This window comes from Oncorhynchus keta, chromosome 30 (assembly GCF_023373465.1).
Source record: "Oncorhynchus keta strain PuntledgeMale-10-30-2019 chromosome 30, Oket_V2, whole genome shotgun sequence".
NCBI lineage: Eukaryota > Metazoa > Chordata > Actinopteri > Salmoniformes > Salmonidae > Oncorhynchus > Oncorhynchus keta.
Window position 1 is genome coordinate 35,186,586 of NC_068450.1, and position 69,864 is coordinate 35,256,449.

The following is a 69,864-nucleotide window of genomic DNA, read 5'->3' on the forward strand; positions in this document are numbered from 1 at the left end:
AAAACCTTTTCAGTAGCACACTTTGAACTACTTATTTTCAACAACAAAAAATGTGGAATACTACAATCTATGAAAAATATGATGTAACCTACATGAGAACATGTTGCACAAGTTTATATAGTAAAATTATATTTTGATATACAAAACATACGCAATTATATGATGTAAAACAGAATATCAGAACGGTTATTTTACCATAATAAACACAAATAAAATGTTAAAAAGTAGATAGCTACTATGATGAATTATGGTGTGTGTGTGTGTTTTTGCGCATGCTTTCCCTGCAGAGATTTATCTGAATAAATCCCACCAAATCCCTCTCCTCGCCCCTCCCATCCTCCTGTTGCTGTATCTGTCTGTGCCCTTCAAAATTACAAAAGAGAAAAAGTACACAGTCAACTGTCTTTTTGTTTTACACCTCACTGCAAACCAACCAACCAACCAACCCTCTCCCAGTTCCAGCCCTTCTGTTAGCTAACCTCACCCTGATTCCATCCCCTGCTTCCCCCAGTCCCTGTATAACACCCTATATTGCTATGGCCTCACTGAAACAATAGAGCTGGAAAGAAGGGCGGAAGGATGTGGCCAAATACCTCATGCTTCAACCTTTTGTCACACTTTCCATCTGTGTATTTGAAATTGTGTAGACTACACTGTAACTCTGATTCACTTATTGTTCTGTGTCAAAGTGTGACTCTGATGTGTGTGTGTGTGTGTGTGTGTGTGTGTGTGTGTGTGTGTGTGTGTGTGTGTGTGCGTTTGTGGGCCTACGGTTGGAGGGGGTGGAGAGTGGGGTCCCGTGGGGAGGTATTTAACAAATATATATGGAATACAAATATACAATGGTATGTGATATGATTGCTATATATTCCGAATAAATTATTGTAGTAGATTTGAACACAAATGTGATACAGCCTAAACAAAATTAATAGTATTAACACATGCATTCAAATTTTGTGTGATGTAATTTATTTCGACGGGATACAATACGTAGTATAAGCTATTCCATCGAAAGAAATGACATCACACAAAATAAAATGAAATAAAAGTAGTGTAAGCTATTATTTTACCGTAAAGGAAGACCAAACGGAAAGAGAGAGGGGAGGGATTCAGAAGAGGGGCATTCCTACGGCCGCCTCCTTCACAACCACCATCCGACAACCATACTTGAATGCTCAAGAATGTAATCGCTTTTTTAATCATTTTGTAGGATAATATCAAGAAACTGTGTTTTTAAAACATCAGTGAATATTTTGACCTTCACTGTTAAACCGAGCATCTCTTTTACAAACGTGGTCTGTATCGATTTCGTCCTACATTTGTATTGTGTTTGTTCATTTCGTTTTTAAAAGACTACATGGATGATTACTACTAATTTCTATAGCTTTTTATGTGAAGGGAGAGGATAGAAGAACATCCCATTCTTTTTAAATGGGCGTCATTTTCTGAAATTCACTGAGTGGAGAGAAAAACCGAGTCTGAGAGGAGACATCCGCTTTATAATGACAGTGGAAGAAGGCCGACATTGTAATCCTCCACACACCAATGCAATAGGATGAGCAGGAATCTGGATGTATTTCTCTTTTTTGAAACTTCAAAGCCTTGTTTGTTTTCATCGGTGAATTTCAAATGACTGCCTCTTTCGGGGTTATAATCAAAAGGAATGTTATGCCATGAACAAATTATCCAAACAGAGGGAATACAACATTTACTCGGACAGAACGAAAGCATATGCTCTTCAGCAAGTCACTTCTGATATGAAGATCTGAGTAAAATAACGTTATCGTACTTTATCCAAGGGTTTACGATATTGGATGACGAGTCAACTGCACAATAAAAACGAAATAACGGATTGCAAAATCACGAAAACCCCTCACCCTGCTGAAGGTAACCAAGGAAAAGCAAAGGGAAAACTGGACATTAATGCAAACTATTTTTTACAAAGCCTATAATCGTAGATTATCATCTGAGATATGAGAGTGATGGATTGACATTTTATATTGAAAATATATAAATTCTTTGCTTTGTTTTATTATATCAAGAGCGAATTTGTTCAGGGAATTTTATAGCTCATAGAAAAACGTTGATGTGAAGCATGCACTGTTCCCCATTATCCATAGGTAAAACCAATCATTACTGTTGGCCTATATTTTGCTTCCATGGTTGGATAGAGTCAGTTGATAGTCATACAATTCAGTGCTGCCTGTAAAAAGCTTACTGTAGCCTCCATGCACATTGCAGAGCATCCCAGGAATTGTAGACTAAAGTTAATTTGCCTCTACTGCCTGTAATTGGGAAAGGCTATTTCTCAGGTTATTGAATTACAGATCAGTCCAAAAATATGGGGAGTGACAGTGAGCTCTACAACAGAGACTTGTCAAAGATGTCTGACGAGGATTTACTCTCCTGCTCTAAAGAAGAGCTGGTGAGTCGACTGCGTAAAGAGGAGTCAGAGAAGATCTCTGCTCTTATCCAGCGTGGACGGCTGATAAAAGAAGTTAACAAACAATTACAGGGCCACCTGCTTGAGATCAGGGAGCTGAAAACCGTCAATCAGCGTCTCCAGGAAGAAAACACAGAATTGCGTGACTTGTGCTGTTTCCTTGATGATGACCGACTAAAGGTGAAGAAGCTGGCCCGGGAATGGCAGCTGTTCGGTCACCACGCAGCCAAAGTGATGCGTGAGGATCTGGGCGGCTACTTGAAAAAACTGGCCGACCTAGAGTGCATGCAGGATGGATTGGTAAAGGAGAATCTGGACCTCAAAGAACTCTGTCTGGTCCTGGAGGAGGAATGTGTCAGCAGGAATGACTCCAGTCCCGGTGGTTCCACTGAGCTCAACCTGCCGTGTATGGTGTCCCGAGACCTGGGAGATGGAAGTTCAAGCACTGGGAGTGTCGGTAGTCCGGACCAGCTCCACCTGGTGTGCTCACCTGATGACTGATGATGGGACAGAGCCGGATACTTTCACTGACTAGTGAAAGAGCACGATAAAGAGAAATATGGGTTGAGGAAATATGTTTAGTTGTTTACAGCATTCATTGGTAGAACACAAACTTGATTGGGATACTTTTTAGAAGATGGCCTATAACACACAGTAACACAGCATCATCTCCAGAATAGCAGTCAATTCTGTTCCTTCTGCACATGCTGCTGTCCTAAAGAAGAGTTGAAAAAGGATCCTCAAGAGAAAAGAAAAAGGCTTTTTCCTGGAAAGTGGGATGACAGGCCCACATAAACATTTGAGACTAAAGGTCAAGCTTTATCGAATGATAATTTCACAATTTTATGCTTTTTTAAAACAATATTTTGGGAGGTTTTCCTCTGTTCTGTGATTGAGACTATATATGGTTAACAGTAGCAGGTGTTGGAAGGAGGTTAGGTTAGGATGTTATCTCATGCACTGGACTGTACTGATAGTGGACTACTTCGTACTGCATTGCACTGGACAAAGCTATTATATGAGTCCTTGTAGACACATATCTCGATCCAGATTTGAGCCATACTAGTCTACTGTACATGACATCCAAAAGCACTGAAATATTTGAAAGATGAGTGATGATTTTTGTGAGACCTTTAAATAACATTTAAATAATGTAGATTATGCATTCAGTCCCTCAGGTCAGGATTGGAGTGCTGTGTGAATGAAATCACAAACTAACAATGAAATAGTATATTATGAACACTGTCTTGGCTGCCCATGGGTTTTACACTGAAAGACATAGCTAGTGTGCCACAGTAATTTAGGCTGTACAATGCACTAAAACTTGTGATGGCACCACTGGTTTGTGTCTTGCACCTGCACCTATATGATGGTGTACTTAGACCTTCTTCAGAACTGGACGGCCCAGGCTGTTCTCAACCAGCCACTTTTGTGTCAAACTGGAAGCTCGAAACTGGATTTGACATGATGCTGGGAACTAGACAAGACACTTTTACTTTGTTCTTTACTGCATTATTATTGTTATGATTATTATCATTATTACTACTGCTTCATATTTTCTGTCTAAATTGCCAATAGTCAGGATCCTAATATAATGTTTTGTGGTAATTCTGTAGATATATTCTCTCATTGTCATTAACTTGACATATCAGTATTACATCATTAACAAATACATATTTCTGTTTTAAGCATATAGACCATGCTCATGGATTGGATACGATTTGCTTTGTTGTTGGCTGTGATTGGTGGGCTGCTTGTAGTGCATTGAAGAGCTTTAAATACACTGGCTGAGACACTCAATCATGTTGTGACCTTTCTTTGTGTGTGTGACTTTGCAGAAAGACATTCAATTTACATGGTGCAACATGAGTGATTGATTGATTGATCTCTCTACCTGTTTGTTATGACCTGTTTGTCCCAGACTGCAGGCGATTGATGTTCCTGTCCATGTCATACAGCCTGACATTGTGGAAATGTATCAGTTTTATTTTTAGACCTCTGTTTGTGCAGTGGAAGGTAATGCTTTAACAGAGAGCTCATTTTACAGAGAGGAGCACACATAGGCTCTCTCTCCTAAATCTCCTTTTTATTATCACTGCTATCATATGCACTCTGGGCCTCCTGTGAGTGAGTGAGTCACTTCATTTGCGAGAAGTACAGTAACATCAGAACTCTGTGTTCAGGAATCAGGGTCATGGACAATAGATCTCCATTTACCAGACTCTCATTTTGATCTATGTTTTGTCCTCTGCCAGGCCAAAAAATTCTAAACATGACCTCCCATTCAATCAAAAACCCAGATGTCCCGCTGTGACCTCCTTTTCTTCTTGCTTATCTTTCTTATTCAGCCCATCTGAAACATTGTGTTATTTGTATCTGTTTGTATTGAAGTCAGTTATACAATTATTTCCAGAGAGGAAGCAGAGAGGTAATGGCCAGCTTTCCCCTCCCTTTCCTCCCCAGCATCCATTACCTCCTTACATAATGTTGCTATGCAGCAACATCAAGCAGGAAACAGGACGTATTCAAAATGGACTAACTAACTAATGGGTTTAACACTAAGGATGCATTTAATCTTCTTTTTACCCCTTTCATACTGATATTTTAAAATGTAGAATTTGATTGAACTTTGACATATTGATGCAAATATCATCGCATGAACATAGTCAAACATACTTAACGTCACCAGATACACATAATGTTGTCTTTAAAAAAATGTATTTATTGTACCGTTGTCTATGAACACATTTAAGTGAAGGCACTGCCCACTGCACTGACCCACACATCAGTCAAAAGAGACATTATAAAAAAAATATACAACACTCTCAATAAATACATGTCTAAATATTCTATTTACTCTCATGGTCCTGCCTTAGTTGTCTTTCAAATTTTCCCCAAATAATGCAGTTTTTCATAAATTAAATAAATTATATTGTACTAAACGTACAATATGAGAAGTAGATGTATGCATCTTTTATATAAAAGATAGCTAGCTCACATGAAAGTTTACCTGGCATGCACATATATTTACTCTCAAACAAACCCACAGTGTTTATTACCATGCACTAACTACCATGATGTGGTTCCTACATTACAAACTGGGTGGTTCGAGCCCTGTATGCTGAAAACCATGGTATATCAGACCATATACCACAGGTATGACAAACATTTATTTTTACTGCTCTAATTAAATTGGTAACCAGTTTATAATAGAATTAAGGCACCTCAGGTATTTGTGGTATATTACCAATATGCCACAGCCCTTAGCCGTGGTATATTGGCCATATACCACACCCCCTCACCCTCTTAAATATATCACCATTATTGCCAAAGTACACCGAGTTAATACATTTGTGTTTGCACATTTGCACAGTTCTACATCTTGTGTTTTGAGCATAACAAATATAGGTTGTCAGAAGTTATATGCATCGGTGAAAACAAAAAAAGTGTAACAATACAACCCTTTAAATATGAGTCATTCGCATCACCATAATGCTTTTTGTGAGAATCAGTATTTTAGCTTTTGTGTGCATTTAGTGTGTAGGGGCTATTTGGAAAGTGTAGGAAGAGGAAATGAAGTAGACCAGCTGCATTTAGCGTATAATTACTGTCGTTATTAAAGTCACCCATGTCATAATTTTCTTCATCTTCATAACCGTCAGTGTTGTCACTCAGTCTTTCCCACCAAGGAAGCCAGTTAAATCACAGTGTGATGATGGTAGGGGAGTTTAGGGAGTGATCTGATTGGTCCCCACTGCTGCTGCTACGGCGATGGGCAATACTACAGGGCTGGGGGTTTCGAGACTGCTGGGCCACACCATGTTGAGAGGAAGATAGAGTCGGTAGAGCCTGGGATGAAATAGTGGAACTGGAGTCTAGAGAGCCAGAGGGATAACTGAAGACCAGACTAGCCGTGAAAGGAGTAAGAGATGGAGTAGAAATAAGAATTGGGGTGTGAAGAGACTCAGATTCCATGGGGACAGCAGAGGCAGAGGAGGTCACAGGACGGACAGGGATAGTAATTTTTGGTTTGGGCTTCTCTATCCTTGATTGGCTCTTTACTGAGCTCCCTGGTAGGTCAGGAAGCTCAGGCTCAATTTTGATACCTCCCAATGAGGGAAGCTCTGAGCTCTGGTCAGAATCTGAGTCAGAGTCTTGGATTTTGCAAATGGGGCGGTGGGCCTCCAGAACCAACTCTAGCTTTTCTTTCTCCTTCTCTAGTTCAGCAATTTCTTTCTGCAGACAAGACTTTTTATCTTCCAACTCATCTGTCTCCTAAGAGAGGGGAAATTAAAGATAAACGGTTAGGGTTGTATTGTCAATCTATTATTTTTCAATTGGTCGAGAAATCCAGTAGTTGATGATTTACAAACTTTAAACTTACGATTTGCAGCGTGTCTGTCAGCTCCCGTCGACGGTTACGACACTTGGCAGCTGCCTGTTTGTTTCGCTCCCTCCTTATTCTGCGTCTCTCCAAATCCTCTGAGGACAACTAAAGCGAGAGAAAGACATTTGATGAGGCAGAGTTATGACTGAAAAAAGTTATAATACGTTTTACAACTCAATTGAATAAAGGGGACTGGACTTAATAGCAGTAAAATGTGTTGTGGTGAAATACTACCACCTTGTGTATGAACTGAGTCACTATATTCAAACTTTCAAGATGGCCCTTAATTTCGTAACATCAGAGGCTTTTGTCATTTTGTTACACCCTTTCTCCAATTTCACTTAACATTATTCATCCAATTTATCCCGCCTTGTATTGTGATGAGTCACTCAGACCCCAATTGTGACTCAGGTATGAGTCATATGACTTGCCCCAGTGAATCACAATAGCCCATTTCCTGTCTCATCAAATTTCAGCTCACTCAACCACACATTCTGAAAGTGTAACAAAGCCAACAGGTATGAAAATAATTACTCTCAAGGAAAACAAAACCTACTAGTAGTTTAACTACTTGATGTCTTGCCATCTTACATTTTGTGAACCTGCTCGTGTCAGATATATTTTGGTTCAAACCGGTTGATAAAAGCTCTCATCCTTTCTGGCACTTAGCCAACGCCACACTAACATCAAATGAGTGGCGTATCTTAAACAATGATGAAACAGGTCATTGTACATAGCTGTTCCAAAGTACATAGTTGTCAACCAAAACAAATGCTTGGTCAACCTCTGCATCATCTGAAATTTCCACATCGTCGCAGAAATCTATCCCGTTCAAAAGATAGCTCTCAGGAATATTTGTTTCTGTAATTTTGTTTTCAACCTATCAGACAAGAGGAGTGTGTGGTGAAGTCTCACTGCCATGTCAGATGTATAAAACAGTCACACACACTACAGGATATTACACATGACTGACGCACTGACTCAACAGTCTGTCTCCACACCTCTGTGGTCTCTAGTTGCCCTATTCCCTGGCCCTCTCAGTCCCACCGGAGCACTCTAATTCTAAGCCTTGCAGTAGTATCTTTATACAGTGTAGCCCTATTAATAAGACAACAACTACATGGAAAAGGGACTACTAAAGACGGTTCCTCTTCAAAGACAACCACTTCTTCAAAATCGAAATGTAGGTCTATGTAGTGTTAAGTGACCTTACGTTTCATGTGCATTTTGGTCAGATATCCACCCACATTCTGGCACAATGCCTATCTACATTTTGATTGATGCTGAAAGTCAATTATATAGTATTACACCCTGCTGGCTAAAGACCACACATATTCTTACATGTTCATCGTTCCTGCGTCTGGTTGTGCTCCCGGATCTTGCCACTGCCCTTATGACCCCTGGTCTGTAGAGGTGTGGTTGGGAAGGTGAAGGGTTGAAGGGCCTCATTCCTGCTGCAGGTGAGTAAAGAGGACGTGGAGGCCGCGAGGGGCCAGCTGGACCAATGAAGGAGGGCTGGACCAACCACTGGAGGTCTTGGTTGGAAGTGATGGCATTGAGACTGGGGACAAACTGGCTGCCACCTGCCACAGTGAACTTCTTAAGGGAAAGCGAGAGAGAGACAGAGAGAAAGAGAGGAGGAGGTTAGAGTAAGGACATGATGGGTAAACTAACAAACAGAAAGTGATTTACAGCAATGTAATTATTTTGAACCAGATATGCGTCATGGGCAATGGACATGCCTAGTTAAATAAAATAAATAAAACATGCTATCCATGCTTTTGACATGGACATAGGTGTGCATCCGGATGTAAAGGCAACAATCTTGACAAAGACGGTGAGCATTGAAAATATAATTTAAAATCCATAATGTGTATCAATTCATCAGACAAGGGTAATCAAACTGCACCATGGCTATAATACAATTATGAGCCTACTACATTTTTATGTAAATATTATGCCATAAATAACCTATTATTACTACATTCTGCAATTAATATGATTAAGCAATATCATAATTATTGAGGGGAGAAACTTTACACACATTATGATTTATTACTTTTACTAATGTTTATCAACATAGACCACCAATATGTGTGCCTACCTGATCTTGTTGAGTAGTTGAGGTGCTGGTGCCCTGGGATACAGCACTCGATCCGGTATTGGTGGACGCAGAGTCGCTGCCTCCTCGGCCCAAGTTCCCAAAGTTTCGGTACATCTTTGATTGTAAACTGCTATCCCGATTCACGATGAGTGCAAAGTAATCCTGAGGAGTTTTAGGAAGAACAAGCGATTAAATGTTCAGGGAAAGTGTCAGGTTCACTAATTCAAACGTGGGGCAAACCCTCCTTATTGCGGGATGTTGGTAGGATCCAAAAAGAAAGGGAAATAAGAAAACTGCGAATTAAAATCTTGTTCTTGTGTATGACTAAATTCTCCCAAATTCATTTGAATTACTTCTTACGTATTGATCATTCCAGTTGGACTGAACAGTATAGCGTGTTCGTGAAATTATAAACGCCCAAACCGATTCTATAGTTATTTAACGCCCCTCCCAATTTACTGGAAGTGGTGTTGTCTTGGTTTTTGATTTGTAACTGACCACGTGCGGATGACGTATATAACCATATATGGTGAGTTTCCTCCAGAGAGTGTTCCCGGGATTCCTCCATTGACAGGAGCGGAAAGCACGCTCTCTTTGAATTCTACAAGTTTATGCCCCATGCTCGCATTCACATTCATTTATACCATACAACTTTTTTATAGAATCTATCCAATCGTGTTTTATGGAAATTAATCATGTCACAGAAACATAGCCTTCTGTCTATAAAAATGCAGTATTGTCATTCATTATCGTGTTCGTTGTATCCTATTATTTATTTAATAATAATATAATAATTGTACGAAATGTGGCTATTTGATAAGCTAAGTACGCGATTTAAATAATTAGACTGTGTGTTAACAATTAGTGAAATAACAGAACGTATTGAGGTTTGGCGCTTCGTTTGGGTACAGTTTCTTCTCTAGGCCACATCAATCAAGGGAACTCTGACTGTAGGACGTGAGTCAGCCGAATGACACTATGTTGCTGAATTATTTCACCATTTCAACTTTGCCAGTAGCCGGCGGTTTTTATGTAGTCTACCATCAAAAGCTTCAATAAAAATGCAAATACCCTAAATGTACCCCGGTTCCTACAGTAGTGGCTGAGATGCCGCTAAACAGCTGCAGTCCCTGCTCTCCCTTATGGATCTATTGGGCTTGAGTTCCCGACATGGTTGACTCATCTGTTGTGAATAAACGAATAGGCACCTCATACCAGGTTGTTTCTTGGGATATAGAGTCAAATTTGATTTCATTGTGTTCAAAATAAGGCTAAAACTATTAGTAACATTAATTATGATAAATTGATACGTATTGAAGATAAAGTGAATCACGACTGTTGTATCAGCATCTTTATCATTTGAAGCATTTTGCTCGTAGTGTTGTTTTATCACTCACCGCCACCATCTTAATGAGATTATAGACACGAGTGAAGTTGAAAGATGCTCCCTTCAGCATGGCATTTGTGATTTATGCGTCACAGTGACCGAATTACTACTGCCACCTGCTTCTTTAAAAGTGTACTTTGCCTGTATTATTTCTCTATTTCAATGGGGAGACATGTGCTCCTCTCTCTCTGTGGCGTAACCATAAGGATGTGACACCTTATCACGTGGTTGAGTGTTGAAGGAGAGTATAGGGGGAAGTGAAGATGTCTTCATGCCTCTGGAATGCCGTTGATGACACACCCTTTCTGTCTCTCTATGACATGCCGCAACATGCTGGCAGGCCAGGCTGTATCTATTTTTTTTCACAATTGGCTCAAAGAGGCATCATTAATGCATCACAGGCGTAGACTACATGTACATGCAGGTACAGTACGCATAGTACAACCATGCACACCCACCACTTACACACCCATTCTCATAATCCTTATATTTATTATATGACTTATTATCTAGGTTAAATCTATGCTCACTTATTAATGTCACCTGTTAAATCCACTTCAATCTGGTTAAAGAAGGCTAAGACAATTTATTTTATTTATCCGTTATTTTACCAGGTAAGTTGACACGTTCTCATTTGCAGCAACGAGCTGGGGAATAGTTACAAGGGAGAGGAGGGGGATGAATGAGCCAATTGTAAACTGGGGATTGTTAGGTGACGTGATGGTTTTTGAGGGCCAGATTGGGAATTTAGCCAGGACACCGGGGTTAACACCCCTACTCTTACGATAAGTGCCATAGGATCTTCAATGACCTCAGAGAGTCAGGACACCCGTTTAACGTCCCATCCGAAAGACAGCACCCTACACAGGGCAGTGTCCCCAATCACTGCCTTGGGGTATTGGGATATTGTTTTAGACCAGAGGAAAAGGTGCCTCCTACTGGCCCTCTAATACCACTTCCAGCAGCATTACATTTACATTACATTTACATTTAAGTCATTTAGCAGACGCTCTTATCCAGAGCGACTTACAAATTGGTGCATACACCTTATGACATCCAGTGGAACAGCCACTTTACAATAGTGCATCTAAATCTTTTTAGGGGGGTGAGAAGGATTACTTACCCTATCCTAGGTATTCCTTGAAGAGGTGGGGTTTCAGGTGTCTCCGGAAGGTGGTGATTGACTCCGCTGTCCTGGCGTCGTGAGGGAGTTTGTTCCACCATTGGGGGGCCAGAGCAGTGAACAGTTTTGACTGGGCTGAGCGGGAACTGTACTTCCTCAGTGGTAGGGAGGCGAGCAGGCCAGAGGTGGATGAACGCAGTGCCCTTGTTTGGGTGTAGGGCCTGATCAGAGCCTGGAGGTACTGAGGTGCCGTTCCCCTCACAGCTCCGTAGGCAAGCACCATGGTCTTGTAGCGGATGCGAGCTTCAACTGGAAGCCAGTGGAGAGAGCGGAGGAGCGGGGTGACGTGAGAGAACTTGGGAAGGTTGAACACCAGACGGGCTGCGGCGTTCTGGATGAGTTGTAGGGGTTTAATGGCACAGGCAGGGAGCCCAGCCAACAGCGAGTTGCAGTAATCAAGACGGGAGATGACAAGTGCCTGGATTAGGACCTGCGCCGCTTCCTGTGTGAGGCAGGGTCGTACTCTGCGGATGTTGTAGAGCATGAACCTACAGGAACGGGACACCGCCTTGATGTTAGTTGAGAACGACAGGGTGTTGTCCAGGATCACGCCAAGGTTCTTAGCGCTCTGGGAGGAGGACACAATGGAGTTGTCAACCGTGATGGCGAGATCATGGAACGGGCAGTCCTTCCCCGGGAGGAAGAGGAGCTCCGTCTTGCTGAGGTTCAGCTTGAGGTGGTGATCCGTCATCCACACTGATATGTCTGCCAGACATGCAGAGATGCGATTCGCCACCTGGTCATCAGAAGGGGAAAGGAGAAGATTAGTTGTGTGTCGTCTGCATAGCAATGATAGGAGAGACCATGTGAGGTTATGACAGAGCCAAGTGACTTGGTGTATAGCGAGAATAAGAGAGGGCCTAGAACAGAGCCCTGGGGGACACCAGTGGTGAGAGCGCGTGGTGAGGAGACAGATTCTCGCCACGCCACCTGGTAGGAGCGACCTGTCAGGTAGGACGCAATCCAAGCGTGGGCCGCGCCGGAGATGCCCAACTCGGAGAGGGTGGAGAGGAGGATCTGATGGTTCACAGTATCGAAGGCAGCCGATAGGTCTAGAAGGATGAGAGGAGAGAGAGTTAGCTTTAGCAGTGCGGAGCGCCTCCGTGATACAGAGAAGAGCAGTCTCAGTTGAATGACTAGTCTTGAAACCTGACTGATTTGGATCAAGAAGGTCATTCTGAGAGAGATAGCGGTAGAGCTGGCCAAGGACGGCACGCTCAAGAGTTTATCTGGTCTCCCATCCAGGAACTGCCCAGGACCAACCCTGCTTAGCTTCAGAAGCAAGCCAGCAGTGATATGCAGGGTGGTATCCTGCTGGCACATGGATTGTGTATGTGCGCCATTCAAAGGGTGAACAGGCAATACAAAATATTTAAGTGCCTTTGAATGGGGTATGGTAGTCGGTGTCAGGGACAGTGATTTGTTTCAGGAACTGCAATGTTGCTGGGTTTTTCACCACCACCCAAAGGACATCCAGCCAACTTGACACAACTGTGGGAAGCATTTACAGTCAACATGGGCCAGCTTCGGGGGTACACATATTTTGAAGATGTTATTGCAGGTGCAGCGAAATTATTATGTTTGTAGCTCCAGCAGTGAAGTAATACCTAACAATATAAAACCATACACACAAATTCAAAAAATACAAATAAAGGAATTAAGAAATATCAGAAAGAGCAAAGTCAGAGCAAGCCTGGAGATATAAGTTGTTTTTCAGTCTCTATGTCCCAGCTTTGATGCACCTGTACTGTCTCTGCCTTCTGGTAGCAGTGTGAACAGGCCATGGCTCCGATGGAGGCGTAAGAATTTTGTCTTGGCCTCTGAGGTTGAAGAAGACTGTTGCGCCTTCTTCACCACAGTGTTGGTGTGGTGAGACTATTTCAGGTCCTCAGTGATGTCAGTCATCATGAATCATGAAATGTTCATTACATATTCATCAGTTCCTTCAACCTAGGCTGAAAGTGTATTCATTACACTGAATCTGTTGATATACGTTTTGTCTGTTGCAAAATCTGCTGCTAAAACGTTTTGCAACAGAAACCGTTTACTCCAAAGATAAATATTTGCTGTTTTTAAACAAGTTATAACTTTCTCTTTTGTCACTTTTTACATTTACAAGTTTACAATTAGTAACCATGAGTCACTGTTTCAGAAGACATCATGGCCTACCTTCTATAAAACTATAGCTAGCCATAACTCGATGCCAATCCATCTCTTTATCCAAAGAACAGCAAGGATTTCCGTTTGAAGTAAACGGTTTCTGTTGCAAAACGTTTTTCAACAGATTTTGCAACAGACAGAACGTTTTGCAACAGAATCGGCGTAATGAATACACCCCATGCCTAGGTTGAAAGAGCTGATGAATATGTAATTGAGTTTCCTACTGTGCTCTCTTTGGTTTAATGAATAGCGAAGACTGATATCCCGGAAGACCAATCCGTGCACAGGCTGAATCTTTATTTTGGACCAATAGAAGTATTTTGCTTATCCACGCTGCCACGCAGGCACAGAAGACGACCATTAATAGCTAAGGTAAAGTAAAAGAGGCGGGTTCTAAGGAAGCACCATAGGACACGTAGGTAGATGTAACGTTTTGCTTTTTAAATAGTGAATATTGTATTCCATGAGTATGTCATAGTTATTGATATGTTTTTTTATAAACACTCTTGTACATTGAAATATGTTATTCTGCTTTAATTAACTGTCAATTGTGTTCACACAAATGGTGGCAAACCCTAACCAGCTTTTCTGTTAGCATTCGGTAGCTAGCCCCAGACGAGCAGCCAAGAGTAACGTTAACGACGAAAAAACTGCTAATTAACGTTAGCTGGCTACGTACTACTAGCCAACATTGAAACATAACTGGCTAACTAACTTCTGGATGCGAAGATCCTGCGACGTATAAAATTGCGTTGCAACACGTTATCAAACCCAAACATTGTGTTTCTATTTTTAAACAGGTGTTTACAATGGACCTTCCACATCATGGCTACCGAGCAAATGGTAAGTAGCTAGCTACATGTTATCTATGTGATACAGCTAACTAATCATGTAGCTTGCTAGAGTTAGGTAACGCTTCGGGTACACCGGATGTACATTCATTTCCAATGGAACGCTGGGATTGCTTTGCAGTGCGTTGCATACGTTACATTTTTCGAACGTATGCGTCAAACTATATGCTTAGACTGCTTGACAGAAATGGTAGTAGAAGGTGAATGTTGAACTTTGTTGCATACATATCCAGATGCTGCTGTATACTATTTTGCGCAATAACTCTTAGATTACACCAACAGAGTAATCGAAAGTATGAGTCAGGCTTTAAACTTTGACGGGTTGACATAAATTGTAGCAGAAAGGAAATGTTGAACTTTTGTTGCGCACATAACCAGATGATGTTGTTTAGTATTTTGTACATCAACACTGTCGGTGTGATCAAGGCATTGAGCTTTTGTTGGACACATATCCAGATTAGGACTCCCGAGTGGCACAGTTGTCTAAGACACTGCATCTCATTGCTAGAGGCGTCACTACAGACCCAGGTTTGATCCGGGGCTGTATCACAACCAGCCATAATCTGGAGTCCCATATGGCAGCGCGCAATTGACCCAGAGTCGTCTGGGTGAGGGGAGGGTTTGGCCGGTGTAGGCCATCATTGTAAAATAAGAATTTGTTCTTAACGGACTAAATTAAGGTTAAATAAATATAATGCTGCATACTATTTTGCGCAATGAAGCTATCGATGTGATCAAAGCCTGAGGCTATCATTGCATCCCGCATGGCATGACTATTGTTTGTAGTTACAGGTTTGATACTCATTTTGTCACTCATAATTGCCTTAACTGTTATGTAATTGTCATACTTCAGCCTAGCCCATTCATAGACTAACTGAACCAGAATCTGTGCTTTACATGCTGACTAGACTGGGCACGCGCATGTTGATTTTGTCCATCCACAACAGATATGACCAGGACACACAGGTTGAAATATCAAAAAGATCTCTGAACCAACTATATTAATTTGGGGACAGGTTGAAATGTATGAAACATTTGTGGCAATTTAAGCTAGCTTACTTGTCGTTGCTAGCTAATTTGTCTTTGGATATAAACATTGGGTTGTTATTTTACCTGAAATGCACAAGGTCCTCTACTCTGACAATTAGTCCACAGATAAAAAGGTAAACCTAGATGGTTTCTAGTAATCTCTCCTCCTTCATTCTTCTTCTTTGGACTTATATGGCGGTTGACAAACAACTTTAAGATGCATTACCGCCACCGACTGGAGTGTGGACCTCAAGTTTATCTTTCAACCACCCACGTTGGTATATGATCCTAAAAATAACTGAGGAGATGGGGGAGGTGGGACTTGCAGCGCCTGGTTACGCAAACACTCACAAACAGTTTGGTTGAAATGATTGAATAACATGTATGTGTACATTTATTTTGCAATGCTCGTGCACGTAATGCAAGCGGTGTGGTCAGCATGTTAGACCTCTAACGCACAGAAAGCTCAGACTCAAACTCCCAATTCTGCAAACATTGTAATGTCAAAATACAAAATGTCAAAATACTTGATAACCAAATGTGGAGTTTTGCTAAGTAACTATCTTCATTTACTTCTGCTACGGTTGGTATGTATTTCAAAAAAAGTTCTAAATTATAATGTACATTATAACGCTTGCAGAGCTGGTGAATGGCAGTTTGAATCTCAACTTTCTCATTGTTCGAGAGGTCTTTAATGCACAAATACGTGTGAAATACGGTTTTCTGTTAAGAGCCCTGATGCATGCTCCAAACACTAAAGCACATTGCTTGCGTTATGTTTTTGGAAACATATCTTTCATGTCAGCGCAAAATAAAAAAGGTTAAATTACTACATTATTATTTTTTACCCCTTTTTTTTCTCCCGAATTTCGTGCTATCCAATTGTTTTAGTAGCTACTATCTTGTTTTAGTAGCTACTATCTTGTCTCATCGCTACAACTCCGGTACCGGCTCGGGAGAGACGAAGGTTGAAAGTCATGCGTCCTCCGATACACAACCCAACCAAGCCGCACTGCTTCTTAACACAGCGCGCATCCAACCCGGAAGCCAGCCGCACCAATGTGTCGGAGGAAACACCATGCACCTGGCAACCTTGGTTAGCGCGAACTGCGCCCGGCCCGCCACAGGAGTCACGATGAGACAAGAACATCCCTACTGGCCAAGCCCTCGCTAACCCAGATGACGCTAAGCCAATTGTGCGTCGGCCCACGGACCTCCCGGTCCCGGCCGGTTGCGACAGAGCCTGGGCGCGAACCCAGAGTCTCTGATGGCACAGCTGGCGCTGCAGTACAGCGTGTATAATTTGTGAAATTATTTTGATGCTTTATGTTTCTAGAACCGTACCTCAATTAAGAATCGATTCATGTTTAGATGGAGTATTTGGCTGTTTTGGCCAAATCTTACACACTACCCTACTCTCCCCCGCTTCTGTATCTTACACACTACCCTATCCTCATTCCCATTTGTCCCTATGTAGCAAAGCCAAGAGCCCGTGCAGCTCCCCCCGCTGGGGACCCTCTCCTCTTTGACGATACCAGTTCGGCAGCACCACCAATGAACAGTCAGGGTTTCTACACCCCTGGGTACAACATGGGAGGGGCTCCAGCTGGAGGGCCAGGAGGTGCTGGGGTCAACAACCTGTTTGCTGACCCAATGGCCAGTGCAGCCATGATATATGGCTCTTCCCTGGCCAACCAGGGAAAGGATATTGTCAACAAGGAGGTGAGAGAATCACACTACAGACTGGTCTCATTCTCATTAGGGTGATGGCCACGTTCCAGCAAATGAACAGTTAAATAGACTAGAGTTGCTGCTGGTGTGTTGCATTCACCTGTGGGTCCTTTCCGATCCACAGCTGAGGTTTTATTAATGGACTTCAGCCAGATAGGATGATTAGGGTAAAGCTGTGCATGAGGTAGCCACATGAGCTATAGAGCTGGTCTGCGTCTATTACTTGACTCAGTTTGTGCCTGAGGGAGCCTACTGTTCACCTCTACCATAATTACTTCCTTAGAAGCCTGGATGAGACTTAGACCATTTCCTAGACTACAGTCAAATCCTTGTCTAGCTTGGCTCCAGAGTGGCGCAGCAGTCTAAGGCACTGCATCTCAGTGCTAGAGGCATCACTACAGACCCTGGTTTGATTCCAGGCTGTATCACAAACGGCTGTGATTGGGAGTTCCATAGGGCCCACAATTGGCCCAATGTCATCCGGTTTAGGGTTTGGCCGGGGTAGTTCCGTCATTGTAAATAAGAATATGTTCTTAACTGACTTGCCTAGTTAAATAATAAATAAATAGCTGTATAACATTTACCCACTTAATAAGGTATTTGCCGACCCGAGCTTATTTGGTGACGCTTTTCCAATATCTGAGCCTTTATCTGTAATTGGTAGACTATTCTGATTAGGAAATCGTTGTTTGCATCGCTGAGCAGTGCCCAATAAATAATTAAATCTAATTGTTGGATGCTACCACCCCCTCCAAATCGCTTTGCACGGACTACTGTCTGTTTCACACCTGTTTGCACTAGCTAATCAGCCTCGCAGGCGAATTAGAATGGCGCATGTATGGGCAAACATTGGCATCCATGTTTTGATTTGGAAGTGGCTGGTGCATCTACCAATTGGATTTAAATTTTCTACGCAAACAACGATTTTCCAATCAACCGTCTGCTGATTAAGGCTCCAATGTCGGAAAAGTATAGCCTCAAACAAGCATAGGCACTGGTCGGCAAATAATGAGACTGTGCCAACCATCTTTGATTCCACTTATCATGACAGTTAGAGAAATTAACCTGTGCAATCTCTCTTCAGATCAGCAGGTACGTGTCTGTGAACAAGCTGAAGTATTTCTTTGCCGTCGACAGCAAATATGTAATGAAGAAACTTCTGCTCCTCATGTTCCCATACACACACCAGGTAATCAAGTCATTTTATTACACCAAACGCACCATGTCACGTTCTTGCACATGATGTTCTACAGAGTATGATCCTCAACAGCATTGTAGCACACACTGGTGTGTCAAGGTCATGGAGACAGTCTTGGCATTCCTCCTTCGTCTCATGTTCTTGTACATATCAGATAGTTGGGCCTCCAAACAAGATAATCACTCTTTAATCACCCTGCTAGCAGTGTGTGTTGATGTATGTGTGTTGGTGTGTATGTGTTGTGGTCACAGAAAATGAGAATTTTCTCTAATGTTGCAGGTGTAAAAAGGACCGACGCAATTGTGCTTCATCAATCTTTATATTAACAAGCATGATATGTTTGCACAAATTACCCTTCTCAGATTAGGAGACATTGTTAGACATTCTGTGCCCTGCTAAATGTTAGATCCAGTAAGAACTATATGTCTGTGCTTCTCTGTGATGTTGTGTAAATACATTTCACATTTTGTCGTAATGTCAATAGGACTGGGAAGTTCGTTACCACAGAGACACTCCTCTCACACCCAGGCATGACGTGAATGCACCAGACCTTTACATACCTTGTAAGTATGTTTTATTGATAGGGTATATCAGTAAGATGTTTAATATTGAAGTGACGGACTATGAATTGATTTGATTTATTACTGTATTATTTTTCAGCAATGGCTTTCATCACCTACATTTTGCTTGCTGGGATGGCCCTTGGCATTCAGAACAGGTTTCATCAGCTATTTCTTTACAACTGTTCAAACATAGCCAAGCAAATGTATTGTTTCTGGAGTGTTAGATACAATGTATTAATTTAAGTGACACTATTTGTCTCATTTTGTTTATGAATCAACCAACTAATGTTCTCCCCCCTCATCATTATTTTCTCTTCTTCAATGGCAGGTTCAGTCCAGAGGTCCTTGGTTTGTGTGCCAGCACTGCTTTGGTGTGGGTCGTTATAGAGGTCTTGGTCATGTTGTTGAGTCTCTACCTTCTCACGGTTCACTCTGACCTATCCACGTTTGACCTCATTGCCTACAGTGGATACAAATATGTGGGGTAAGGGCTCCATTAGATTTATAGCTAGGTTTCCATCCAATTGGTGATTGATTTTCATGTGAATATTCCAAAATCTGCATGAAGAAAAATTGAATTTTCCCACCAGTGGTGTGTTTACACCAAACAAACTTGTTGCGAATTAAAATCAGTGCGCGATGACATTGCACACAGAATGTACTTTTTCGCTCAAGCGTTCATGTACCGAATAAAAATGTAAAGTTCAATGTGTTTCCATCACATTTTTCAACTCTACTGATGGTTTTGTCTCACACGTGGTTCCGTTAAATAGAAAACGTTGTCTACTCTGGTCTTACGTGCTCTCTAGCCAACAGCTGGCAGATACATAGCAGGTAGGTTAGTCTATATTATGAGATTATTATGGATAAGAGCAAGATATTTGTTATGGGGGGTCAAACAGCAGTCAAGCATTGATCATCATGTCAACAGAATAAGACTCAATATTTTATTGGAAATGAGCATCAAGATCACTGTACACTTTCACCACCCTGTGAAGTTCATCATAAGTGGTTTCATCTGTTGCCTAAAACTGCATGGTTTCCCGAGTCATATTGGGAGGACCACCCACCATATCATCGTATGAATCCAAGTTTATGTGACGGTTATATCAATATTTGCGTATAAAGGTGTTTCCACCGCCATTTCTCACATAATTAATTTTACAGACGCAAAAAGATCCCACCATGTCGAATGAACATTCTTTCTGCATTTATAAAATTCTACCAAAACTTCCTGTTTCTATCACAGCTGTCGTGATTTTTATTTTTTATATATACGGTATGACTTCACTCGGATTTAAAAGTGGTTTATGTTATCTACACTCTATAAGAGATACTTTTCTCTTTTTTTTTTACCTCAAATTGTTACATTTTGCAGACTTTACTGTGATACCCCTGAGTTTAAGGATGCTTCTTTGTTTTAGGATGATTTTCACAGTGCTGGGTGGTCTGCTGTTTGGAAGTGATGGTTACTTTGTGGCTCTCGCCTGGTCATCGTGTGCTCTTATGTTTTTCATTGTAAGTACTTTAGAACTCTGTGGAAATGTGTGTTAAGAGTTATTCTGAATTTGTCATACCTAGTTATGCATTATAGTAGCCAAGTTGACATAGTTTAATACGTTTTTGTGTCTTTAAACTTCATGTCCAAGAGTTAACAGCATTTTGATCATATCACCAGGTCCGTTCTCTCAAAATGAAGATTCTGTCATCTCTCTCCCATGACTCCATGGGGGCTGGGGCGAGTGCCAAACCAAGACTCCGCTTGTACATCACCGTGGCCACCGCCGCCTTTCAGCCAATCATTATCTACTGGCTCACCTCACATCTGGTCAGGTGACCTGATATGGGGTCTGATGCGGAGGTCCTTTGGTATCGAACTTAAAAAACAAAAACTAAAAAACTTTAATAACACTGATGCTTTCTACAAATTTGGTTCTTCTGAGTGTCACTGTTACCTGCCTTTCAGCTCATCTGCCAGAGAAAAGGGGATAATAGATATCGAGCTGTATCTTGTGTTCAGCTTGAGGGTTCGTTTTAAACAAACATTTATTTTTGACTCCTCTACAGTGTGAGATTTTTGTATGCAAGATGCATCGCTTGTCAAAATGGAAGGCTTTTATGTTTTCTCACCATGAGTGTTTTACTGAGTCCTTTTTGGCCCTCTTATTTATAGAGAAAGAAGGGTTTTGTATTCATGAAATTGGAATATAATTGAGAAACATTTCACACCACACTCCAGTTTTCCTCTAAAGTTTCCTGTGTATATTGTCCATTTGGGCTTACCAGAAATGTTGCAGTATGGTTAAATGTAAAATGATGGAGCTACTCTGAGGATGTGCTACCAGTGCACACTTATCTTCCCCATTTATCCTTCCCTGTTAAACTCTCCTTTATTATGTATCTAAACTTTATAGAGCATGAACAACAATCAGTGTTATGTTTTTTGTAGAAAAATAAACATATTTAGCTTTGAATTTTAACCATGCCTCTGTCTTTTTAACTGAATCTAAGGTTTGAATTGAAAAATGTCTGTTGCTCAGTTTGATCATCTTTGACCTTGAATTTGGAAATGCTGTGACAGTCATATCTGGAAAGTGGTTTGTCCTCTCCATTTGTTGGGAAAATAAATACTGAACTGTATCTTTAAGGCGGAAACGCGCAGGTGACGCGCAACCTGCAAAGCGTCCTTTTGGTTTCCAAGGAAACACTGGAACGGATAGAAGGCAGACGGGCAGGAATTCGATTCTTCGTATGGATATCAGACAATATTTGTAACTTTTGAATAATATATTTTGCATAATTCGAGACTTACCGATATACCCTGAACTAATACGTTGCTTTATTGGTAAGCAATGCATTGTTTTTTTATACTCCGTTTTAAGTGTTTGTCAGCACCTGAGGGGGAGTTTAACAAAAGACTGCTTGACTGATTGTGCTAAATGTAACTTTATCTTCTACCGCCATTTTCCGAAGAATGAGCACATTGAGCAGCACCATGTGGCTTCATGAGCAGTCTGCTTTATTTACCCTTTAGAAATAAAAGTCGTTTTCTATTCAGGAAGATTTTATGTATCCACCTGTGCAATGCCTTTTTGCTGCTGTAGCTGTTTGAATCTGCTAGTATAGCTAGCGAAATCATTCATGCAAAACCAGAAGAAAAAGGGGGAGGACTTTGTTCAGACTTTTCTTAATCTTTAACTTGATGTAATGTTTTTATATTCTTACCAACTGAATGACCCTGGTGCAAGGCAGAGAGTAGACTGACTCACAACATTTAGCCACTAATTCAGTAAGACCACCTGATCTGGTCTACCAACGCTGTTATAAATTGGGTTTACTTACGTTTTTCAAATTGTGGAACTACATTGCTGTTAACTTGAGCTACATGTTTCGCTATGCCTTTGAAATGTTTGACTACTCTGCTTTGCCCAACAGATCATCTATTGAATGAGTGTTTAAGAAGTCTGCTGGGAGAGAGATGGAGAGTGACACTCACACACTGCCACCCCTTCCTACATCTCTTTATCCCACCACTCTCTACCAGTCCCCGCCTTTCTCCTCTCTTCTGCAGACTTCTTCCACTGTCCATGTTTCACTCCCTCTGTCTCCTCTGTCGATTCCACCATGCCCTACTTGGCTTTCCCCCACAGCCCCAGTTTCCATTCACCTCAAGACTGAATCTCTCTCCCCTCTTTTAGACTCCCTGTCCCCCCCTCAGTTCCTTGACGGACAAAACTTACACTGCCTCAACTCTCCAACCACATCTGACCAAGATGACTTGACCTGCCTCAACTGGTTACATCAAAGAGGCAATTTGCTTCCCCTGCAGCCCTTGCCCAAAACAACACCACTGCCCCAGCTGGAGCCCCAGGATCCCATACCTACCCAACACCACCTTTCCTCCCCATCCAAGCCCCCTTACTCCTTCAGCAGTCTAATCTTCATGGCGATAGAATACTCGCCAGACAAGAGGCTCCCAGTGAAGGGTATCTATGACTGGATATTGAACAGCTTCCCCTACTACAGAGCAGCACCTGGGGGGTGGAGAAACTCTGTTCGGCACAACCTGTCTCTGAGTAAGAGCTTCTGTCGGATTCACAGGGACAAGAACCAGGTGAGATGTGTTCACTCGTCTTCAATGTGCCAATTGCATTAAGTTTCGCTGTTTGTTTGAAATAATGGTGTTTTGTGATATCGAAGATTGCGTATGATGTGTTTTTTTCAGTCTGTGGGGAAGGGCTCACTGTGGTGCGTGTGTCCAGAATATCGATCCGCTCTTCTGGAGGTGCTTAGGAAGACCCAGTATTACCATAGCACTAACAGCAACTTACTAAACAACCCTGCATTGTGAGTATGAACAAACAGTTAACTACAGTTTAGTTTACAGTGCCAAATCTCACATCCTTCTGTGACTACCACATATTTTTGCCCAAATTCTTGTTGTTTAACGCATGTGGGTTAATGATTTGTCTTACAATAGCAGGCTTATCACAGCCCAGTCAACACCTTACCAGTAGTCCAACTAACTGTATTCGTCTTCCCACTCTGTCCTATGCAGATTGGAGGGAGCTGATCATGGAGTATCTATGGTGTGTGACACTGTGGCGATCTCAGGTTAGCCCAGGCTATCACTAAGCATGTCAGCCTCCTAGATCTTGATACCCACACTAAAGTTTGTGGGCAAACTATAAAGCCCCAGACAGTATTGTAGTGCCTCTCACAAATGTATTTTTGAAGATGTCGGTTCCCTCATAATGTTTAGTCATAGATCAGTCGTTCCTCAATTAAACTATCTTTTACACCTTAATTCACCTACTGAATTTTTTTTCTACCTCTTTACTCTGCATGTTGCATGGTTGGTGGGTTTGTGTGCTGTTGTCTTGGCAACAACCTTCTATTACCTTGACAACCTATAGCCACAGCTACACGATGGCTCCGCCATTTGTCACTCTCTTTTAGTGCAGTAACTCCCTACATTCCACTCAGAGAGGGATCGTTTACATGGTATGCACTGTAAAGCTTTTACATAAATTGCTCTACTATACTGTATAGGACACTATTATGAAACATTTGCACATTGCACATCAACAATGTATGCTGATACCTATAATGGATTTTGACATGCCACATTTTTCAATTCAATGTACAGTACAAAAGCAAATGATGGTCTCTTGTCACACAGATTCCCTTTTTCAAACCCTTCTCCTCTCCCCCCCCAGCCTTGACCTCAGACAACCCACCTCTCTCCTCAAATCCACCTTGCCCTCTGACCCCTGACCATGAGGAGCTTGTCAATATGGAGGCAGTGGAATATGAGGAAGAGGTTGGTGAGGAGATGGAGAAAGACCCCCTGTCAGACAGTGGCTACATAGAGTTCCATTACTACCAGTATCATCAGTACCAGTATCTGGTCCTGCCCGGGGACACGGAACTAGATCTGGAGACTGTAGAGATCCTGCAGCTGGATGCTGAGGCCCAAGAGGCTGCTGGGTCACTTCTGGACCTGGCAGGGGGTGGACATTAGACTGATCTACAGATAATGACATGCAGTGGGGTCTAAACAAATTGACCAATAGACTGGCCTACACTGTGATGCAAGGAGATTATGTGCAACCTGAGTGATAGAAATTGACAATTCGCTGCTGTGTGTTGACACTGCCTGAGATTTGATTTGCTGTCATGAAGTGATATAGCTACTATGATTGCAAATCCAAGCCACCCTACCTGATGCACTGAAACACATTAAGCCACTCACCACATTAATTGACATAAACCAAATCTTGTCATATGCTTTTGGTACAAATGAGGGAGAAAAAAGATTGATGCTGTACCGATATGATGATACGAAGAATCAAGACCTCTGTATTTTGATGGAATACTTCCAATGAATGATAACATGAGAAATCTACTGCCAGTTAATCCACTCTCAGATTCAGAGGACAAAGAAAGTTATGTTCAATCCTCCTGAATCTTTGTCTGTTCATGATTAACATATTTTTTTTAATGTTTTAGATTTTATAATCTCTTTACCAGGGGCAACATTTATTAAACACGTGTTCTTGCGGAGAATATATTTTATAGGCTGTCTGATTTATTTGTTTAGAAAGAAACCATAGACTTCTCAATCCATCTATTTTTCACTTCTCAACTTAACAATAAAGCACAAAACTCTTTTAAAATATAGGACTGGTAATTTTGTATGTGTCCCAAACCATTTTATCATGTAAACCTTTTTCAAATACTCAGACAATGACAGGATTCAATGGGCAGACGCCATCTAGTGGGGGGAATTGACTGGCTATAACAAAGTATTAACATTTGTATTTGGGTACCCATCTAGGGATTATGTCAAAACACAAACTGTCCTTGATGAAATCAATAATCCAGGTCATCTGTAGATTATGGCGGTGTATTAAGTATTTTTTTAGGATCCCCATTAGCTCCAAAGACTGACTATACTACAATAAAAATTCACATTGTTGACAAATGTTTTGCCCTATGTAAAAAAAAATATATATATATATATATATTTACACTACCGGTCAAAAGTTTTAGAACACCTACTCATTCCAGGGTTTTTATTTCTTTTTACTATTTTCTACATTGTAGACTAATAGTGAAAACAAAACTATGAAATAACACATGTGGAATCATGTAGTAACCAATTTTTTTTAACAAATCAAAATCTATTTTATATTTGAGATTCTTCAATCAGCTATCCTTTGCATTGATGATAGCTTTGCACACTTGGCATTCTCTCAACCAGCTCCACCTGGAATGTTTTTCCAACAGTCTTGAAGGAATTCCCACATACACTGAGCACTTGTTGGCTGCTTTTCCTTCACTCTGCGGTCCAACTCATTCCAAACCATCTCAATTTGTTTGAGGTTGGGGGATTGTGGAGGCCAGGTCATCTGATGCAGCACTCCATCACTCTCCTTGGTTAAATAACCCTTACACTGCCTGGAGGTGTGTTGGGTCATTTCCCCAATGAAAAACAAATGATAGTCCCACTCAACAGAAATAAGATGGGATGGCGTATTGCTGCAGAATGCTGTGGTAGCCATGCTGGTTAAGTGTGCCTTGAATCATAAATAAATCACAGATAGTGTCACCAACAAAGCACCCCCATACCATAATACCTCCTCCTCCATGCTTTACGGTAGGAAATACACATGTGGAGATCATCCTTTTACCCACACCGCATTTCACAAAGACACAGGTTGGAACCAAAAATCTCCAATTTGGACTCCAGACGAAAGGACAAATTTCCACCAGTCAAATGTCCATTGCTCATGTTCCTTGGCCCAAGCAAGTCTTCTTATTGGTGTCCTTCAGTAGTGGTTTCTTTGCAGCAATTTGACCATGAAGGCCTGATTCACACAGTCTCCTATGAACAGTTGATGTTGAGATGTGTCTTACTTGAACTCTGTGAAGCATTTATTTGGGCTGCAATTTCTGAGGCTGGTAACTCTGGGTCTTCCATTCCTGTGGTGGTCCTCATGAGAGCTAGTTTCATCATAGCGCTTGATGTTTTTTTTGACTGCACTTGAAGAAACTTTCAAAGTTCTTGACATTTTCTGTATTGACTGACCTTCATGTCTTAAAGTAATGATGGACTGTCGTTTATCTTTGCTTATTTGAGCTTTTCTTGCCATAATATGGACTTGGTCTTTTACCAAACAGGGCTATCTTCTGTATACCACATCTACCTTGTCACAACACAACTGATTGGCTCAAACGCATTAAGAAGGAAAGAAATCCCACAAATGAACTTTTAACAAGGCACACCTGTTAATTGAAATGCATTCCAGGTGACTACCTCATGAAGCTGGTTGAGAGAATGACAAGAGTGTGCAAAGCTGTCATCAAGGCAAAGAGTGGCTATTTCAGAGTCAAATATAAAATGTTTTTTATTTGTTTTGCACTTTTTTTTGGTTACTACATGATTCCATATGTGTTATTTCATAGATTTGATGTCTTAACTATTATTCTACAATGTAGAAAATAGAAAAAATTAAGAAAAACCCTGGAATGAATAGGTGTTCTAAAACTTTTGACCGGTAGTCTATATTTTGATTTGTCTGTCAGTAAGTTTAGAGAGCAAGTGTACAAAATGAAATTATAATGTGCTAAACCCATTCATGTCCGTTATGGACATAAATGCGTTTAGCACATACTGTAGATTCCGCATTAGTAGCACTCCATTAAAATCTACCTTAGCCATCAGCACAAGGGTAAGCATGACCGCCTGAAGGATCTTTGTAAATGTAGTTCTATTACTTCATGGCATTGACAAAACCACAAGCCCAACAGGTCAATTCGACTGCGGACGCGGAAGTGAATGAATTCGTAGTTTGAAAAAGTTTTCATGACAGAAGTATTGTTAATTTTCTGACTCATTGCTTGTGCCTGTGAATTCCTCATTCGGGATACCAAAGGTAAAACAGTGCTTTATCTAATAATTTACGACTATTTGGTGAACAGTAAACCGTCGTTTAAAATGGTTAGAAATTCATTTCTGTAAGCTTAGAAAGCTTGGCTAGCTAACAAGCGTACTGTAACGTTAGCTAGTTAAGTTCAGCGTGCGGTACATTACATTTCTTTATACTAACAGCTATCTGAAATATTGTAGTGTGCCCTGTGTACTAGATAGAAAACATGTTGCTATTATAAGTATAACTAATGCTCCAACTTGCTATGGTATGATAGGGCTACACGGTTGCCTGTAAAAATAGTGAATTCTGTTGGGCCTTTTATTTCTAGGTAACGTTAACTAGTTACACAGTTGAAAACCTGTTTTCAGTCATGCATTCCTCGTGTTACTTAGTCTGTGACTCTGCCTGTCTGACTGTCATGGTAGAGAAAATCATGGCATGTCACTTAATTTGCTTTTTGGCAACACATCTTCAGAGCACCTGTCATTGCTGTTGGCTATGTTGCCTGTAACACTTTTAAATTGTGTTTTGAGGACAGTAATTTTATTCTGATTTGAACATGTATAGCAAGGTGTACGATTGATATAGTCTCTAGTTAGAGTAGGTTTAATGTTAGGTGATATTGGCCTGGTTGACTTTTCCCCCTTTAGGTAATTTTAACTTTTTATTTCACCTTTATTTAACCAGGTAGGCTAGTTGAGAACAAGTTCTCATTTACAACAGCGACCTGGCCAAGGATGAAGCAAAGAGGTTCAACACATACAACAACACAGAGTTACACATGGAATAAAACATACAGTAGGAAAAAAAGTCTATATACAGTGTAGAGGTCGACCGATTATGATTCTTCAAAACAGATTATTGGAGGACCAAGAAAAGCCGATACCGATTAATCGGCCCATGTATTTTTTTTTGTATTTTTGTTGTTGTTGTAATAATGACAATTAAAACGATACTGAATGAACACTTATTTTAACTTAATATAATACATCAATCAAATAAATTTAGCCTCAAATAAATAATGAAACGTTCAATTTGGAGACGAAAGTAAAAGTGCAATACGTGCCATGTAAGAAAGCTAACGTTTAAGTTCCTTGCTCAGAACATGAGAACATATAAAAGCTGGTGGTTCCTTTTAACTTGAGTCTTCAATATTCCCAGGTAAGAAGTTTTTATAGAATTATTACAAGACTATTTCTCTCTATACCATTTGTATTTCATATACCTTTGACTTTTGGATGTTCTTATAGGCACTTTAGTATTGCCAGTGTAACAGTATAGCTTCCGTCCCTCTCCTCGCCCCTAACTGGGCTCGAACCTGGAACACATCGACAACAGCGTTACCCATGCAGAGCAAGGGGAATAACGACTCCAAGTCTCAGAGCGAGTGACGTTTGAAACGCCAATAGTGCGCACCCCGCTAACTAGCTAGCCATTTCACATCGGTTACACCAGCCTAATCTCGGGAGTTGATGGGCTTGAATTTTTTTTTTAACCTTTATTTAACTAGGCTAGTAATTTAAGAACAAACTCTTATTTTCAATGACTGCCTATGAACAGTGGGTTAACTGCCTGTTCAGGGGCAGAACGACAGATTTGTATCTTGTCAGCTCGGGGATTTGAACTTGCAACCTTTCGGTTACTAGTCCAATGCTCTAACCACTAGACTACCCTAGTTAACTAGTGATTATGTTTTTTTATATTAGAGAGAGGCATGCGTAGCCGAGTGATCTTAGGGGTCCGGTGAGTAGTGAGACTGGCTGGAGACACTAGCAAGCTAGCAGAAGGGCCTAAGAGGGATGTTGCGACGGAGGAAGTCTGTTATAGCCTCCTCCTGCGGAGCCTCCTCGTCAGTTGTGATGGATTGACAAAATAGGTTTTGTGGCCCACTAAATTCAGCTAAAAGTCCGATATGCTCTAGACAGCTAGCGGGCCACGGCTAGCAGATCGACATTCAGGGGATGTCGCAACGGAGGGGCCAGTTGAATAACCCCCTCGGGCAGATTAAGTCTGTAGTCCAGTTGTGGAGGATCGGCGGGGCTTCGTACCGGCAGTAAAAGGTGTCCAGGTATAGGTATTGTAGCCCAAGAGTGGCTGATGGACCTCTTCAGCTAGCTGGGAGATGGGCCTACCATGGGCTAGCTCCAGGCTAGTTGGTGCTTGCTTCGGGACAGAGACATTAGCCAGGAGTAGAGACTTGGATTGCAGCTAGCTAGCTGCGATGATCCATGTGAAAAGGTTCAGAGCTTGCGGTGGGAATCCGGGGATATGGAGAGAAAATAGGTCCGGTACGCTCTGGTTTGAATCGCGTTGTGCAAACTGGCGAGAGTTTTCCGAGCTAAAGTTTAGCTGATGACCGCTAGCAGTGGTTAGCTGACTACTAGCTAGTAGTTGGGGATTCCGATTCAGAAGTAAAGAAAAATACTTTAGAAAAAATCAGATCCACACCACATTGGGTAAGGCGAGTTACAGGAGATTATTTTGAAGTTGAGGTTCAGAAAAATATATTTTTAAAGATATGCGAAGGAAAAAATATATAAAGTAAATATTCATGGGGACACGACAAAGACGTCTGACTGCTACGCCATCTTAGTTATACAATAATGGTTCTCATCTTGCCGTGGGCATGGGCGACTACTAGCAATGCAACAAAGAGCCTCATTGAGAGGGTTAAAGGAATCTGCAGGGATGTGGAGCATGCACTAGTCGGCAGCTGGGTTGATGCATCACACATTACCTTAGACACAGTCCTGCACAGAGCCCAACATTGTCTAATCATGAAAGCTTATCTGTGTATAAACTATGAATCATTTCTCACTGGGCACTGGGTTCTCCTCAGAAAAAAAAAAACATTTCAACGTTACTGTGCGTTTTATAGGCCTCAGTTTGAGCTTGAATTGTTTATAAAGGGATTATGTAATGGGTAGCCTGACGACACACTCAATTCTTCAGATGCTCTGTCGTTTGCTACATACTTTAGTCTGAGACAGCCGTCATTGAAGTCGTTTATGGTGAGGGGTGTTGTGGGAAAGTCATCAGTGATTGGATCGTCTCTAACCAGTGATTGGATCGTCTCTAACCAGTGTATCAAAGCCAATGACAAGCCCATCGGTTTCTGGACCCATCAGACAGCCCCGAAAATGTGTTTGCGTTCTGTGAAGGGTCGATGATGTACTCTGATCAAGAATTGGCATATTCGAATATGCTGAGCCGAGGGGCAAACGGGCACGGGAACGGGCAAAAGCGATGAGGGAGGAGCAGCAATCTCCACCGCTCAGTCATGTTGTCAACAAGGCAGCATGGTCCAGAAACATCTCTTTTCCATAAAATATGTTTGAATTTTCAATCTCTTTCGCATGTGAAACACAGAATCCTACTTCTTACTCCACGTGCTTAATTACGTCACTTTCGTTTTGAGCCGACTTCGCTGTGGGCTTTGAACAGGGCACCTGGCTCACGCCGGGGTGGTAGCCCAGTTCCAAAACTAATGCAATTAATTTCAACCTGGTGCAAAACACACCTACCTGGGCGCCCGGACCAGTTTAATCGAATCCCTTCACTCATTCCTGGGAAGAAACAAATGTCTGTGGTAGAGGTCGACCGATTATGAATTTTTTTTTTCAACGCCGATACCGATTATTGGCGGGCCCAAAAAAAAGCCGATACTGATTAATCGGACGATTTAAATTATTATTATTATTTTTTAATGTATTTGTAATAATGACAATTACAACAATACTGAATTAACACTTATTTTAACTTAATATAATACATCAATAAAATCAATTTAGCCTCAAGTAGATAATGAAACATGTTTAATTTTGTTTAAATAATGCAAAAACAGTGTTGAAGAAGAACGTAAAAGTGCAATATATGCTATGTAAGAAAGCTAACATTTCAGTTCCTTGCTCAGAACATGAGAACATATGAAATCTGGTGGTTCCTTTTAACATGAGTCTTCAATATTCCCAGGTAAGAAGTTTTAGGTTGTAGTTATTATAGGACTATTTCCCTCTACACCATTTGTATTTCATTAACCTTTGACTATTGGATGTTCTTATAGGCACTTTAATATTGCCAGTGTAACAGTAAAACCTCCGTCCCTCTCCTCGCTCGAACCAGCAACACAACGACAACAGCCACCGCATCGAAGCAGCGTTACCCATGCAGAGCAAGGGGAACATCCACTCCAAGGCTCGGAGCGAGTGAAGTTCGCACGCGATTAGCGCACGCGATTAGCGCACGCGATTAGCGCACGCTAAGTAGCCAGCCATTTCACTTCGGTCACACCAGCCTCATCTCGGGAGTTGATAGGTTTGAAGTCATAAACAGCGCAATGCTTGACGCACAACAAAGAGCTGCTGGCAAAACGCACGAAAGTGCTGTTTGAATGAATGTTTACGCGCCTGCTTCTGCCTACCACCGCTCATTCAGATACTTAGATAGTTGTATGCTTGTATGCTCAGTCAGATTATATGCAACACAGGACACGCTAGATAATATCTAGTAATATCATCAACCATGTGTCGTTAACTAGTGATTATGATTGATTGTGATTGATTGTTTTTTTATAAGATAAGTTTAATGCTAGCAAGCAACTTACCTTGGCTTACTGCATTTGCATAACAGGCTCCTTGTGGAGTCCAACGAGAGAGGCAGGTTGTTATTGCGTTGGACTAGTTAACTGTAAGGTTGCAAGATTGGATCCCCTGAGCTGACAGGTGAAAATCTGTCTTTCTGCCCCTGAACAAGGCAGTTAACCCACCGTTTCTAGGCAGTCATTGAAAATAAGAATGTGTTCTTAACTGACTTGGCTAGTTAAATAAAGATTAAATAAAGGTGTAAAAAAAAATAGGCAAATCTGCGCCCAAATATACCGATTTTAAGATTGTTATGAACTTGAAATCGGCCCTAATTAATCAGCCATTCCGATTAATCGGTCGACCTCTAGTCTGTAGGCGTAGCGTTTAGTCGGAGCAAGGAGTATGGGTAGCCAGGCAATGTAATGGGAAGGAAGTCGCCAAAGTTGTAACACCGATTAGTTATACAGTATTATCAGTTTTGATAATAGCTTGATGTGAGGCCGGCCTAAATCTAACCTACTCTAACATGAAACATTTCACGCCTCAGATTTGCACCATTATTAATGTAAAAATCTTGTGTGTCGGCCTTCCGGGTGGCGCAGTGGTCTAGGGCACTGCATTGCAGTGCTAGCTGTGCCACCAGAGACTCTGTGTTTGAGCCCAGGCTCTGTCGCAGCCGGCCGCGACCGGGAGGTCCATGGGGCGACGCACAATTGGCTTAGCGTCGTCCGGGTTAGGGAGGGTTTGTCCGGTAGGGATATCCTTGTCTCATCGCGGGCCAGGCGCAGTGCACGCTAACCAGGTCGCCAGGTGCACAGTGTTTCCTCCGACACATTGGTGCGGCTGGCTTCCGGGTTGGATGCGCGCTGTGTTAAGAAGCAGTGCAGCTTGGTTGGTTGTATTTCGGATGGACATGGCTTTCGACCTTCGTCTCTCCCAAGCCTGTACGGGAGTTGTAGAGATGAGACAAGATAGTAACTGCTAACAATTGGATACCACGAAAAATAATTGGATACCATGAAAAGGGGGTCAAATTTAAAGAATTAAAAACATGTTGTGTGTCTCTTCACCCACAGGGAACGATGGGGAGTGAGCCAGGCCCGGTCCAGATTGTGACAGTTTGCAAGGAGGATCACTCCTTTGCCTTGGACACAGAGGCTCTGGGACGGGTTCTGCTGGCACCGGAGGTCCGGGACAAACATGTGGTGGTGCTCTCAGTGGCTGGGGCCTTCCGGAAAGGCAAGAGCTTCATTCTGGACTTCATGCTCCGCTACATGTACAGGAAGGTCAGTGTTTCTGAAATTAGAACATAAACACCCATGGTCCTAAGCTTCATTCAAAGTTCAATATTTCATACATCCAGGTAACTGTATGTATGTGAGATGTGTGTTATACCTGTGCTCCTTGTACCCTCCATGCCTGTTAGACTGTCTGTTACTATCTGATGGCTCTATATTCCTGCAGACATACAGTTAATGCCAAAATAAAGGAAGCACTGGAGTAAATGAGGAATACAAAGTATATTGAAAGCAGGTGCTTCCACACAGGTGTGGTTCCTGAGTTAATTAAGCAATTAATATCCCATCATGCTTCGGGTAATGTCTAAAAAGGCTTTGCAGGCCATTATTTTGGCTACCATGGCTATGTCCCCATAGGCTGACAATGCCCCCATACACAGGGCACGAGTGTTCATTAAATGGTTTGATGAGCATGAAAACGATGTAAACCATATGCCCTAGGCCGTCTCGGTCACCAGATCTCAACCCAATTGAACACTTATGGGAGATTCTGGAGCGGCACCTGAGACCGGGTTTTCCACCACCAACAAAACACCAAATTATGGAATTGTCTTGTGGAAGATTAGTGTTGCATTGTCCCTCCAATAGAGTTCCAGACACTTGTAGAATCTATGTCAAGCTGCATTGACTCAGTTCTGGCTCGTTGTGGCCCAATGCTCTTTTAAGACACTTTATGTTGGTGTTTCCTTTATTTACAGTTACCTGTATCTCTCCTTGTGACCTGAATTGTTTCATGATGTCAGACTTATTCCCAGGGCTGCTGCCAAGTCAGACCAGTCAGTAATGTGTAGTGGCGTCTGTTCCTCCAGAAGCATGGTGAGGAATGGCTGGGCCAGGACGATGAGCCCCTGACTGGGTTCAAATGGAGGGGGGGCTCAGAGCCAGAGACCACCGGCATCCAGCTGTGGAGTGAGGTCTTCCTGGTGGAGAAGAGTGATGGAACAGAGGTACTGACTCCATCATTCTAAACAATGCGCTTAGGAATGATTCTGCCATTGTGCTAGAAAGTTGTTTGGGCACTGGAACTGAAAAGTGTGCAAAGTGTAATGTTTATGTTGGTGTTATGTATTTGATTGATGGTTGGATTGATTTCTGCCCTCTAAGGTGGCAGTATTACTGATGGACACCCAGGGTGCATTTGATAACCAGTCAACTGTGAAGGATTGTGCCACAATCTTTGCCCTCAGCACCATGACCAGCTCAATACAGGTGATCTGCTGTGCACTCATGTTATTTGTTATAATTGATGTCAATGTTTGTAATATGGTTGTGATTGTTTGTGTCTCTCTTCCAGATCTACAACCTCTCACAGAACATTCAGGAAGATGATCTGCAGCAGTTGCAGGTCAGTCTTCCTCAGCAGCAGCATGTGTGCCTGGCTAAAGCGACACTCTGGCTGACTCCAGTCTGTGGAGGCACTTTGATGTTGTTGGCATGATGCGTTGATTATGAAGGGGACTACTTTTACAGTGGTTGATTCTTTGTCTCTCTCGCTGAAACCCACATACTGGGCGCTAAAACTACTTTTAACATTGGACAACAGGGAATCCAGACCAACAGTGTGTGCCTTGTTATCAAATTATATTTGTCACATACACATGTTTAGCAGATGCTATTGCAGGTGTAGCGAAATAATTGTTAGTATTTAGGAGCTCGAAGCAGAGCTGCCCTATCTGTCGCCGACATCTTGCTGCGTGGTCTGGTGTTGGCCAGGCTAGCATCATGTTCCACAGCTGGATCTTATAAAGAAGCTATCCTTTTTCCTTTCTGTGCCCCCAAATCTTTAGATGTACTGGTAAAGTCACCCGGTTGTTTGCTAGTTAATGAGGTAACATGACTGAACAAGATGTACTGGTAAAGTAACCATATTGTTAGCTAGCTTGCTAATTAGTTAACATGACTAAACCAGGTGTAAACAAATGCCTGTGACATGGTTTATGAACATGGTCTAAAAACAAAAGTTTTGGGTCCACCAGCCACGTTGGCAAGTAAATGTCCACAACAATGCTTAAATCACATCAGGATAACACTTTTGGTGTTTGGAGGGTATAGTTGCCCTTTTTAATTGCAATTGTGCACCTCAAGAGACTGGTGTTTGGCTGGCAGTGTTCCTGTACATCTGAAAAAGCAGAGTTTGTATACCAAAAGACCACCTAACTGATACAAATCATCACGATATCGTATAATTTTGCCAGATAAGCCTACTTTGCAGTTAACATTTAATTTATAAAGTTTTATGGGAAAGCATTTAGAAACGACTGTTTCGACATCACTAACTGGCTACACAAAGTGTATGCACAGGCATTCTCACTTCAGAAAGTTGCAAGAAGTACAAATCACTGCATTTTCTTCACTGTAGTAAAATAATATATAATTTCAACAATTATTAAATGGGTGATTTATATTTTTTTTCATGGTCGTACTGGTGCTCCCAAAATAAAATGTCAGGTCGCACAGCAAAATACCGACCAAAATGGTTGCACTTTAGAGCCCTTCATGAAGGCCACATTATTTACAGTATCTGTTTCTAATAGCAATTGCAGTACCTCAAGTTAATTTAGCCATTTTTATATATACATTATTATTTTTTTGTGCATAATTAATTACACCCTGTGTGTTCTGTCTTCCTCCAGCTATTCACAGAGTATGGTCGCCTTGCCATGGATGAAATCTATCTGAAGCCCTTTCAGGCATGTGAACCAAAAGTCTTGTAAATATCAAGAAAATGTTCATTGATCATTTAGGATCTAGACCAATTAACTTGAAGTGCATTTTGACCTTACTCGCAGGCACTTTTTATGGTATAATGTTTTCTAACTTAAAGTGCCTTATTTTTACCATACTGTGGTCTCTTTCTATTCTCCCTTTTTCCCACAGTCCCTGATGTTCCTAATCAGGGATTGGAGCTTTCCCTATGAGTATAAATATGGGCTCAACGGAGGCAGAGAGTTCCTGGAAAAACGTCTACAGGTACTAGTCCCTTTTCAGGGTACAAATTCAAGTGGTTTTTGTTGCTTTGCACTGTCTAAGATACAATAGTAAATTCAACCAGGTTCAGTTATGCATTGGTGATGGTAACCAGTATGTGTGATGTTGTGCAGGTGAAGGAGACCCAGCATGAGGAACTACAGACAGTGAGGGAACATATTCATTCCTGCTTCACCTCCATCAACTGTTTCCTGCTACCACATCCTGGGTTGAAGGTGGCCACCAGCCCCGCTTTCAAAGGCCAGCTTAGTGGTATGGCTGCCCCCTTGTTCATCTTATTAATCCACCTAATGATAACCAATTAACTTGATCTGATTCAACCCTATGTCTCAGATGTGGCTCCCGAGTTTAAAAAGGAGCTTCGCAACCTCATCGCCACACTGCTACACCCTAACTGCCTAGCTGAGAAAGAGATCAACGGCAACAAAGTCACCTGCAGGGGCCTGCTGGAGTTCTTCAAGGTGAGACTGCGTTCAGCCCTCTGAGGTTCTTGCCAGGTTTGTATCATTATGTCATGTTTGACAGTGTAATGTTTGTGATTACAGGCATACATCAAGATCTACCAAGGTGAAGACTTGCCACACCCGAAGTCTATGCTGCAGGTACACACCCATTAACCACTTAGGTTTTCCACTTTGAGTGTAAAGTAATATTCCACTGTATTGCTCAACAGAGGAATATAATGCTAATATTGAGGATGTTCATAAGTCTTGAGGTGTTCTTGAATGTCACTAGTCCACTGCCACTAAATGTCTCTCTCACAAGGCCACAGCAGAGGCCAACAACTTGGCAGCCGTGGCAGGAGCCAAAGACCAGTATTACAAGAACATGGAGAAGGTGGGTTTCTAACGTTGACAAAGAAAGTGTATTTTTTCTGATAGAACAATTCCTCTTAACACTCATACGATCTCACCTTCCATTCTCTTTTCCTCTCTCCCGCTTTTGTCCTGAAGGTTTGTGGGGGAGACCTTCCCTATGTGGCTCCTGCCTCTCTGGAGGAGAAGCACCACTTCTTCCTCCAGGAGTCCCTCCATGTCTTCTCCTCCACCAAGAAGATGGGAGGGCAGGAGTTCTGCGACCGCTACCGAGACCAGCTTGAGGCCGAGCTGGTAGAACTGTGGCAGTCTTTCAGCAAGCACAATGAGGTAAGAGTCACACCAGATACATTTTTGTCAGTAAAAACATGGTATTTTCCATTTTAAATTCACTGATGATAAATTCAAGGTAGAATTATTTAAATCAACAGATCAACATTATAATTAATAGGATTTTCTTTTATTTCTCTTTAAAGTCAAAGAATGTCTTCAGTGCTTTCCGGACGCCCGCAGTGCTTTTTGTCCTTGTGTGCTTCCTGTACGTGCTGTCAGGGCTGTTGCTCTTCATCGGCCTGGCTACAATTGCTTTGATATGTGACTGTGTCTTGGGCCTGGCCATGGTCGCCATGCTCACCTGGAGCTTCATACGCTATTCGGGAAAATACCGGGGGCTGGGGGGAGCCATCGACCAGACAGCAGATGTCATACTGCAACAGGTGAACACATCTCTATCTTCTGAATTGTGTGTGTGGGACGATCACATTTGGTGTACAGTTTGCAGTTGGATTGTAAAAAAACTAAGCATAGTTATTGTTTGTAAACTTTTGTAAGAATCTACATTTTCCCCCTTAGAAGTAGTTCAAGTACCCCTGTTTACAGTTTTTATTTAATGCAATTTAATCATGTCCTTTTTCTTTCAGGCCACTGTGGTATTGAACAAGTCGAGGCCAGCGTTGGCTGAGATGAGGAAATCCAGCTAGATGGCCTTGACCCTATTTATCTTAATGCAATACAACATGCACACAACACAAGCACACATCCCAGCACTAAAGCCTTACCATGCTACCCAATGGAACCAACATATGATTATAATGGCAGTGGGAGGTCAACATGATGCACATTCACCAGCTTCTTTTCAATCGCACAATTTTACTCTACATACAAAGGTTATATCAGTGTCTATCTACATAAAGATTAGACTACAGTCTTACAGAGTATCTGGGGCAAGGTGCATTCTCAGACCCATGGGGTTGTTTATTCCCCTGGACCTGTTTTTAACATTGACTGACACTGCCATTCTCACACACTTCCCCTCATTTATATAGACAACCCAGTGATGTTTACGTAGAAACACTAGACCCAAGTATTGTATTATTGGACATGCCATGGATTTGAATGCATCATAATCTACGTATCCTTTGTGACCAATGCTTAGTAATAGGAGGCTGGCCAGGGTGGTTTTAAGTCATGTTAGACTTAAGCAGTGTATCCTCCTGATGCAATTTACCTATGCTATGCTGTGCTGTAATGGGGTATACCAGTTATACATGTAGCCAGATCTTTTTGACTTAATGCTGGTCTCTTTATACCGCTCTGTGGCCTTGTGCACATATCTTCCCATTCCCAGTTTTGCATTATGCACCTTATTTGCATCCCCTTTATCCATGTCAGAGATTCCTTGTACTGCTTTCTCTTCTTTCTTGATACCACGATTGGTGACTCTAAAACACAAGCCCACTTTAGAGGCAGTGCAAGTGCTGATGCATTCCACTGTTATCTTTTAATTTTTAGACTGCTTCACTGCTTGTAACATGACCAAAATGTTTTACGGTTCTGAACTTGGAAGGTTGGTTAAGAGATGTTAGTTGCACTTACTGAGAAATAAATGCACCAAAGATGTTATATGTAAGATTTTTCAATACAGAGGATTGCTTGAAAGGAGATTGTGATAATTTCGAATTTCTGGGAACTGTTTTCTTAACTGTTTTGTGTGTAAGCAGGTGATGGGTATTGTGAGGTGGTTCAGTGACCTGTCAGCCAAAGAACTACTTATAAACATAGTGGTACAATAAAAGGCAAGAGACCTCTTCCTCAGAATCCAGATAAATCAACATAGTTCTAGAAGTTCCATTGGCTCTGACATTCCTTTTGCACATTCCATATCTATGTTCCATTGTTGAGGAGGCTACTATTGGAGGGATTTTTCCGCAATTACTATTGCACCCGCCCTCCTCTCTGTACAATTACATTTGAACTCATTCCACAAATAAAAAAATGTATTACAGTAGATGCATGAAATTCATGTTTTTTAAAATTAATTTCTTCCTTTTTGTTTTAATCTTTTGCAATGGTATTTTGTTGGGCCTTGGTTACTGAAATGTTTTAATTTTTTAAGATAAAGTCATGCTTAAGCCAAATAAAATGCATAAGACCTGTGTAAGCTTGGTTGAGTTCTTGATTGGTTAATCACATATACCGATTTAACTTTGTCATGCCAAAAATTTTGTTTTTTAAAAATTGATTCTGGTCTTTTGTGGAGAGGGTGTCAATATTGAACGGATAAAGGGAAGGACAAAATTAACGATAGCAATAGATTGCGATCTTTATACTTTCTATAAAAAAATACCGTTAATCATGCTAGTCTTCAGATAACTGGAATAGGAAAAATACGTTTGGTGTTCAGTCTTGAAATGGTAATGAGGATGAATCAATCACCCATTAATGTTAGTTGGTATCAAGCAGGATTATTTAAATTATTCATAATTTCGGACAGGTTTTAGGGCTGTACACTGCTTAGTTGGCTCGTCATCCATTCATATTCCAGCGTCAGAACAGTTCCCTCGTTTTATTTTGACCTTGTTCCTCCTACTTTCCCCTCCTTGCTGTCATTCTCCTTTCTGTACTGCACAATGCTGCTCCCACTAACAGTGCGTATAATGCGTAGTGAAATGTGCTAAAGCGAAAATCATGTCCTTGTTTCCTTATATGGTGATCGGCGTCGCGGGCCGCCTTGTTGAACCGAGGCGCGTGCACTGCTGTCGCCACCATTCGCTTCCATATTTGGAAGTGAGTTCAACAAACCTTATACAGGGGGCGAGGCGAGACCGAATACTTTGCTATTATGGATTCTACACTATGAAATATTATTCTCGTGTCTGAATAGTCCGTAGTACTATATTATTCACACATAATCTCTGTGTTGCAGGGAGCATGTTTTCCCAAAGTTTTTTTCTGATGTCAGTGCCTTAGCTCGGGCATAAAAGTAACCAAATGTTATGTTTTATTTTGACAAACATGAAACGTTATACAGAAGGGTTTAGAACTTCTATTCCCACCATGCTCTACGTTAAATCTCATGACCATTTTTTCATGGAGATGCTCGCGCTCCCCACCCCATCATCAAGCACGCGCAGTTTAGCGCGTCCACGTGGTGTATCAAGTGTGTGCGAGACATTACAGACGCTGCAACACAGCTCATTCAATTTCTATCCAGACGCCGACCAATTCAGAGACAGCTATGGTACGTTTCCATTTAACAACTAGCTACCTCTGTGGCATATAATTTCAAATATATTGTCATTGGGGTGTGTCTCGTCTTAAAGAAATGTATTTTAGCTCATGAACAGCGAGTTAATTTTGAGATGAACTCTACAGTATCAGATTTTCCCAGTCGGGTCAGCTGTGAGTGACTTCAATCCTGCGGTGTTCAGGAACGTTTGCTAGCTGGATGTTAAATCTTGGATGGTATTACATTTTTAAAATGCTTTAAATCATACAGGTGACTAGCCTTTCCTCGAAAGTTTGTTTTATCCAGGCGTATGCTCGTCTCCTCTTGCCGTTTTAATCGCCTAGTGTAGAAAGAAAACGACCCCAAAACAACTGGCGCCATTTCCTTCCTCCCAATGCTTCACTAAGTAAGGCCTAATGCCTAGTATAGCACTTCGAGTTTCAAGTAGCAGCCTATTCCATCCGCATATGTATATGCTATCAAGTTAGCTAGTTAGTACTGCCGGGTGCTATTCCTCCCCGCGAATTTACCAGCTGGCTAAGTAACTGTATCTGGCTTTGTATTCGCCGGTGCTAACAGCTAAGTTAGCATGGCTAACGGTGTGCATTTTCTGTGCATGCGCATACCGTAGCTACGTTAGCCATTTAGGAAGCTAGGTAATTTGATTTACACATCCTTTGTCTTGGTCCGCATGAGCCCCATGATTTTTAACTATCGTGCGCAGGTGCCATGCCAATTGACTAACGTTAGCTTTAATTATAGCACTTAGCGTTAGCTAAATTTGCAGCGGGAAAATAATCGAGTTTGCCTGGTATTTAAGTCATCGTTTTGCCTGTATATAGTGCACATGTGCGACCACTGCATTCATGGCCCCACCCTGGTTTTTGGTGCAAAGAGCATTTTTGCACAACTAGCCATTAAATGTGTGCCCAGAGTAGTTTAATTTAGTGATGGTATAACAAAATCAGACCAAGGTTCCGCGAGCAATTTTTTCACAACGGTGACACCCCTATCAATAGCTAAAGGTTTTGCATGTGGGCCTTTTGTCGCTGGCAAGTGTTGCGCACGACGTCCTTCCTGGTTTCGACGCATTAAGTTTTGACAAGTGGTGCGTCAGAAAGAAACGCACGAGATGCTTGTGAACGACCAAATATAGCTACTGTAGCCTACTACTCAAACAATTCGTCGTAGATGTTCGTGTAAAACGGCTAGGTTGGCTTAACCCTGATAACATTTGCGGAATTATCAATATCGTGCTTGGACGGAAGTGCGCATTCCAGTTTCTATTGTCATTGCGTTACACATTAGATTCAATTGAATGAAAGGTTATAAAAATTCAAAATGTTTTTTTTGGGGGGTGGGGGATCTCGATTTACATTCAATTTACTCGACTGATTAGAGCTATCCTATTTTCCCACTAGCTATTCATTTGTGAGGCCTTTATCATGTACCATTCTTGATCATATGAATAATGTATTACAACATGACATCAATGTGTTGGTTGTATTGTATATAATGAATGAATGAATGGTTACTGTTGAACACGATGGGCATCTGATTCCTGCTGGGTGCAAGGGCTTGGCTGAGGGAAGTGCTGGTTCAGTCATGAAAAGGCCCAGCCACAGTAGTCTTCAGTGCCCTATGGGTGCGATTGGACAGCTGCAGGGAATAACAAACTAAAATTATTTGTTCATTACAGCTACTTGACGTATTTTGTTTTCATTTCATGTTAAGTGAATTGGAATAAGAACGTATTGAGATTTTTTGCAACAGAATCTTGTTCTGACTTGGGGCCCAATGTCGGGCCACTGATACTTTTCAGCTGGCCTTTTCATAAGTCTTACTATGAATTAAACACCTTCTCGCAAAGCAGAGGTTGTTGATTCTGTTCGCCACACGTCTTTAGTGTCACACCTGATGTGAACACAATTACACTAGCGCTTCATTAACATCAACACTGGAGACAGACTGGTGTGGGTTAGGTGGAAGTGCAGCAGAAGTGAAGATTAGTCTCCAGAGCTACCTATGGGTTTGCAGTCAGGAACCTGACATGGCTGTGTCTTTTATCCTGTGACGTTACTTGAACCATTTGAGATTTCTGGGTATTTTATGGTAGGAAGAAAGGGATATCTGTTGCTCAGAGAATGTTTTCTGCATGGAGGAACTAAAAGGGTATAATCTTCACTGGCTCATGGTATTGGTCTTTTCAAACAGGCATCCCCAGTCACCGCTCTAGTCTGTGTCGTGACTTGCTGCAGTGTGAAGAAACATGCATTGTCTGAAGAGCTCTCAGAATGGTAACAGGAGTTCTCATTGTTTTTGGAAGATGGCAGGATTTAGTGAAGATGAATGGCAATTGGCTGCTGTTTGCAAACACTGGCCTCTTCACCCTCTGTATGAGGCCCCTGCCCTTCCTAGAGTAAATGAATGCCCTGGCAACTCTTTATAATTCTTTGGCAGTCATTTCCCTCCTGTTCGGACGTCACTAATCCAAACGTGTCCAAACTCTCTGGGCTCATCACTAGATGATTACATCCTGAGCCCAATGTTGTTTCTCTCACACAGGCCCTTGCCATCCACACATCCAGAGAAAACATGCCCACACCCTTCACACACACATTCCTTCAAACTGGGTCACTACACAGTGGCAGGGCTCTGGACAATATGAAGCAACTCTCAGACCAGGAGTGCCATTTTTAACGAAGGCTTACTCTGGCTGTATGGATCTGGCTTTGCCTGAGGAAAGGAATACCTAGTCTACGTGATTTAGCAGAAGGTGGGGTGACAGGATTGGCCAAAACCTGCCAGACGGGGCGGGATGGTACAGCAAGCCTTTTGACAGTTGGTCACATCCTCTGCCCGGTTCCTACATGGGTTGTGATTCCTGTTGGGTAAAATGTCCTAATGGAAATCAGAAGACCTGCAAGGTTTATAGGGCTGTTGTGACTCAGGGATGTGGTCTGTTATTATGTTATTTTCCCACAGAGGATCCATTGTCTGAGACCGACCCATACATTCTAAGGCTTGATTCCTTTCCCAGTATTCACTCGCATGGTTACTTTACAGCAGTTTCTTACCTGGCATGGTTATCTTGAGTGCTGTAAACTTTTAGTTTTATAGGAGGGGGACCCCCCCCTCCCCCCCTTTGAGATGCTTCAAAGCCACACCTGTCACTGGCCCTTATCAGGCAGTGGCAAACTACCAATACACACCTATTACTCATCAGGAATTTTGGTGTGGGGAAAGGTTCAAAAAGCCCTCTGCTTTTTCTAAATGCCACTCCTGAGTCACGCTGTACATCATGCTGTTATGGCCAATGCTATGGATGGTGACTCGCAAAGTCCCCATTATCTTGAATGATCATGTGGGCAGCGGTCATAGAAACAGGATTGCCGTCTTGCTCATGGTGTCCCCCACCCATTGGACTAATGGCCATTCGTTCATCACTGCAAGTCATTGTGCTGCTACCTCCCTCTCGATTGCTTTTATCAGCTTTCCTTGAAGGGCCAATTCCTGCAGTATGGCAAGTCTCAGGCCCCCTTCCAATTTCTTCTGTGTTTTCTGTCCTGTCATTCTGTGCTGGTCATTAGGACTGGATAACCTCCATTGCTGCATAAATAAGACACCTCCTTAGAAATGGCGCTGGAGTTTTAGTTTTGTAATCAGTCGGTACTGATTGAATTGAATAGTTCATGAAGCCTGGGTTGCTGTAGACCACTCAGCGTTTTTTTAAATGTATTTCTTTTTATTTTTTTGTCCCTCATCCCTCGGAAGCATATGATCGTAATCTCTGTCTGTCTCTGCGCAGGCTTCCGGGGTGACAGTGACAGATGACGTTATCACAGTCTTCAACGAGATGAAAGTGCGCAAGTTGCAGGCAAACGAGGATGAGAAGAAGAAGAGGAAGAAGGCAGTGCTGTTCTGCCTTAGTGAGGACAAGAAGCACATCATCCTGGAGGAGGGTCAGGAGATCCTGACAGGAGATGTGGGTGTCACCGTCCAGGACCCCTACCTGCACTTCGTCAAGATGCTGCCCCCAGATGACTGCCGTTACGCCCTCTATGACGCCACCTATGAGACCAAGGAGACCAAGAAAGAGGACCTGGTCTTCATCTTCTGGTAAGGGAAGCTTGGCTCGACTGGGGGGGGCCCATCACTCTACATTTTCTAGTATGGTGTCACTTGTTGAATGTTAAAATCACTTGGTTTCTACACTCGGGATACAAGTTAAACCATTTCCCCCACCCCGGCAGGGCCCCAGATGGTGCTCCCCTGAAGAGCAAGATGATCTACGCCAGCTCAAAAGATGCCATCAAGAAGAAGTTCACAGGTGAGGCGCAGATAGGAAACCTATTGGGCTCTGGGCTCTCTTCAAATTAAATGCCATCTCCTTGCTTAAGCTTCCAGCTTTGTGATTGGAATGCATACATTTTTTTAGGGTTTTATATGCAGCGGTTCATTTAGAAGGGATGTAAATACAGCGATTTTGCTTTTATTAAAAAAGGTAAAGATGCCACCCAGTGCTCACTATCACCCTCTATCTTTGATAAACACTGATCTTAAACTATTTTCTAAAATTGTAGTCAACTCACTTAACCAAATTGGTGCATCCCGACCAAGGCAGGTTTGTTAAACATTTATCCTCAGATAACCGCCGTCTTTTGCGTGCATGCTTCGTCAGAAACCAATGCTCCTTGGGCAGTTATTTTTCTCGACACAGTAACAGTTGATAGCCTGGTCAGACTTTTGGTCAGTTTTGGTACATATGGGAATTGGCTCCAATATGATTAAGACTATATGCCTATCCCTTAGCCATAATAACAGGCAATACCTTCTGTTTCCATTCAGAATAACTAGAAGTAGCAGGCACGGTCGATCCCATCTCACCTCTGCTATTTTTGTCTGTGGAGCCCCTGGCCCAGGCAATTTGACAATCAAAAGAAATTACACCAACATCTTGCAATTCTACGGATCACGTCATCTCATTATACGCTGACGATATCTTACTCTATCTGGACAATGTATCTCAATCTCTCCCAAAGGCTTTGAAGATCATAGACAAATTCGGTGTCATCTGAAGTTGCAGTACAAAGTTAATCTAACCAAATAAGCCCTACTGCCTCGACCCCAATGGAGTTCTCCATGATTTATGGAATCCCAATTTTCTCCCATTTTCAATATTTGGGAGTATTTCCATTGTCAGACTTTAACGGAAAGCTCAAACAATTCAGTCCAACCTCCAATGGAGCAATATCCCTGTTGCTTTGACAATCCGAATATCTATTGTTAGAATTAATATTGCCATGGCTGAATTTCTATAGTTCAATGTGTCCCATCTCTCCCCCTTTTGGCTATTTGTATAAAATCCATAGTGCAATCTCAATGTATATGGCAAGGTAAGCGAGGCCAGATAAAATATAAAATTAACACTGTTGCACAGGGAAAGGCGTAGAACTATCCGTACCAAACTTTAAATTGTACTTCCAGGCACCAACATTTCATCCCATCCTAAATTGGTTTAGACATGATTCCGTCGCGCTCTGGCTTGAGTATAGAGATACATATGGTGTCTCCTATTGCCCTGGAAGAGGTGGTCTTCACTGATATGTCCCTTGAATAATTTAAACTATGCTTTGATCCTATTATTGCGCACCCAATTTTCTATTTGGCGTCAACATTGAAATACAGTAACTGGGATTCAACATGTCATGGCCGTACTATAATATTTCACAATACCCTGTAATACCCCCCCCAATGGTCTACATGTGGAATCTGTACCCTTACTGATATCATTGTCGGAAATGGTTTGATAACATTACCAGGCAACTCCATTTTTCTATGTTTATGACTTTGGTCAGCTATGGTGTGTGCAAGTCCATATTAGGAAGGTATTCCTAATTGTTCTTATACTCGATGTGTGTTGACTGTATGATCTGAACCCTTTACGGGGGGGATTTCTTTACTCATAAAATGTTTGTCAAAAACTATGCTGTGTCTAATGTGATGCTACATTTCCCCTCTGATTTTATTTTAGGTATCAAACACGAGTGGCAAGTGAACGGTTTGGAAGACATCAAGGATCGACGCACCCTTGCAGACAAGCTCGGCGGCTCATCGGTAGTCACCCTGGAAGGAAGCCCTATATAAATCTAGCCCCGGGCTTCAACTGAAGCCAAACACATCTGAGGGGTTTGGCTGTTCATTCCAATATGGTTGGGAGGGGTGACGCAGGACCAGGATCATTTGTGGGACTGTTGGGGGGGTGGGGTGGGGGGACAGTTTTCAAATTCCATAACTGCAGGCTTTCATTCCACTTCACACAACACAATGAAAATGAACAAAATACACACAAAAAGGGGAAAAAAGCTATAAAATTAAATATAAAAAAAAATACAAAATTGAAGGATTATGAAGACTAAATACACAATGTAAATGTTTGAGGACAGGGTTTTGTTCTCTCTGGATTCCATTAGAATGACGATCGCAGAGAAAGGGACCGGCAACAACTCCACAATTCCAACTATTGAATCTTCCAAGATATTATACTACTACCTTTTTTGCCTAACCTCTAGTTAAGTTTTCCAAGTGTGTGTAGCTGAGACTAGGTGTAGTACAAAACCATTTATTCTTGATTGCACAGGATTCATCAACCTATTCCAGGGGAACACATTTGCTTTAATTTTATTTATTTTTTTACATGCAAATTCCAGAAATGTTCACGTGATTAGTTATTTCCAGTTCTGAGTAAAAACAACATGGTATTGATGTAATAATTTAACACATTCCTCAAACAGGATCTGGTAGGGTTAGAATTCTGAATTGGGTCATGTGACGATAACATGGGGGAGATTTATTTGAAGAGCCTGTGTTCAGAACTTGGACTGGTATTGAATTGGTGGATGTTTTGTATGGTCTCCTTGTCTCTAATAAAAAGGCACTAAATGAGTAACCTTTTACTGCATTTTGTTTGTCTAGTGATTAAATAGTGGCAAGCTAATACTGTTGATAAGTCGCTCTGGATAAGAGCGTCTGCTAAATGACTTAAATGTAAATGTAAATGTTGATAATTTTAGCCTGTTCAAATGAATGTGGCTGTTTTTGCTTGATTCCTATTGAGTGTCACAGAGGCCTGGGTAATAAATCTGGAGTACTGTTGATCTATTAAACGGTTGGTTGGTGCTGCTATCCTTCTTACATGGGGCTGCTGTGGTGTTTCTTATATTTAACTGGGGAACTCTTATTTTAATTTTATTTTTTTGTATACTGTGCAACTTTCCACTTGATTGAATTTTCGCTGTTAGAAATTATATTGAAACATAAGCCAATTAATTGTAGACTAAGTGATATGACAAAGATACAGAGAGTAAAAGCTGCATAGTGAGTCAATTTCCACACAATGTAAAGTTGAAGCGTGAGGCTCACCTCCACTTGGAAGCTACTGGAAGCGGCTACCACGGTGTGAACTGAACCATGTACTGTGTGAGAGCGAGTTCTTGCATCTGCTCATTTCAATATCTGCAGTGCTGCTCATGGCAACATTTTGTTGATGCTGCTGTAAAAGTGATGAAAAAATATCAAGATTTTAGGTTTTATATAAGGAAACCAGTCAATCGATATAAATTAGGCCCTATTCTATGGATTTCAATTGACCGGGAATACAGATGCATCTGTTGGTCACAGATACCTTAATGGTAGGGGTGTGGATCAGAAAACCAGTCACTATCTGGTGACCACCATTTGCCTCATGCTGCACAACATGTTTCTGCATAATGTTGATCAGGCTGGTGATTGTGCCCTGTGAAATGTTGTCCCACTCCACTACAATGGCTATGTGAAGTTGCTGGATATTGGCAGGAACTGGAACATGCTGTCATACACGTTGCTCCTGAGCACCTCAAACAAACATGCTCAATGGGTGACATGTCTGGTAAGTATGCAGGTCATGGAAGAACCGAGACATTTTCAGCTTCCAGGGATTTTTAACAGATCCTTACATGGGGCCTAGCATTAAAATGCTGAAACATGAGGTGATGGCGGCTGATGAATGGCATGACAATGGGCCTCAGGATCGTCACGGATTAAAATTGCTAGCGATAAAAAACAATTGTGTAGCTAATGCCTGCCCATACCATAACCCCACCACCACGGGTCACTGAACATTGACGTATGTAAACGGCTCGCCCACACAACCCAAAACATTGTCTGCCATCTGCCCAAGTACAGTTGAAACCGGGATTAATTCCTGAAGAGCCCACTTCCCCAGCATGCCAGTGAGCGTTTGCCTGCTGAAGTCAGGTGAGGACAAAGCAAGTAAATGAGCTTCCCGCAGACGGTTTCTGATAGTTTGTTCAGAGATTCTTTGGTTGTGTAAACTCAGTTTGGTCCGGGTGGCAGACGATCCCTCAGCTGAAGAAGTCGGATGTGGAGGTCCTGGGCTGGCGTGGTTACACGTGGTCTGCGGTTGTGAGGCTGGTTGGACGTACTGCCAAATTGTCTAAAACAACTTTGGAGGCAGCTTATAGTAGAGTAATGAACATTTGATTTTCTGGCAACTTTGGTAGACCTTCCTGCAGTCAGCATGCTAATTGCATGCTTCCTCAAATCCTGAGCCATCTGTGGGATTGTGTTTGACAATTGCACATTTTAGTGGCCTTTTATTGTCCCGAGCACAAGGTGGACCTGTGTAATGTTCATGCCGTTTAAATCAGCTGTAAGGTGAATGGCTAATCTTGGCAAAGGAGAAATGCTAACAGGGATGTAAAGAAATTTGTGCACAAAAATGAACATTTCTGCGACCTTTTATTTCAGCTCATGAAACTTGGGATCAACACTTTACATTTTGGGTTTATATTTTTGTTCAGTATATATAAAGAGACACTGGCATCATGCATCCTAAATATATTTGTATACTGACCACAAGAGGGAACTCTAACTCCACTTCTGAAAAGTGGATTCCATTTTACAGAAGCAAGCCATTCTTTGTATACCTGCTGGTTTCCATAACACAATAACTCGGACAAGCAATCATGATAGAAATCTCAGTTTATTAAAATAGATATAGGCATTTTCAAAAAATAAAATTATTACCAACATTCTGATTTTCCTGCCCCCCCCATTTGCTCAAAAGCAAGTTGAATATGCTGCAGGCATTCAGAGTAAGAAACCCCCTCCTAGGTTTTTAAGAATGTATTTGATTGATTTCACCATCTATACCTTTGAGCCTTTTTGACATGTTTGGTGTATTGAGGCTCAATATGTTTTCAGTGTGGCTAGGTACGCCTCTGGATCATTGGGGAAAAGTATGCCTTTTAACTAGCGTCTTTCTAACACAATGACAAGTTCCTGTACTCTCCAAAACCGTTCACATCCTTCAAGACATTACCTAAACAAATAAACCGTCCCGTCACCACATCTATGTAAATTCAACTACCCACCCACACATTTAATCCTAAATGTTGAAAAGCATGCGGTCGCGGTATTATAGAGTACAATGGGAGAGCATGATATATATAAAGAAAATCAGTCCAGTATTTCCCTCCATTGGCTAAAGCGAGTCAGTACATTGTAGAAAATGAACGGCTGCTACCACAGTTATAAAACAGGAGAGACGGGGAGCACGCAATGAAAGGATCAGTGTTATTCTTTTCCCTCTAATAAAAGTGGTTCTGTTTAATACAGTGGAAATATCAACTCAGTGTTGTGAAGCTGACCATAAGGAAAAGTGCATTAAAAAGCTGCTGTGATGATAGCAGATGTGTTAGAAAGGAGGCATAGACCCCGAAAAAAGGAGCTAGTTAAGTCTGAGACAGAAAACATTTACATTCACTGAGGGAACTGAGTTGGATCCAAAGGGACATTCCTGCACTTTCCAGAGTAAGGGACAGTCACAGTGGTTCACGACTTTCCAAGGAAAACATGTTATGGCGCATGAAGGTTTAGCAGTCCTGTTTTCTTAGATAGTATTGAAGACTTTAAATATTTATTAGGTTTAAATCCAGTTTCACTCTTGCCCGTTATAGAATGAGTTGAGGAGTAATTTCCTCCACATCTCCTTTAAGGGATTTTGTGCTTACTTTAATCACTTTTCAGTCATGAGCTTCATAGCCTCCATCTTCTCTTAGTTCATCCCCCCTCCCCTTCTCTTTCTCAGTCCTGGATACAGTCCACTCGGTTCCCATGCACCCAGTAACAGATCTGGGCAAACTTCAGCGGGGTGAATCTCACAGCCACGTTGTAGTCTCGGTTCTCCCCGTCAATCTCCAGCCACTGGTGTCCAGAGAAGATGCCAATGACTTTCCTCTCCCACCGTTCCAGAGCCGTGTCCCACACGCGGCCGTACACCCCCGAGCCGCTGGCCCCCGGCCGGGCATCACAATGCTGGTAGATCAGGTCATTAGACTCATCCTCCACAGGACAAAAGCGGTAGACCAGCTCCCCAGGCCTGTCACTGTCAAACCCAGAGAAGTGGATGCGTTTCCCTGCCAGGTCATCAGAGGAAGGAGCCACAGACAGACGCATGAAGGGCCTGCGGTGGGGCCAGCGCAGTTCCAGGAGGGCGTAGTCAAAGTCCATGCTGACCTCCTGGGGGCCCTGGATCCAGCCTTTGGGGACACGAGTGCTTTTGACCCGGACCCAGCGCACCAGGGGTATCTTGGTGGGGGTCTGACTGGGCTTGGTGCCGTTGATGTACGGAGGAGTCAGGAAGCCCACCCTCAGTTTACGGGCTCCCTTGACGTAATCCTTCCCATCATGCACGCAGTGGGCAGCGGTCAGAACGTGGCGTTGAGACACCAGGACCCCGGTGCAGCCAGTGGAGATCCTCACGGCTGTGGAGAACGGGTAGTCCAACAGGAAGTGGTCACCGCGGATGTTGAAGCGCCCATCAGCCCCGTAAATCTGTCGTTTCTGACGCCTGTGCCGACTGGTAACTCTCCATCCTCTCATTGGTGGTGGTTGAAGGGCAGGACTGATGGTTCCCTCATAATCATCCTCGTCCTCCACATCCATAGTGGTGAGGGTACGAGAACCATCCGCATAGAGCGTCTCGAAGGCCAGCTGCTCAGTCAGGAGCTCTCGCCTTCGCTCTTGCTCTCCCTTGTGGTAGCAGCTGGCGTTACAGTGAGTGGTGAAGTCCAATTGAGTCTGAGCACTGAAGAGAGAGCGGGAGAGGGGCAGGGGTACATGGGGCACCAGTGAAGGGAGGTGGACGGGATCTTGGTGAGGGAGGGCTCGGGATGACAGAGAGAGGGGGAGGAGGAGCGAGAGGAGCAGCATTGAGGTGGAGGGATGAGCCAGGCCAGAGTTTGGATGTGGAGACATGGTCGTTGATCAAAACACTGAAACGAAAAAACAGATACATTTTACGTACATTGAACCACAATACACAAATACAATAAATAATTAATTCACTTATCCTTGAGGAATGGAATGATAAAGATTAACGAGGGACGTCATGGACTTTGCGGAAACCCTGTTTGATTAATTACCTTAAAAACAGGTAATCACTAATTAAACAAAACGGTGTGGAGATTAGAACACAGGCTTGTCTCCCTGATTTTAGTGAATCATTCACAAACACTCAAATTCCGAAATCCCCCATAAAATCAATCCACTCTCTCTGACAGGTGGATTCCAAATCCTCTCGCTCAGAGACTATACACGTAGGATAAGTTAATGCAGGTTCATGTTGCAATGCAGGTCTAAATGTTCAATTATTTTAAGAGGTAACAACGCAGCTCCTGTTCCAGCCTATACTGTGGGCTATTCATAAAATGTGATTTTAAACCATGCTGCAAGGAATTAAAATGTCAGTTCTGCTGGAGGTTTGATATATTAGCCTCAGGAGAGGAACATCTGATTATGTACACAAGATAAGTATAGATGGAAAGTAGGTGTTGGGGCACACATTGGATATCAGTCGTGGTGGAAAATATGACACATGCATATGTTTATTTTTTATCCCCAATTGGTAGTCACAGTCTTGTCTCATCGCTGCAACTCTGGTACGGACTCAGGAGAGGCAAAGACCGAGAGCAGTGTGTCCTCCAAAACAATCTGCACTGCTTCTTGACACAATGCCCACTTAACCCAGAAGCACCAATGTGCCAGAAGAAACGCCGTACACCTGGTGACCGTGTCAGCATGCACTGCACCCAGCCCGCCACAGGAGTCACTAGTGCACAATGGGACAAGGACATCCCTGCCGGCAAAACCCTCCCATAACCCAGACAACGCTGGGCCAACTGTGCGCCGCACCATGGTTCTCCTGGTCGCGGCCGGCTGCGACAGAGCCTGGACTCGAACCCATAATCTCTAGTGGCATAGCTAGTGCCTTAGACCACTGCACCACTCGGGAGGCACACCTTGTATCATTAAGTTTTTAATCTTGGTCACTGTGCTGTGTATGTGTGGGAAGAACTGAAGGGGGCTTTATTACGGCTTGGTCAGCAGAAAGAAAAGTGTCTCAAATCAAATTTATGATAAGGCTCTGGGGCAAAGTGGTGTCTGCCATCAAACATGAACTAACTTTCTATGTATGAGCGTGCTTGGCAGGCTCAGAGGGACTAGGGGAACTCGATAGGTCTGAAAATGATGGACCCTTGGGCTCTAGTGGCCTAGAAGAGAGCAGGTGTCTAAAAGTGAAACAAGACAAGTTGAGGCATAGACGTACGGACCGGATTTGCCACACAAAGAGAGATTCCCGCCACACAACTGGATTCTATATCATAGTGTAGCCAGAGAAGATTAAGTTACTCAAAGGTGCTCATGTTTAAACTACACTGCTCTATGCAGTCAAAAACAACTACACCCGTCTCTATCAGCAGTCATTACATCCTGGCCTCTGATCCCATCCACATGAAACATCTACATTTCGCCATCTTTAATTGGGTTCCATTCAATTTGCACTGACATTATTACAAACACATTGTCAGAGTACTTAACATGTGTCCACATCTAAATGTATTTTAAGAAGGCTTGGGGTAGCAGGGCTCTTAATGTCTGTATAGACTGGGCCATTTATAATGTCCATGGTCTGAGACAGACTAGCTTTAATTGGGGAAAGGGGATAGTGTGTTGAGACGAACCACACATATAACCACACTAACCTAAAATAAGGAAGCATTTGTTGAAGGACACAAAATAATCAACAACATAGTCCAAGAAAATTGTCCAAAAGTCGTGGAGGGGTGAGTTTGGTTTGGGTGACCCTCCATTTTATGTCTCAAAGTGCACAACAGTAAATTGATCCCCACATTAGAAAGATCGTCCAGCTCTAACACATTGTAGAGCCAATCAGTGCCTAACAGCCTTTTGGAATCCTCTCTTAAACAAGACACTGGACCTCAACTAATTTTGTCAACACTTTCCATCAGATTAATGTCAAATGCGCTTCAATTGCAGTCAATTTAACTTGGAAAGGCACTATAAATTGAAAAATCATTCCCATTTCTGACAACTGAAGGTTATAGCCCACTGATAGATGCTGAGGGGTTTTTAACAAGCACCAATACACCTACTGTATATAAGCTACAAAGGCACACAAACATTCCAGTAATGGACCTCTGTACACCTGAAACCTGTCAGCATTCTACAGCTCACCTTTGACCCTTAAGTGAAGACTCTGAAAACAGCCTGCTACCCAGGGCCCGAGATTTGTCCTGAAAACCCCCTCACTGGGTCTTTTGTCTTTCACCAAAATCATGAGTGAAGGTAGTATTGTCCCATGTCCACTCCGTGGGTTGTTGTCAGACCCCAAAGAGAACAGATGATATGTACCTTGCTCTGTCACTATTGAGACGCACCAGCACAGAGGAATAGTGCTGGGAGGCAGTATACTCAACTTACTGAAAAATTCAGTGGGGCTGGGGGAAAAGGTAGGCTTTGGCTTTAGTTAATGTTTAGCAATGCAACATTCACTTACAGTAAGTAGTAGGCCTATCCAGCGGAGCAACATGAGTTACTTTGTAACAGATTTCCCAGGCAAAAAAAGTAATCTTACAATGTGGCTGGCCTCTTGGTAACAAACCAGGTATAATTATATTCAAAATAATGATTAACAAATTATTAGGCTACTTACAATGGGTGAGACAAATGCACAATGTACCTTTTTGTTAAACAGAGTCGGTGTTTAAATCCTATTCCCGTTTTCGCCCCCTTCAAAACTACCGGGCATCTCGATTCTCTTGATTTCTCCCATCTCTTCAGTGTGACAGGTATCCCTCTCTCTTCACAGTCCCGCAGAGAGATAGTCGCCACTTTAATAACGTCTCCAAATCAATTCGGTCCAAGCCAAGTTGATCGATGAGAGTCAACTACAAGCTTGTGTTCCTACTCAATGTGACTATCCGTCCCTGGGAGTCGCTTAAACGGCTGCTCGGTTCAAAGGCGCTTACAAATAACTGAAAATGTTACTGACAAGACATTTAGAGGCGCTCTCCCTCACGGTCCTAGCGCCCCTGTTGTATACAAAAGCCGTAGCATGTCTCAGCTGGATAAGAATTTGCTTTTAGGATGGGGACTAGGGGAGCACATATCTGAAACATTTTGAAGCCCTCAGCTCAAGATCAGTGTGTCCTTCAGCTGCAAAAAAGTCCCAAGTGACACAGTAACTTTTCTTCTCTCAGGAGTAGACAGGGGTTGGGAGTGAATCAAATGTGAAAAGCCTAAAGCTATATCAAATGTCACCTGCCAATTAGAGCCGAATAGATGCTGAAAAACACAAATTGCCACAGGCTCTTAGAATAATTTGTCCCTGCAGACACGTGCACTACCTTTGCCGAGCACATGCACCTTTGCCATTCCAAAGTGCCCGGTATAAATCGCCCCAAAATTGTCTTATTTGCTACATTTCTTTGTCATTGTTGTTAAAAACCTATGGCCACAAATCGTCAAGTTCTCCACCCCACCCGGTCGGTTGGTTGCGCCTATTAAGCTGCTTGTACGGAGCTCGGTACCCAAACATGCTTTGCTTGAGAGATGCTGCAACCGGTCGAGTGTGTGTAGCTAGCAACCTAGTTTAAATATAAACCACTGCCACAATAGCATAATAACATTTGTTTAATACTTGATGACAGTTGATTTAGCCTACATCATAACAATCATCAATATTTGGTCTGGTTGGCTGATATGCGCAGCAGAGAGGCAGAAAGAGAGCTAGGTAAATAAATCACAATCAGTCAAATAAATCAAACTAGCTAACTAGTATATTTAAATCAATCATCCACGACCAGCTGATAGTCCATCCTCTTTTCCGATGTCTTTTCGAGGGACTGAAACTAGCTTGCTTACAATTTGTGATGATGAGTGAGTGTGTTGTTGTGTTGTGTGGCGAGGACGCGCTAGGCAAGTCTCTCCACGTATGCGCACTGACCCCAGCCAATTCGTGCGCACTCATGGTTTCATTGTGTCAATTGTTTGTAAATGTTCATCAATTCCCGATATATAGCCAATCACATATATACACTACATGACCAAAAGTATGTGGACACCTGCTCCTTGAACATCTCATTCCAAAAGTCATGGGCATTAATATGGATTTGGTCCCCCCTTTGCTGCTAAAACAGCCTCCACTCTTCTGGGAAGGCTTTCCACTAGATGTTGGAACATTGCTGTGGGGACTTGCTTCCATTCATCGAGAAGAGCATTAGTGAGGTCGGGTACTGATGTTGGGTGATTAGGCCTGGCTTGCAGGCGGCATTACAATTCATCCCATTCACTGTCTTTTTTTGTAAGCAACTCCAGTGTAGATATGTTTTAGGTTATTGTCCTGCTGAAAGGTGAATTCATCTCCCAGTGTCTGGTGGAAAGCAGACTGAACTAGGTTTTCCTCTAGGATTTTGCTTGTGCTTAGCTCCATCCTGGTTCTTTTCATCGTGAAAAACTCCCCAGTCTTCTTTTTTTTATCCTGAAAAACTCCCTTGTCCTTAACAATTACAAACATACCCATAACATGATGCAGCCACCACTATGCTTGAAAATATGGAGAGTGGTACTCAGTAATTGTAATAGTAAATCATTGAAAATAAGATTTATTTCATAACTGACTTGCCTAGTTAAATAAAGTTTAAATTTAAAAAATGTAATGTATTGGATTTTCCCCAAACATAACACTTTGTTTTCAGGACAAAAACTGAATTGCTTTGCCACATTGTTTTCAGTGTTACTTTAGTGCCTTGTTGCAAACAATAATATTTTGGAATATTTTTATTCTGTACAGGCTACCTTCTTTTCACTCTGTCATTTAGGTTAGTATTGTGGTGTAAGTACAATGTTGTTGAGCCATCCTCAGTTTTCTCCTATCACATCCATTAAACAGCCATTTTGTAACTGTTTTAAAGTCACCATTGGCCTCATGGTAAAATCCCTGAGCGGTTCCTTCCTCTCCAGCAACTGAGTTAGCGTGGACGCCTGTATCTTTGTAGTGACTGGGTGTATTGATACACCATCCAAAGTGTAATTAATAACTTCATCAAGCTCATCAAGCATGTCTGCTTATTTAGTCTTTCCATAAAAAAAGGGTTGAAAACTTATTGACTCAAGACATTTCAGTTTTTAATTTTTTATTAATTTGTAAACATTTCAAAAACATATATTTCCACTTGGACATTATGGGGGTGTGTAGACAGTTTGAAGTCTATAACTTTGTAAATATAATTGAATTGTGCATTTATCACCATCATCACCAGTGCTTTGTAAATCAATTCAACCATCATGTACACCTCTACCTTCCTGCTGCCTGCTACTAGGTCCCTATTTTACATGTTGCATAAATAAATAGGCCTATGCTCAAAAATGTTCATTTTTTTGGTGTGAGAGGCGTTTGGTGTGTTATGAATTTCAAGATATGAATTTATGAAAGTAATGTTTATTTTTTTAAGTTGGGGGGTGCCTTTTTTCATTTTGAGCACACAGAAAAAGGTCTGTGCAAGGCACTGAGCTGCTGACAGTTGCCAAAAAAGCAAAAGACATGGACTTACTAAGCAGGCTATAATGTAGGCTACTACAGTATTTAAAATCAAATCAAGCTTTATTTATATAGCACATTTCAGACATGGATGCAACACAATGCGCTGCACAAGAAAAACAAATAAATTAAACAAAACAATAAAAACATAACATTTTACTACACACCAAACATCGGAGTATAAAAACCAAAGAAGAAGAATAAAACCTGAAAGACTAAAAAGCACCCTAAGGAAAAGCACAGCTAAAAAGGGGTATTTGAAGAGCCCTTTTAAATATTTCCACAGTTTTGGCTCCCCTCAGCTTCTCTAGCAGGCTGTTCTACAGGCTCCCTCTCCATGCCTCTTGGTCCTAGGCTTTGGAATCGTTAAAAGGCCAGTGTCAGAGGACCTGAGGGACCTACTGGGTACATAACTTAAAAGCATGTCTGACATGTATTGGGGTGAACAATCCTAGATTGATTTTAAGGCAAATATATGGGGGGCTGCACTGCATCACTACAGATCCTGGTTCGATACCGGGCTGTGTCGCATGAGGCGTCACAAAATTGTCTAGGGTTTGACTGGCAGTGATGTCCTTGTCCCATCTCGCTCTTGCAACTCCCGTGGCGGACCGGGCGCATGCACCCTGACACGGTCGCCAGGTGTACAGTGTTTCCTCTGACACATTGGTGTGGCTGGCTTCCGGGTTAAGCTTGCAGTGAGGCATTGCAGGGTTGTGTTTGGGAGGACGCATGGATCTCGACCTTTGCCTCTCCTGAGTCCGTATGGGAGTTCCAGCGATAGGACAAGACTGGAACTACCAATTGGGGAGAAAAAAGGGTGGGAAAAAATTCAAAAAGAAACAACTAATAATAAAAAACAGATGAATATTAAAATGTATTTTTAAACCCACAGGCAGCCAGTGCGGTTTCCAGTGGTCCATGTGGATTATCCTGGACTCAGAACAAAACACACTACTTAAGGTATGGGTGGCAATGGCTGCCATTAAACTTCTCCATCCGCGACATTTTCCATCATATACTGTAGGATTTGATGAAACACCGGAACGAAGACACATCCATCGTTATTACTGGATCGAGTGATTATAGCCCACAGGCAGGCAGAGGAATTCCTGAGATGTTGAGGCATCTTGTGGCGGTGGTCTTCATTGTTCATCCATTCCCTGCCCACATCCCATTCAGATTTACCCACCGACCTTGATCTTTTTGGGGGTATCATCAGGCCCTATGTGAACGTGTGGGAGATTGAACAGTTCACTGGCGCTGAAACACAGGTCTCACTCACAGGCCACGGCACTTTCTGGAATGCTGTGGAATCTACCAGCAAGGACACAAGTCAAGCTCTCTCAACACAATGTGTCTGCTGTTGTCCTCAAGTGGGTGTGCACGCATCCTAACTGTGAATCTCACACATACCTAGCAAAGATTTACACTTTGACCTCTTATCCCCCCGCCTTGAACTGTTTTGGTATGGTTCAGCACTAGGGCCCTGTGTTTTGGTTCATTGTGTTACATGACCTGGATTTGAACCTTTATTTCAAGATTTTTCATCATACTTTCCCTATTTATTTTCATGTCAGATGGTCCAGCACCATCCTCAGACAATTGCTTTCATTTGGTCTAATTTTCATTTCTGGAAAGGCTTAAAATAAAGGTTTAAATCCAGATCAATCACAGGGACCAACCCCATCACAGCTTGCCTAATGCCTCCAGGAGCTGGAATATGAGATAGATTCATGAGTTTTTCACATTAACAAGCGACCAGCAGTCTGTGTTGGTAATACAGTGGATTCGAAAAGTATTCAGAACCCCTTGACTTTTTCCACATTTTGTTACATTAAAGCCTTATTCTAAAATGTATTTAATTGTTTTCCCCCCTCATAAATCTACAAACAATACCCCATACTGGCAAAGCAAAAAAATATTTTAGAAATTTTTGCACATTTCTACATAAAAAAAATATACATTATTTATCACATTACATAAGTAAACTCCTTATTCAGTACTTTGTTGAAGCACTTTTGGCAGCGATTCCAGACTCGAGTCTTCTTGGGTATGATGCTACAAGCTCGGCACACCTGTATTTGGAGAGTTTCTCCCATTCTTCTCTGCAGATCATCTCAAGCTCTGTCGGGTTGGATGGGGAGCGTTGCTGCACAGCTATTTTCAGACCTCTCCAGAGATGTTTGATTGAGTTCAAGTCTGGGCTCTGGCTGGGCCGCTCAAGCACATTCAGAGACTTGTTACAAAGCCACTCCTGCATTTACAAAAAATATATAAAAACCTGTTTTCGCTTTGTCATTGTGGGGGTAATGTGTGTAGATTGATGAGGAAAAACAAACATTTAATCCATTTTAGAATAAGGCTGTAACGTAACAAAATGTGGGAAAAAATCAAGGGATCTGAATACTTTCTGAATGCAATGTATATGGCTTTTCTGATGCAACCATCTTCTCCTCTATAACTCCAGGGATATGTTGAGATAATGGGACATTGAGGCCAAAGTTATGGTCAATTACAGGAATTTGCCTGGCAATAGAAGCCACATTAAACTGGAGGGGTCTTATATCATGTTTTAGTAGGAACAACCCAGAAGGTGTAAATGTGTCAAGCTGCAGCCAAGCCGTCTCCACTGATGGTATCACTCTGACTTTGGGCAAACATGAACTGTGTCACAGCAGGAGAGTTAGCAAGGGAGAGAAAGATTTCCTCTGCGTGTGTTTGGCATCAAAACTACTAAGATTCCTAATCTCCTTTTTTATAGTTCCTTGTCTAGATTACCCTCTCACACACTCACGCCTCTCTGGCATTGTCTCTACAATCATACATGTGATACAATATCGAACATCAACAGACCAATTTAAAAGCATTCATCACATTTCAATGAGATTTGGGATTTTAGGAGGCCCTAATGAGATGCTGTAAAAACAAAAGAATTCTGCTGGAGTCCGGTCTCCGGACTGTCTCCTGCCAGGAGTACAGTAGAACGGTTGTTCCTGGCCCGACCTGGGATTCACGCTTCACCCAGGAGAGAGAGACTCACAGGGAGGAGGGCGCTTTGTTAAAACGTTTCGGTCCAGTAAAATGTTGAAAACGTGTCCTTTTAAAGAGCACCGTCTCCACACACTGGCCCTGAAGGTTAGTGGCCCCTCTCTCTTCCCCTCTCTCCCAGAACCATAGTAACTATTTCTGAGATGATTCAGTTGAACCAACAAAGCAGGCACCCCCCTTTCCCCCCACGGGACATGGCTGTCTTCATCATTTGTGTATGACCACTCTTCAGGGAGACTGTTATTAGTTTGTCAACCCAAGCCGGGAGAAAGGGGAATGTGAGATAGAAACACAGAGTATGAAAGTGTAACTATTATGTTAAAGCTGACAAGCGGCTACATTTGTGTTTGCCTAACGTCACTGTTTCAAGTTTCTGTAGGGTTTGCTAATATATCTTATTACTTATGGCAGTCAGAGTTTGAGGCAAAGCAGATTCAGCCGGGAGGAAACAGTAAAGATTCCAGATGAGTGAGTTCACGCTGGGTATGTGTGAAAAGGCATATCTCAAATTTCCATTGAAATGGTCTGCCATGCTAGACGCAAGTCAAAGCCTGCATTTTCCATACTGTACAAACACCCTGCTCATTACCCTATAAGCTATTCCTTACAGTCAAACAGAGATGAGTTCTAAAGGATTTGATGGAGATTACAGTAGCATAAGAGCCTTTTATGGTAAAGGTGATGTTCTCATTCAACGGGCATTGTAATCTATACCTTATGTCTCTCACAGGTAGGTTATAACCTCTGGCATGGTCAGTGTGCAGCTGGACACACACACTCCCTTTGCCCATTTAGTTCCACCATGGTGGGCCCGGGGATCAGACCTTGTGTAATCACTTAGCTGACATGCAGGCCGGCCCCACGACAGTTCTCCAAGCAAACAGCGGTTATTAACAAGATCACAGGGGTTGTCTCTGTACTCTTTAATCCGATAATTCTTCAGATTCAAGCCAGTGATCTGGGCCTCACAATAGTAGAATGATCCTTTCATAACAACGGCCGCAAGTCTTGACCCCCTTACCGCCTGAGCCTGCTGTCACTAACAATTCTCAATGTCCTCCTTGGAATTCATAGCCTACAGAGTGTAACTCTTTTAGAGTGCTGAGCTATGAACACAAACAACGCCCCCTTTCTGCACTCACTCTCCAGCACTCTAGTATTTTATGGTTCTCTTTAATCGTTCAGTTATATTTATAACTCCCCCTTCCTCCTATTCTCGTCACAGTCCTCCCCATGTGTCTGGTAGGCCACATAGTAGTTCTCTCCTTTTGTTTCCCTCTCCCTTGTAAAAATCTGCCTCGGTCTGCGTTTCATCCATAATCATGAAGACCACAATGGCATTTTTTTCTAAATGCCTTTTATGTGGATTCTCATTAGTTATTATGTACAGTAGGACTATGTTTTTCACGTACAATTAACCTCTCATGTGATGCTATAATGTATGCCCTCAAATCCCTCTCCTTTTCTACCCACTTTGTTTCTGTCTCTCTCTCCCTGTCCTCCCTGGCTCCCTTTCTCTGTGTTGGGTTGGCCGACAAGGTAAAAATCTGTCGTTCTGCCCCTGAACAAGGCAGCTAACCCACTGTTCCTAGGCTGTCATTGTAAATAAGAATATGTTCTTAACTGACTTGCCTAGTTAATAAAATAAACAATTCACTGTGTTTCCCCTGTACCGTTCCTCCCACTGGTCTCTGGTCCTCCTGCAGGACCAACAGGGTACATCTTCAGCCCTGCTTCCCCCTCTGCATTAGGTCATTTGGCAGCGAGCAGGAAGTAATGTGAAAACACAATTAGCAAAACAGAAATAAGGAATGTAAGCTAGAATCACTTTGAGGAGATGAGTCCTTAACCAGTGTAGGCATTTTGAAGGGTATGGGATATGAGAGTTTGAAAACTGTGTCCTGTCACTCCACACCAACCTCTAGCCCTAACAACCCTCATCTCCATGTTTGGACTGGAGCCATGGAAACTAGAGGGTGATCTAGCGGTCTAGTCCAGTGAGATCAACCTGATCAGATCAAAGTCTGAATGGACAGAATCAATCTTGTTTTCCACGGTTTTGCATATAAAGCCAGATGGAAGATTATTATAAATTTGCCTCACGGGGGCACTACATGAGATCCTGAATTTGTATTAAGAAGAAAGTGCACAGATAACTTGTTTATGGATCTCTCATCTTCCTAGAACCCTCTTAGAAGGGTTCTACCGAGAACCCTTTTATCTTTGAGGGGTTCCTCCTATAACCCTCTATGAATGGTTCCACCAGCCTTATTAGCATTTAAAATTAAACTCTTTATGACGTATATAACAAAGGAGGACATCCACCAACTGGAACTTGAATAATGAGACTACCCATATCATCTAAACTGGAACACCCATCTCAGTAATGGGTGAAATACGTCCAACTACTAACAGATTGGAATCATTTTGAAAAATGTATGTTATCTTTGTGTAACATAAGATTATTCAACCAGTCAATGTACATGCAAAAACACAGATATTGAAACAAGCAATTCTGAAAATCAACCTGCAATAAAGCATACTGGAAAATATGATAATGATGGGCGTGGTTTTCAGTGTTTTACTCTACACAGAGTTAAAATGACACAATCACACAGAATTCTGGTTATTAACACCAACACTGGGGTTATTTTACACCACTGAGTGTTAAATTAATTTAACTTCTGATTCAACACTAGAAATATTACACTGATGAAAAAAACATTGCCAATTTGCTGTGTACCACACAATACACTGCTGGTTCACTCATATTCCCTTTAATTATACTATTCTCTGCTCAATAAAATCACAGGAAATACTCATTTCAAAGACAGAAATCATGGCAAAGATGTCAACTATGTCTGTACTGTATATGTAAAATGATTACGGGAATAGCAGATAAATGCACAAATATTCACATATAGGTACATATTCTCACATATCTTTTTAGAGTTATCAGATTACTTAAACCACTGATGTTAAAGTTTAAACACTGAGGTAAACACTAATACTCAGGTACTATTTAAAAGAAGAAAAACATTTACAATAAAAAAAAGTTTATTCATATTCAAAAGGCTTCTATGTAGAACCCTTCTTGTCTTTCAAAGAATCCTTCTTCCTACACAAAGAATCATCAAAGAACCCTTCCTTCTAAACATGGTTCTTAGGATGTGAAAGGTTCTAAGTAGAACCCTTTGCCTCGTTTCAACTTTGTCTTCCAAAAAGGGTTCTTCAGATAAATGGTTCTTGGTAGAACCCTATACCTCCATAGACTAGGCAGCCGATAGTGGGTGGTAGATCTGCACTATCGTCTAGGATTGATATGCCCAGCCGGTAATACGCTCGTGTCCCCCGCTGACCGGATCGCACATAAAGCATCCTCCATTCAGGCTGCAAAGGCATAATTCTCCTCCTTGACTAGCATTAATGGTGGGCCGTCTGAAAAAAAAACTGAAAAAATGTGTACTGTCTTAGTAAAAAAATAAATATTTACTACCATTTTTGGATTTTCAGACAACATAGGATGTTGCACACTGCGTTCAGCAAAATATGTGTAACATCATACTGTAAGTTGTCAGAAAATGGTGGTGGAACATTGTGTTATATTAAGACAGTACACATTTTTTTCCGAAGGCCCAACATTAAAGGGAAAAGGGGATAACCAAGTCAGTTGCACAACTGGATGCATTAAACTGAAGTGTGTCTTCAGCATTTAATCCAACCCCTCTGAGTTAAGGAGGAAAATGATGCCTTTGCAGCCTCAATGGAGGAAGCTTTAGTGTAGATCTAGCACCCACTATCAGCTGCCTAAGCTAATCCCTCCACAAAGAACCCTTTTGGAACCCTTTTTTCCTAGAAAGGTATGGTACTAACCTTTCTGGTAAAAGTAGTTATACGTTGCTGAGGTGTAGTCAATTTTGAGGACACAAGCTCAAGTATATAGTACAAATATTTACGAAAATATTGAAATATAAAAAATCATATAGTATTTTTCTTTAAATTACTGAAATGCCTTATAAATATAGTAACAACCAAATTATAAATGACTTACTATAAGAGTTCATCTTTTATAACTGTAAAATAAATATGATCATATTTTGGCTCCATTTTGGCCCCATTTCATATAACTGACGACAGAGCATTTTCTGTCAAGTGTCTTCTGAGTGACTCAGAGAAACAACTCGAATGTCTGCATACTCATTACAACTTCAGCTTTATAGATGGGGCTTTCTGGCGCTTTAAGGTACTGGACCCTGCGACATTCACAGAGCTCTGTACAGTCCTGGCCAAAAGTTTGGAAAATGACACAAATATACATTTTCACAAAGTCTGCTGCCTCAGTTTGTAGGATGGCAATTTGCATATACTCCAGAATTTTATAAAGAGTGATCAGAGGAATTGCAATTAATTTCAAAGTCCCTCTTTGCCATGTAAATGAACTGAATCCCCCCAAAACATTTCCACTGCATTTCAGCCCTGCCACAAAAGGACCAGCTGACATCATGTCAGTGATTCTCTCGTTAACACAGGTGTGAGTGTTGACGAGGACAAGGCTGGAGATGACTCTGTCATGCTGATTGAGTTTGAATATCAGACTGGAAGCTTCAAAAGGAGGGTGGTGCTTGGAATCATTGTTCTTCCTCTGTCAATCATGGTTACCTGCAAGGAAACATGTGCCGTCATCATTGCTTTGCATAAAAAGGGCTTCACAGGCAAGGCTATTGCTGCCAGTAAGATTGCACCTAAATCAACCATTTATCGGATCATCAAGAACTTCAAGGAGAGCGGTTCAATTGTTGTGAAGAAGGCTTCAGGGCACCCAAGGAAGTCCAGCAAGCACCCGGACCGTCTCCTAAAGTTGATTCAGCTGGGGATAGGGGCACCACCAGTACAGAGCTTGCTCAGGATTGGCAGCAGGCAGGTGTGAGTGCATCTGCACGCACAGTGAGGCGAAGACTTTTGGAGGATGGCCTGGTGTCAAGAAGGGCAGCAAAGAAGCCAGACTGATATTGTGTAAAAGGTACAGGGATTGGACTCCTGAGGATTGGGGTAAAGTCATTTTCTCTGATGAATCCCCTTTCAGATTGTTTGGGGCATCCAGAAAAAAGCTTGTCCGGAGAAGACAAGGTGAGCGCTACCATCAGTCCTGTGTCATGCCAACAGTAAAGCATCCTGAGACCATTCGTGTGTGGGGTTGCTTCTCAGCCAAGGGAGTGGGCTCACTCACAATTTTGCCTAAGAACGCAGCCATGAATAAAGATTGGTACCAGCACATCCTCCGAGAGCAACTTCTCCCAACCATCCAGGAACAGTTTGGTGACGAACAATGCCTTTTCCAGCATGATGGAGCACCTTGCCATAAAGCTAAAGTGATAACTAAGTGGCTCGGGAACAAAGCATCGATTTTTTTGGGGTCCATGGTCAGAAAACTCCCCAGACCTTAATCCCATTGAGAACTTGTGGTCAACCCTCAAGAGGCGAGAGGACAAACAAAAACCCACAAATTCTGACAAACTCCAAGCATTGATTATGCAAGAATGGGCTGCCATCAGTCAGGATGTGGCCCAGAAGTTAATTGACAGCATGCCAGGGCGGATTGCAGAGGTCTTGAAAAAGGAGGGTCAACACTGCAAATATTGACTCTTTGCATCAACTTCATGTAATTGTCAATAAAAGCCTTTCACACTTATGAAATGCTTGTAATTATACTTCAGTATTCCATAGTAACATCTGACAAAAATATCTAAAGTCACCGAAGCAGCAAACTTTGTGAAAATTCATATTTGTGTCATTCTCAAAACTTTTGGCCACGACTGTACACCAAAATATCAGTGGGAACTGGTTCAGAACCACTCAAAGTCCCCTAAATAGGGCACTTAACATCTGAGGTTTTAAAATCTGCAGCTTTAACGCCAATTAAACTAAATGAAGCTAAACTATGACAACATCTGCCATAGCTTGGCAATAAAATATGCTATGTTCCTCAGCGCTAGCAGCTGTGTGCATAACACAGCACATTCCCCAATATAAACATTATTTTTCGATGACTAATTAACATTAGTCATCATAATTACTTAAACAGTAATTATGATGACTTCCGGAGGATGTCCTCCAACCTATCGGAGCTCTTGCAGCATGAACTGGGATGTTGCTCACCCAATCAAAGGATCAGAGAATGAATCTAGTCCTGAATGCATAAGCTAACATGTGGTGAGTAGTTGACTAAAAAAGAGAGAGACAAACAATAGTTGAACAGTTTTGAACAAATTAATTTCTTCAAAAATCAAGGAGAGGCAGCAGAGAGAGAGAAAGCTACAATTCATTGTATTCACTAAATTTGCTAGCTAATGCAGATAGCTAATTTAGCCTACTCGCCCAGCGCAAACAGAGAGGGGTGCTATTTAAAGCTCATTCAGAAAGAATTCAGACCCCTTGACTTTTTCCACATTTTGTTAGGTTGTTAGGCCTTCTACTAAAATGGATTAAATAGATTTTCCCCTCATCAATCTACACACAATATCCCACAATAACAAACCAAAAGGAGGCTGTTAATTTTTTTTTGCTCATTTGTTACAAATAAAAAACTAAAATATGACATTTACTTAAGTATTCAGACCCTTTACTCAGTATTTTGTTGAAGAACTTTGGCAGCGATTGCAGCCTCGAGTCTTCTTGGGTATGACGCTACAAGTGTGGCATACCTGCATTTGGAGAGTTTCTCCCATTCTTCTCTGTAAATCCTCTCAAGCTCTGTCAGGTTGAATGGGGAGCGTCGCTGCACAGCAATTTAGATCAGGTCTCTCCAGAGAAGTTTGGTTGGGTTCAAGTCCGGTCTCTGGCTGGGACAGAGACCGGACTTGAACATTCAGAGACTTGTCCCAAAGTCACTCATGTGTTGTCTTAGCTGTGTGCTTAGGGTCATTGTCCCTTTGGAACGTGAACCTTCGCCCCAGTCTGAGGTCCTGAGCGTTCTGGAGTAGGTTTTCAACAAGGATCTGTCTGGACTTTACTCTGATCATCTTTCCCTCAATCCTGACTAGTCTCCCAGTCCTGCCGCTGAAAAATGTCCCCACAGCATGATGCTGCCACCACCATGCTTCACCGTAGAGATGGTGCGAGGTTTCCTCCGCACGTGGCCAAAGAGTTTCATCTGGCTTTCATCAAACTAAAGAATCTTGTTTCTCATGGTCTGAGAGTCCTTTAGGTGCCTTTGGCAAACTCCAAGCGGGTTGTCATGTGTCTTTTACTGAGGAGTGGCTTCCGTCTGGCCATGATTGGTGGAGTGCTGCAGAGATGGTTGTCCTTCTGGAAGGTTCTCCCATCTTCACAGAGGAACCTCCCTGACCAAGGTCCTTCTCCCCCGATTGCTCAGTTTGGCTGGGAGGCCAGCTCTAGGAAGAGTCTTGGTGGTTCCAAACTTCTTCTATTTAAGAAGGATGGAGGCCACTGAGTTCTTGGGGACCTTCAATCATGCAGACAATTTTTGGTACCCTTCCCCAGATCTGTGCCGCAACACAATCCTGTTTCGGAGCTCTACGGACATTTCCTTCAAACTCGTGGCTTGGTTTTTGCTCTGACATGAATGGTCAACTGTGGGACCTTATATGTGCCTTTCCAAATCATGTCCAATCAATTGAATTTACCACAGGTGGACTCCAATCAAGTTGTAGAAACATTTCAAGGATGATCAATGGAAACAGGATGCATCTGAGCTCAATTTCAAGTCTCATAGCAAAGGGTCTGAATACTTATGCAAACTAGGTTTTTTTTATACATTTTACATTTTTTATATAAACCTGATTTTCACTTTGACATTATGGTGTATTGCGTGTAGATTGATGAGAAAAAACATATCTTATCAATTTTTGAATAAGGCTGTAACGTAGCAAAATGTGGAAAAAGGGAAGGGGTATTAATAATTTCCGAATGCACTGTAGGTTAGGTAGCTGGCTACAACATTGGAACTCTTCCAAGTCAAAGTATTCAGTTTGATTCATTAATTGCCACCAGGACCCGCTGGTGTAATTGCTAAACTGCTTGCTGTACACTGTACTACATGATTGTAGTGGGTTTACTAATGCGTTAGTTCAATTAGCTACTGTATGTTGACTATGACGTTAGTTAATATGGTGACAACGATGTGTAGTGGTTAGCGGTTATGGTATGAAGGTTGGCTTAGAAAGTTTTTTTCGCTTGGTCACAGACAGTTGTTGAATGGTGCACTGTCCACAAGCTGAGAGAAACGGTGAGAGGAGGAGAGCGCGTAGATGCGAGAAGGAATTATACAACGATGAAAGTGATGATGCTGTTTGTATGTGGCTTCTATGAAAGTGAACTGTTGCGCGGGTGATCAGGGGTGTATTCATTCTGACGATTCTGTTAAAAAGCTTTTCTGAAAAGGACGTAAACAGAATGAAACAGGGATAAACCTACCTGAATTTGTCCAATAGAAAATATATATTTTTTTGGACTAATGATTATATCCTAGATGAGCTAGATGCAGGCAAGGTGGTATTGAATGTGTCACTGTCTGTCACCTTGATTAAGGCAATTTGTCTTTCGACCTGTGCACCTACGTTATAAAATTTCATGATGGATATTGTTTAAAGTCAAATATCACGTAGTAGCCTAAAGCTATCATTTTTACATGGAGCTGGGTGGATGAAATATGAATGAGAGTATAAAAAAAATGTCCTCCCTAATCGTAAACGGCACCGACCGCCAGTGGATTCAAGCACCATTAGCATGTCTAGAATCCTACCATGGAGGGTAACAGGGAAGCAAGGACAAGGAACAAAGATCATCCAGAAGTGCCTTTTATACATGAACTGCTCCTCTAAAGAGCACAAGGAGCCATGCAGATTCAGATTCAGATATTTGGGGGCATCTGCAGGCACTTGAACCCACTGCTTCATGACTAGGTAGACAGCGATATTTCCTGTGCTAACCCTTTTATCCTATCTCCTCTTCCCTCCCCCAAATATGTCATGCCGCATATTGAAAAATCATCAAACAGGTTGTTATTGAATCACAACATGTATTGCTGCAACTGATCCAAAGACATGGGAGAGATCATACTTCCAAAACCTGTATCCACAAGAGGGAGAGAGAGAGAAAAAAAACACTCAAGTAATTGAGCCGAAAGGAGCAAATCTACCACGAAACGTTCGGTAAACAGGTTTGA

At 42.1% G+C, this 69,864-nt stretch overlaps 7 protein-coding genes across 16 annotated transcripts; 5 read left to right on the top strand and 2 right to left on the bottom strand.

Annotated features, from left to right (window-relative positions):
• The first annotated feature begins 1,094 nt into the window (after positions 1-1,094).
• Positions 1,095-4,243, top strand: LOC118363453 (coiled-coil domain-containing protein 85B-like). The gene has a single exon (XM_035744329.2). The coding sequence runs from the start codon at positions 2,342-2,344 to the stop codon at positions 2,942-2,944; it is 603 nt and encodes a 200-aa protein (XP_035600222.1). The 5' UTR covers positions 1,095-2,341; the 3' UTR covers positions 2,945-4,243.
• Positions 4,244-5,142: 899 nt separating this feature from the next.
• LOC118363452 (fos-related antigen 1-like) lies at positions 5,143-10,546 on the bottom strand. Of its 2 annotated transcripts, none has more exons than XM_035744327.2 (5): positions 10,332-10,546; positions 8,935-9,096; positions 8,172-8,429; positions 6,828-6,935; positions 5,143-6,718 (listed from the first exon to the last, which is right to left on the bottom strand). In XM_035744327.2, the coding sequence occupies exons 1-5, from the start codon at positions 10,389-10,391 to the stop codon at positions 6,146-6,148; spliced, it is 1,161 nt and encodes a 386-aa protein (XP_035600220.1). In that variant the 5' UTR covers positions 10,392-10,546; the 3' UTR covers positions 5,143-6,145. The 2 variants fall into 2 exon arrangements, with proteins under 2 accessions (XP_035600220.1, XP_035600221.1); XM_035744328.2 differs by having other exon boundaries at positions 8,172-8,426; positions 10,332-10,543.
• Positions 10,547-13,927: 3,381 nt separating this feature from the next.
• LOC118363454 (protein YIF1A-like) lies at positions 13,928-21,516 on the top strand. Of its 4 annotated transcripts, none has more exons than XM_035744332.2 (9): positions 13,928-14,036; positions 14,465-14,507; positions 17,022-17,266; positions 18,360-18,464; positions 18,958-19,036; positions 19,134-19,191; positions 19,365-19,520; positions 20,461-20,554; positions 20,715-21,516. In XM_035744332.2, the coding sequence occupies exons 2-9, from the start codon at positions 14,474-14,476 to the stop codon at positions 20,871-20,873; spliced, it is 930 nt and encodes a 309-aa protein (XP_035600225.1). In that variant the 5' UTR covers positions 13,928-14,036; positions 14,465-14,473; the 3' UTR covers positions 20,874-21,516. The 4 variants fall into 4 exon arrangements, with proteins under 4 accessions (XP_035600225.1, XP_035600223.1, XP_035600224.1 ...); XM_035744330.1 differs by having other exon boundaries at positions 13,988-14,083; XM_035744331.2 differs by having other exon boundaries at positions 13,997-14,079.
• A 199-nt stretch (positions 21,517-21,715) lies between these two features.
• On the top strand, positions 21,716-25,217 carry LOC118363456 (forkhead box protein N3-like). 4 transcript variants are annotated; one of them, XR_008087573.1, is made up of 5 exons: positions 21,716-21,881; positions 22,472-23,150; positions 23,262-23,383; positions 23,595-24,040; positions 24,256-24,387. XR_008087573.1 is itself a non-coding variant. In XM_035744334.2 (5 exons), the coding sequence occupies exons 2-5, from the start codon at positions 22,515-22,517 to the stop codon at positions 24,558-24,560; spliced, it is 1,119 nt and encodes a 372-aa protein (XP_035600227.1). In that variant the 5' UTR covers positions 21,716-21,881; positions 22,472-22,514; the 3' UTR covers positions 24,561-25,217. The 4 variants fall into 4 exon arrangements, 3 of the variants coding, with proteins under 3 accessions (XP_035600227.1, XP_035600229.1, XP_035600230.1); XM_035744334.2 differs by having other exon boundaries at positions 23,595-23,650; positions 24,256-25,217; XM_035744336.2 differs by having other exon boundaries at positions 23,595-23,625; positions 24,256-24,402.
• Positions 25,218-27,311: 2,094 nt separating this feature from the next.
• Positions 27,312-39,598, top strand: LOC118363457 (atlastin-3-like). 2 transcript variants are annotated; one of them, XM_035744339.2, is made up of 14 exons: positions 27,312-27,477; positions 33,134-33,343; positions 34,165-34,302; positions 34,460-34,564; positions 34,650-34,700; positions 35,989-36,045; positions 36,233-36,325; positions 36,457-36,595; positions 36,677-36,804; positions 36,889-36,945; positions 37,109-37,180; positions 37,297-37,488; positions 37,635-37,874; positions 38,079-39,598. In XM_035744339.2, exons 2-14 carry the CDS (start codon positions 33,140-33,142, stop codon positions 38,136-38,138), a joined length of 1,536 nt encoding a protein of 511 aa, XP_035600232.1. In that variant the 5' UTR covers positions 27,312-27,477; positions 33,134-33,139; the 3' UTR covers positions 38,139-39,598. The 2 variants fall into 2 exon arrangements, with proteins under 2 accessions (XP_035600232.1, XP_035600233.1); XM_035744340.2 differs by having other exon boundaries at positions 34,168-34,302.
• Positions 39,599-40,511: 913 nt separating this feature from the next.
• On the top strand, positions 40,512-47,615 carry LOC118363458 (cofilin-2-like). The gene is made up of 4 exons (XM_035744341.2): positions 40,512-40,678; positions 44,475-44,785; positions 44,920-44,996; positions 46,701-47,615. Exons 1-4 carry the CDS (start codon positions 40,676-40,678, stop codon positions 46,811-46,813), a joined length of 504 nt encoding a protein of 167 aa, XP_035600234.1. The 5' UTR covers positions 40,512-40,675; the 3' UTR covers positions 46,814-47,615.
• A 2,075-nt stretch (positions 47,616-49,690) lies between these two features.
• On the bottom strand, positions 49,691-55,652 carry LOC118363459 (serine protease 23-like). Of its 2 annotated transcripts, none has more exons than XM_035744343.2 (2): positions 54,744-55,652; positions 49,691-52,002 (listed from the first exon to the last, which is right to left on the bottom strand). In XM_035744343.2, exon 2 carries the CDS (start codon positions 51,983-51,985, stop codon positions 50,813-50,815), a length of 1,173 nt encoding a protein of 390 aa, XP_035600236.1. In that variant the 5' UTR covers positions 51,986-52,002; positions 54,744-55,652; the 3' UTR covers positions 49,691-50,812. The 2 variants fall into 2 exon arrangements, with proteins under 2 accessions (XP_035600236.1, XP_035600235.1); XM_035744342.2 differs by having other exon boundaries at positions 54,771-55,648.
• Positions 55,653-69,864: the final 14,212 nt, after the last annotated feature.

Bases quoted from the DNA above. Each gene is read 5' to 3' on its own strand.
- LOC118363453 (XM_035744329.2), top strand. From the start codon at position 2,342: ATGGGGAGTGACAGTGAGCTCTACAACAGAGACTTGTCAAAGATGTCT.
- LOC118363454 (XM_035744332.2), top strand. From the start codon at position 14,474: ATGGACCTTCCACATCATGGCTACCGAGCAAATG. The intron at 19,192-19,364 runs GTTTCATCAGCT...CTTCAATGGCAG, and splicing joins GCCCTTGGCATTCAGAACAG to GTTCAGTCCAGAGGTCCTTG. The intron at 20,555-20,714 runs GTAAGTACTTTA...TCATATCACCAG, and splicing joins GTGCTCTTATGTTTTTCATT to GTCCGTTCTCTCAAAATGAA.
- LOC118363452 (XM_035744327.2), bottom strand. From the start codon at position 10,391: ATGCTGAAGGGAGCATCTTTCAACTTCACTCGTGTCTATAATCTCATT. The intron at 9,097-10,331 runs GTGAGTGATAAA...AAAACTCCTCAG, and splicing joins ATCTCATTAAGATGGTGGCG to GATTACTTTGCACTCATCGT. The intron at 8,430-8,934 runs GTAGGCACACAT...CTTTCCCTTAAG, and splicing joins CAACTACTCAACAAGATCAG to AAGTTCACTGTGGCAGGTGG.
- LOC118363456 (XM_035744334.2), top strand. From the start codon at position 22,515: ATGGAGAGTGACACTCACACACTGCCACCCCTTCCTACATCTCTTTAT. The intron at 23,151-23,261 runs GTGAGATGTGTT...TGTTTTTTTCAG, and splicing joins TTCACAGGGACAAGAACCAG to TCTGTGGGGAAGGGCTCACT. The intron at 23,384-23,594 runs GTGAGTATGAAC...TGTCCTATGCAG, and splicing joins TTACTAAACAACCCTGCATT to ATTGGAGGGAGCTGATCATG.
- LOC118363458 (XM_035744341.2), top strand. The intron at 44,786-44,919 runs GTAAGGGAAGCT...CCACCCCGGCAG, and splicing joins GACCTGGTCTTCATCTTCTG to GGCCCCAGATGGTGCTCCCC. The intron at 44,997-46,700 runs GTGAGGCGCAGA...ATTTTATTTTAG, and splicing joins CATCAAGAAGAAGTTCACAG to GTATCAAACACGAGTGGCAA.
- LOC118363457 (XM_035744339.2), top strand. From the start codon at position 33,140: ATGGGGAGTGAGCCAGGCCCGGTCCAGATTGTGACAGTTTGCAAGGAG. The intron at 34,701-35,988 runs GTCAGTCTTCCT...GTCTTCCTCCAG, and splicing joins ATGATCTGCAGCAGTTGCAG to CTATTCACAGAGTATGGTCG. The intron at 36,596-36,676 runs GTATGGCTGCCC...CCTATGTCTCAG, and splicing joins TTTCAAAGGCCAGCTTAGTG to ATGTGGCTCCCGAGTTTAAA.
- LOC118363459 (XM_035744343.2), bottom strand. From the start codon at position 51,985: ATGTCTCCACATCCAAACTCTGGCCTGGCTCATCCCTCCACCTCAATG.